The sequence below is a fragment of the Arvicanthis niloticus genome, chromosome Y, assembly GCF_011762505.2.
Source record: "Arvicanthis niloticus isolate mArvNil1 chromosome Y, mArvNil1.pat.X, whole genome shotgun sequence".
Lineage (NCBI taxonomy): Eukaryota > Metazoa > Chordata > Mammalia > Rodentia > Muridae > Arvicanthis > Arvicanthis niloticus.
The window spans coordinates 3,953,250-4,025,338 of NC_133431.1; the positions used below are offsets into that span (position 1 = coordinate 3,953,250).

Sequence of the window (72,089 nt, forward strand, 5' to 3'; positions counted from 1 at the left end):
GTAATATATATGTAATATATGTATGTAATATATAATATATGTATGTAATATGTGTAATATATGTGTGTAATATATGTAATATATGTATGTAATATATGTAATATATATGGTATATATAATATATACATGTATATAGCCAGAGTATCTAGAGTTGTTTTCAAGTAGGGAACATGAGCCACACTAAGTCACAACATGGGGAGTCACCTCACTTGTTCCAAGAAAAGGTACAGTATTTTTAAATCTCTCAGTTTCATTCTCCCCTCTCTTTACTCTCATATAGGTGTGTATACAAATATTAGTCTGTTTTTTTTGCTGAAGCATTGTCACCGTTAGAATTTACCTAGGTGAGATCTGAAAAGCAATACTTAAAATATAATTTCATCTTTTGTAGTTGTTTCTTTATAGTGAATTGAAGATATTGGGAAGGAAGTTGCGTTGTTTTGAGTTGTTTTGAGTATTTACTTGAACTGATTTCATAGATTAAGTAATTGCATGTATTTTTATTCCATGAGATGTATATGTTGCATCTATATATACAGTCTTAGAAGGATAGAAGAAAAGATGCCTGAGGCTATTTATAAACACACTTATTAATCTTAGATATATTCAATTATGTTCATGGAGAGGGACAATCAGTTCAGTTTAAGTCCTGTGTATAATCATAAACATTATCAACTGGTTTTGTTCTTAAGTTTACAACATACTGAAAAGTATTAAGCTTGACTTTTTTCAACTTGTTTAAGAGCCTTAAATCAGAGGCAGTATTTTTATTTAAAGCATGTACATGATATGCTTTCAAAACCTGATTAGATTAACCATAATAAACTTAACTTGTACTCTTATTGAACATTTAAAATAATAAATGATAGAAAATAATATTACAAAAAGCAAGTATTTTGATTTCTCCTGGTGTTTATGTCTAAAGAAAGAAAACAGAGTTCCATCTGCTTTCTTCTACCTCAGCTTCTCCAGGTTATTCTGAAGTCAATCTTACATCTATATTTTTTCATTTATATCATTTGTCTCTAAGTGGAAATGTCTAATGTCTATACACCTAGTGTTATTTACTATATTATCAGTGTTTACATTTCCCTGTCACAGAAGTGACTTGTTTCTGACACAGAAGAGGTACAAAGTCAAAAATTGAGGTAGAAAGTCAGGCAAATGCTTTATTTCATCACTGATTAATCAGCCTCTTGTAACTCTTTTTGTCCCAGGGTCTTATTATGTAACCCCAGCTAACCTAGAACTGGCTATGTAGACCAAGCTGACTGAACTCACAGATATGGACTCCAGATCCCCCTTCCAAGGGCTGAGATTAGATGTATACAGCACCAATCCCAGCCGTACTACCCTTTAAGTCTCAGGTTCTGTTGCATTTTTGTATTTGGTAATTGTGTGTTGCTCATTGTCTACTTAATGGGCATTAATATAATTTACATTTTTAATTTTTAATTTAATTTTTAATTTTAATTTTACATATGCTTCTTATATAATTTACATTTTTTGCTTCTTAGCATATGTGATTTCTTTTTCCATTTCTTTAAGAGTCTCTTTTCTGTGAATTGCCCACTAATTATTTCTGCACTTTTCTTGTACAATTGCCCTTTGCAAAATATTGTTTACAGACACCTAGCTGTGAAGACATTTATCTGTTCATTTTGTAATACTGAATTACTAAATGTAAGGTATTTGGGAAATATTTATGTGCTTAGCAATATGCACACAGGTACACACATAGGCACACACACAGGCACACACACAGGCACACACAGGCACACAGCAACGACTAGATTCATTGAGGAAATGAATAAAAAGAAAAGAAGGGCAGTATATAGGAGGAAAGGAAAGGGGAAAATGTAATTGTCTGAAAAAATTTTAAAAGGACAAAAAGAAAGTGCAGCACTGTGCAGTACAAGCCCCTGCAGTACTGCACTGATCCTCTAATAAGGAGCATAGGTCACTTCAACAGAGATTAGGAGCAGGTTGCAGATAATATGCTGGTTTTAAAAACATAGTCTGTTAGTTTTCACTAATAAATTTGAAGCATCTTACATATATATATATGTGATATATAATATATATGTATGTAATACACACACACACACACACACACACACACACATATATATATATATATATATATATATATATATAGAGAGAGAGAGAGAGAGAGAGAGAGAGAGAGAGAGAATCTAGACTTGTTTTCACCATAACTGCTGCTCTTTCTATATCACCCCTTTGGTGAGTTTAACAATCTAGAAGGGTCCATTGCATAAACACAAAAAGGAAAGATATCCTCTCAAAGGTGACTGCAGTGCCAGTCCACTCATACTCATCTTCACAGTATCACTAGTGGTGGATTCATGGAAAGACAGGAGAATTTTTGAGAAACCTGAAGAATGGGAAAGGCTAAACACAGGAATGTAAGACACATTAACATTTTTCCTACTGGGCCACTAAGGGTGGTAGCTTTAGTGTGGGTCTTCTTTATTCTTGGGTGGTTGTTAGCCACCAACCAGTGAGGACAAAGGGAGCAGCCATGGCAATCTGGCTTGAGATGGCTGTGAGTATTATAAAATTAACTCCGGAGACCAGCACAGTGAGTCAAATCTACTTTATTCTTCCATAAATAAGGTATATGAGGGCCTTTATGGGTACAGGTGGAAAGGATTAATTGGTCATAATAGTATATCTATGTATCATGTGGGCAGGGAAGCCAGAATGGAACTTGTGTGCTGAGTTTAAGTAGCTCACACAGGGACATTCTTTTGATAAGGACAGCCACCTGTGTTCAGGGACATTGTCTAGAAAAATTGAGACAGAGAAATGGAAGCCCTGCTAATAAAGAAAGTCCTCCATTTTGAGCTGAGTACCACTCACATTTGGGGGACTGCGGCCTTCACACAGGTTTCCAAAAACCTTGATTCCTGAAACCATGAATCTTGGCTGTGAGAGAAACTGTACCAAATACTGGAAGCTGATTCAAAATACATACAGCCTAGGACCCTGCCCACCTCTCTAAGTGGCTGTCTCATAATTGGCTTGTAAAAGTGTCTTCTAAAGGTCATTCTATTTTACTATCAGTTCAGCACCTTTATGGTTACAAGGAATATGGTATTAATAGTAATTAATACCATTAGAATCCATGATCATTGTCCCACTGTCTCACTTCTCTGCTGTGAAATGAGTTCCTTGGTCAGAAGCAATACTGTGTGGAATGCCATTGTGGTGAACGAGGCACTCAGTGTGTCCATGGATCGTGGATTTGGCAGAAGCAATATGTGCATGAAAGTCAAAATCATAAGCAGAATACCTGTCTATTCCAGGAAGTAGAAAGCTTTGTCCTTTGCCCAAGAGGAATGGTCCAATGTGAGAGGACGACTCTACTGTTGTAGTGGTCCTATATTGCAAATTACATTTGAATGTTAACTAGTCCTATATTGAAATTTACCACTTGATGTTAACTAATCCTAGATCGCAATTTCCCATTCTAAGTTAAATACTCCTAGTTTGTAATTTCCAATTTCATGTTAATTAGTCCTATATTGAAATTTACAATTCCATGTTAACTAGTCCTAGATTGCAATTTTCAATTTTATGTGAACTAGTCCTATATTGAAAATTTCATTTATTATTAAGCAGTCCTATATTGAAATCTACATTTTAATATTAATTAGTCCTATCTTGAAATTTTCAATTTAATGTTAACTAGTCTTATATTGAAATTTTCAAGTTAACATTAAGTAGTCCTATATCCTAATTTCCAATTATTTTTAACTAGCCCTATATTGAAATTTCCAATTTTGGTGACAGCCACTAGACAAGAATTGCCTCTTTCCATCTACAGACAAATTACTGTCCAGAAAAGGACACACTTGCAGAATAGTTGACTGATTATATCTGCCTAGACAGAGTAATCAGCCCTTAATAATTCTGCAGCACTAAGGTCTGTCAGAGGATCCTGGGCCAGAAGGCTGAAGATTTGATGCTCCAACGTTCTGTAGTACAGGAACTGTCTAGGTGTTCAGTGGTCTCTATAAATTGGCTAAGTTTTAGAAGCTATGCTTAGTGCTTCCCATAATTTCAATTAACTCAGTCATTCTGGATTTCTGATGGGGTTAAAGACCTATAGTCTCATAGCCAATCCTGGATATTTACCTTGAGAGAAAAGATTTGAGTGGATGGTTTTCAGCTGACATTCATTTTAAAGCCAAGAAAAAAAGCCAGGTTCAAAACTAGGTGTTTAGTTAGGAGAGATGACAGAGGTTCTGGTTAGTCAACAAAATGATGGACTGGGTATTAGGACTATCTTGTACCTCACTGGTACAATTAGGAATTGCTGGGAGCCAAGACCCCCTTCTGCCTGAGAACAAATATCAGTTAAGTAAACAGCCTGAGTTAAGGAATACTTTATTTATTGCCCTTCTGCCAGAGAGAAAATATTAATCAGATAAGCAACTTGAGCTGAGAAAGTTTTAATTGCCTTCTTGTTTGTGAGAAAATATTTGGATAAGTAATTTGGGCTAGGAATTCTTGTGGGCTTAGAGAACTCTGCAATTATGGGATGACCCTGGTCCCTGACTGTCAGATGACCCTCCTGCCTGCTTGCCTTTCTAACAGCAGCCTGAACAATAAAATTTAAGCACTTGATCAGACATTCAGACAGGTGCTTCTTCCTTGTGTCTCTTGTCTCTTCATTCTTTTGCTCCCTTCCCTAGGGTCTCGTCGAATCCCTGCAGGCAGGGGCAAGGAATAATTATGCTCTAATTTTATTTTGAGAGAGAAGTTTTATTTTAACAGGAAGGGTGATATGTAGGAGGAACTACGGGGGAAGGAGTATAGAGAGGAAGAGATGGAGTAAAGAAAGGAGAAGATGAAGGAGAGGAGAAGCTAGGTGATGAGAGAGAGAAGGGGGGGACATGCAGGCAGATGTTCACATGTCTCCACCAGTCAAAGATAGGTTACATATATAGGTTTGGTATTGGGTTACACTTCTGATTGTTCATTACCAAGCTTATAAAGCCTTTCATTAACATTTAATAAAAAAAGAAATTTCCAATTTTATGTTGACTTATCCAGTATTAAAATTTCTAATTGAATATTAACTAGTCCAATACTGAAGATTCCAATTTAATATAAACTAGTCCTATAATAAAATTTACAATGTGATTTTTTTTTTTATTTGATTTTTCGAGACAGGGTTTCTCTGTGTAGTCCTGGCTGTCCTGGAACTCACTTTGTAGACCAGGCTGGCCTCGAACTCAGAAATCTGCCTGCCTCGGCCTCCTAAGTGCTGGGATTAAAGGCATACGCCACCACCGCCCAGCAACAATTTAATTTTAAATAGTCCTATATTGAAATATCCAATTTAATCTTTTCTAGTCCTATATTGAAATATCCAAATTAGTGTTAACTAGTACTATATTGAAATATAATATTCTTTGATATTTCCAATTTAATATTAACTAATCCTATATGGAAATTTACAAGTTAATAATAGGTAAGACTGTATTTAAATTTATAATTTATGTTAACTAGTCCTACACTAAAATTTTCAATTGTTTTTTTTAACTCTTTTTATGTTTAAATTTCCAATTATTTTTAACTAGTCCTATATTGAAATTTACAATTTAATATTAACTAGTCCTATACTGAAACTTCCAAGTATTTTTAACTAGCTATATATGGAAATTTCTAATTGACATTAACTAGTTCTATATTGAAATTTCCAATTTAATATGAACTGGTCCTATATTTAAATTTCCAATTTTTTTAACTAGTCATATATTGAAATTTCCAATTTAATATGAACTAGTCCTATATTGAAATTTCCTATTCAATATTAACTAGTCCTTTATTGAAATTTACATTTTAGGGAGCTGGAGAGGTGTCTCAGTGGTTAAGAGCACTGACTGCTCTTTCAAAGGTCCTGAGTTTAGTATTAGCCCAAAAGCTCAGAATAGGTGATACAGTTCACAGACAACATGAAACTCAAGAATAAAGACAAGGCGAGCACTGGTGGTGCACACCTTTAATTTCAGCACTTGGGAGGCAGAGGCAGGCAGATTTCTGAGTTCAAGGCTAGCCTGGCCTACAGAGTGAGTTCCAGGACAGTCAGGGCTACACAGAGAAAGCCAGTCTCGAAAACCAAAGAGAGAGACAGACACAGAGAGACACAGAGAGAGAATAAGGAAGAACAAAGTGTGGGTTCATTGGTCCTTCTTAGAAGGGGGGAACAAAATACTCATGGGAGCAAATACAGAGACAAAGTGTGGAACAGAGACTGAAGAAAAGGCCACCCAGAGACTGCCACACCTGGGGATCCATCCTATATGCAGTCAACAAACGCATAAATATTATGGATACCAAGAAGTGCATGCTGACAGGAGCATGATACAGCTGTCTCCTAAGAGGCTCTGCCAGAGCCTGACAAATACAGAGGCAGATACCTGCAGCCAACCATTGAATTGAGCATGGGGTCCCCAATGGAGGAGTTAGAGAAAGGACTGAAGGAGCTGAAGGGGTTTGCAACCCCATAGGAAGAGCAACAATACCAACCAACCAGACCCCCCAGAGCTCCCAGGAACTAAATCACCAACTGAAGAGTACACATGGAGAGAACCATGGCTCCATCTGCATATGTAGCAGAAGATAGCCCTGTTGGGCATCAATGGGAGGAGAGGCCCTTGGTCTTGTGAAGGCTCAGTGTCTTGCTTAGAAGCAGGCTTTTGTGCTGCTTAATGAGAAAACAAAATCTCATCCTGGGAATTATGTAATGTTTCTTTAGCACTGGAGATTTTCTTGGCCTTCTTCTACCAGAGACTTTCCAGATCCATGTGTGACCTCTGGATCTGGTCTACAAATGTGTATTTAATTTTTTTTAAATCTCTTGGAATTAGAATGAAATAACACATTACAGACCATAGCTATTGTGTAGACTGTTTGTCATAGCTTGTGCTTTTGATTAAACTGCACAAGCAATCCATGTTTGATACAGAAAATAATGAAATATAGATGCAAAAGAGAAAACCCAAAAGCTAAAGTAAACTTACATTCCTCCACAGAAATTCATTTTAATATTTTATTATTAATTTTTCTTGTTTTTCAATGCATTTATTCACATCTAAAAACATTAAGTAGAAAGGGATATGTACGGATATGTGTACTCACATGACACCTTTTCTAACCAGTTTCAATGAAAATATTTGAAGTGAAAGTAAGACGATTTAATTTAGCTTAGGCTAGCCTCAAATTCATTATATAGCTGAGCTGGGTCTTGGCCTTATGATCTTCCTGACTTGTCTGTTGGGTTCTGAGATTAAAGGCATGCACCACCACAGGGAGCAGCATGTTTCCTTTCAACTTCCATGTCTAATAATTGGTTACTGGAACAATCTTTCCCTTTCATCTTCCTTAAAGGAAAGGCGTCTGAAAGCACAGTATGACCTTTTCTAGAAAGAACCTGAGCCAGGACTACTGAATATCCTCTATCATCTTACTTTCCATTCCATTTCAGTCATTGGACACAAATCATAATTACAGCCATCTTGTTGTGGTAAATATTATTTGGAGATTTCTAATCCTAACCTTAATCCTATCCCCTATCCTGATCTATCTATACAAACAACACTACACAAAGTGTAGAAGGAAGAATCCAATCCAAAGAGATTAATGATAGACATGAAAACACAGGTAGTAAATAATCTTGTTATCTGCAAAAGAAGGAAAGCACACACACACACACACACACACACACACACACACACCAACACCACGACCAGCAACAGCAGTAACAATAACAACAACAAGAACAACAAAATATCAGAAGATAACAATCACCTTTCATTGACTCTCTCAATATCAATGACCTCAGATGACTATAAAAAGATACAGGCTAACAGAATGGATGCTAACACAAACTTATCCTTCTATTGTGTATAAGAAATATATCTTGGGCTGGAGAGGATGGCTCAGTGGTTAAGAGCACTGACTGGTCTTCCATAGGTCTTGAATTCTATTCCCAGCAACCACATGGTGGTTCACAACCATCTGTAATGGGGTCTGATGCCCTCTTCTTGTGTGTCTGAAGAGAGCAATGGTGTACTCATATGCATAAAATAAATAAATAAATAATTAAAAAACAATAAAAACTGTAAAAAGAAAGAAAGAAAAAAGAAAGATAGCTCAACATCAAGGATAAGCATTACTTAAAGGGTTGTAAAAAGTTATTGTAAGAAAATAGACCAAAGAAGCAAGCTGGGGTAGCCATTCTAAAATAGTTTTAAAAAATTAAAAAAAAATTGGAGAAAGATATGACATATTCATCAAAGGGAAAAAAATTACCATTAGATGCCATTTCAATTTTTAACATCTCTGCCTTAAACACATGGTCACATACCATTGTAAAATAAAGAGTTTTAAAGTAAAAAATCACATGATAACCTTCAGACCTTATACTTGCAAATTTCAATACTCCATTCTCACTAATGGAAAAATTCTCCAGACCAAAATTAAACAGAGAAATACTCCAGCTAACTGATAGCATGAACATGAATCCAGCTGAAATTTGGAGAACATTCTACCGAAATATAAGAGAATATACCTTCTGCTTAGCACCTCATGAAACTCACTTGTGAACTGCAAACATATTCAGACACATTGCAGGTCTCAATACATACAAGAAAGACAATCTATCCACCATGAATCTTATCAGACCACCATGGATTACAGCTGGGTATCAACAAAACCAGAAAGAACACAAAGCTTACATACTCATGGAAACTGCACACCTCACTACTGAGTGAAAACTAGGTTAAGTCAGAAATAAAGGAAGAAATTAGAGACCTTATAGAAGTCAATGCAAATGAATATGCAACATGCAGAATCTTATGGAACACAAACAAAAATGAAACTCTCTCTAAGATGAAATTTCATAGCACAAAATCTTTACAAGAAAAAATTGGAGAGCTCTCACACTGGCAATTTAAGAGCATCCTTTAAAGTCTAGAACAGAAAGATGTGAGTGAGCAATGAAGGAAAGAAGTAGACATCAAGATATTGTCAAATTGGGATCAAAATCCATAAAATAGAAAGAGAAGAATACAAAGAATTAATGAAATATGGAGTCGGTCCTTTGAACCTTTTATTAGACAAAATAGAAACACTTATTGAAAGATAGAGAATATCCAAATTAATGAAATCTGAAGTCAAAATAGTGACAAAATAACAGACAATAAAGAAAGCCAGAGAATAGAAAAGACATAGTTTTAAAATGACTGTACACCACCAAATTAGAAATTCTAAAAGAAAAGGCTAATCTCCTCAATTTGTCCCACTTACCAAAGTTAAATCAAACTAAGGTAAATACTTAAACAGACCTAAACACCTAGAAAAAGAGAAGTCATTACAAGTCTGCCAACAAATAGAGGCCAGGGCCATTTAGGGTAGAATCCTACCAGACTTCCAAAGAGGAGTTCACGAAAATACTCCTCAATGTGTTCAACAATATAGAAAAGGAAGAAACCTTAGCTGACTTTATTTTGTGAGCCCATGGTTATGCAAACATCCAAATCAATATAAAGACTCAGCTACAAAAAAAAAATTACAAACCATTTTCCCTTAAAACCACAGATGCAAAAATATTTAATAAAATAAAATAAATTAAATAGAATAGAAAACACTTCAAAAGATCATCCTCCATGATCAATGAGGCAGGCTCCATTAAAGCGATCCAGGAATGGTTTAATATAATGTGCTTAATGTGTAAGAAAATAAAACAAGTGGTCATCACATTAGATGATGAATAATTCTGTGACAATATTTAATCCCACTTTATGATAAAGTTCCTGGAGTGATTAAGGATACAAGGGACACACCTAAACATAATAATGTCACTTTACTGCAAACCTATAGCCAACATTAAATTAAATGGAGAGACACTCATATTAATTCCACTAATTCACAAACAAGATCAGGTGATCCATTCTCTCCATATCTATTCAAAATACTATCTAAAAGTTTAGCAAGAACAATAAAACTGAAGAAGATAAAGGTAATATAGATTAAAAAGGAGGAAGTAAAATTATCTTTTTTGTTTGTTTGTTTGTTTGTTTTTGTTTTGTTTTTTTGAGACAGGGTTTCTTTGTATATCCCTGGTTGTCCTGGAACTCACTCTGTAGACCAGGCTGGCCTTGAACTCAGAAATCCACCTGCCTCTGCCTCCCAAGTGCTGGGATTAAAGGCATGCGGCACCACTGCCTGACCAAAATTGTCTTTATTTGCAGATGATACAAGTGGACCAAAACTTCCCAAATGTAATTCCTAGAGCTGATAAGCCCTTTCAGCAACGTTGTTGGATACATGATTAACTAAGAAATACAAAGAAAATGCAGTGGCATTACAAGTGAGTGTGTAAGTGCAAACAAAATAGACATTATAAAGTGTGAATTGATTGTTGACACTTGTCACATTTTTTCTTCATAATAAACAAACTTGTGTAACTCAATGTAAGTGTGTTACAAATGAGTTTGCAAGTGCAAACAAAATACAGACATCATAAAGTTTGAATTGATTGTTGACGCTTGTCACATTTTTTTCCTCATAATAAATAACCTTGAGAAAATCAGTGTATGTGTGTTGGGTAAGATCTTACCAAATTATTTGTAGTCACAGATGACTTTGGTATTCTTGAGGATCCTCAAAGACTACTGTGATACACAAAGGCTTTAATTGATTGATTTCATGCTGAAGAGTTTACTCTTATATAAAGATACCAGAAAGTACACAACTTTAATGCATTGACCATGTTTATGGGGATTCTCGCATTATGACTTATTCTCATGGTTTCTAGGACAACTGCCACATGCATAGACTTTACCATGTTGCTTATTCATAGCATTTCTCCAGGATGATTCTTCTATGTTCATAGATGACTGTGTTGTGAAATGGTTTTATCTCATTGATTACATTGTAAGATATGTCTTCAATATGTGTTCTTCTATGTATTCAAATATGTCTATAATATTCAAATGTTGGGAAGAAGCAAAAGAAACTTGCCCTAAGGACTGCTTTTTTGTTACCAACCTGGACTTAATCATCAACTGAAACTAAGTTCAAGTCCCAGGTCATAAGGGACCTGTGTACTTAACAATATCTGACCAGCTTTCATCACTCATGTTTTCTTACCTAAAACATAGCAACTGTTCCTAACCATAATTTCTGTTATTCATGTTTTGTTCCTTAAAATATAATGCATGTTTCTAACCACAAAAGAACAAATGGCTGTGATAATGTTGACCATACAAACTACATTCTGTATCATTTGACATAGAGTAAAACAGAAAAAAAAAAAAAAAAAAAAAAACATGATTGGGAGAAAAATGTAGCTGTATCTTGGCACAGGACTTTGTGGTTTTGACTTTTGGAAGCTATATAACTTTCTGGTTCAGGGTGGGGGTGAGGCTGGGGGTGTTGAAGCTAAGCTCCTGAGTGTAATTTTGTGGCCCTGAATTATCAGCAGTGACTTGATTACAATAAATTCTTATCATTTGCCTTGTCCTGTGTTTTGAGTTGTATTGAATCTCAGTGGACCCCACAACATAAAGGTTTAAGCACAGTATGTAACCACTATCCAGTATGAATAGGCTCATAATAATGAAGACTTTAGAGTTGCAAATATAATATAATATGCAAATATTATATTAATTTGCATATTAATATAATATGCAAATGATTCATTATATTAAACATATTAATAAAGTTTTTCTCTAGCACACATTCTTTCATGATAATGAAAATTAGAGAATTTTGCAAAGGCTTGACCGTATTAAATACACTCACAGGGTGTCTGTCTTAGCGTTGCCATTGCTATGACGAGAAATCATGAACAAGGCAACTCTTATAAAAGCAACAGTTTTTTTGTTTTTGGGTTTTTTTTTGTTTTGGTTTTTTTTGGGGTTTTTTTTTTTTTTTTTTTTTATTTTTGAGACAGGGTTTCTCTGTGTAGCCCTGGCTGTCCTGGAACTCACTCTGTAGACCAGGCTGGCCTTGAACTCAGAAATCCGCCTTCCTCTGCCTCCCAAGTGCTGGGATTAAAGGCGTGCGCCACCACCGCCTGGCTAAAAGCAACAGTTTAATTGGGACTGGCTTACAGTTTCAGAGATTTAGTCCTTTTTCATCATAGCAGGAAGCAAGACAGGCATGCAAGAAAACATGATGCTGGTGAAGAAGCTGAGAGTTCTGCATCTTGATCCAAAGGCAGCCAGAAAGAGACTGTCTGCCAGGGAGCAAGTAGGAGGGCCCATTCAGCACTGGGTGGAACTTCAAAGCCCACCCCCACAGTGGTGCACTTCCTCCAAGGCCACATCTCATAATAACTTCCTCCCACTCCCTGAGCCAAGCATATTTATACTACCACATTCCACTGCCTGGCCTCCATATGATTGTGCAAACACATGATTGTATGGGGATGATATTTAAAAATAGCATAATACAAAATATGTGAGGTTCAAATTAAAAAGTCCCATCATCTACAGAAGTCTCATAAATGTTAAAAGTCCAAAGTTCAAAGTATCTTCTGAGATCATTACAATCATGTAACTATGATCCCCTATACTTTAAAAAAATAGCAGATCCATCCAAATTCACAGAATAAACTTCACCATTCCTAATCACCATTGTGAGGAAATACTGGGCCAAAAGAAGACCAAAAGCCAGCAAGGAAATCTCCAAACTCTGTATCTCTATGTCTGATGTCAAAGCGTTCTTCAGATCTCCAACTCCTTCCTGCTCTGCTCACTGCAGCACAATTCTTTCTCTTTGGCTGATTTTATTTCCTGAAAGTAGTTTTCCTGAGAAGGTATCCCACAACTCTGGATCCTAAAACTCTTGGGGTCTCCAAAGTAACTTCAAAATTGCAGCTTCTTGTTCCAGTATCGAGGATCCACAGATGATCTTCTGTGCCCCTCAAAAGAAGCTGGATCTCTCTCCAGCTCTTCCCTCTGTAGTACACTAGGTTCTGCTTGACTCCACTCAACTGCTGCTGCTGTTCTTTCTGCTGTTAGTTAAGTCCAATTGGTTCATAACTTCTGTTAGTTTCATTGCATCTCTGTTTAGTTTTTGTTTCCATGATCTGTCCATTGCTGAGAGTGGGGTGTTGAAATCTCCCACTATTATTGTGTGAGGTGCAATGTATGCTTTAAGCTTTAGTAGAGTTTATTTTATGTATGTGGGTGCCCTTGCATTTGGGGCATAGATGTTCAGAATTGCGAGTTCCTCTTGGTACATTTTTCCTTTGATGAATATGAAATGTCCTTCTTTATCTATTTTGATTACTTTTGGTTAAAAAATGATTTTATTTGATATTAGAATCGTTACTCCAGCTTGTTTCTTGGGGCCATTTGCTTGGAAGATTGTTTTCCATCCTTTTACTCTGAGGTAGTGTTTGTCTTTTTCACAGAGGTGAATTTCCTGTATGCAGCAAAATTCTGGGTCGTGTTTATGAATCCCATGTCTTTTTATTGGAGAATTGAGTCCATTGATGTTAAGAGATATTAAGGAAAAATAAATGCTGTTTCCTGTTATTTTGTTATTGGTGGTGGAGTTATGTTTGTATAGCTATCTTCTTTTAGGGTTGTTGGAAGATTACTTTCTTGCTTTTTGTAGGTTGTAGTTTTTCTCCTTGTGTTGGAATTTACCATCCATTATCCTTTCAAGGGCTGGATTTGTGGGAAGATATTGTGTAAATTTGATTTTGTCATGGAATATTTTGCTTTCTCCATCAATATTGATTGAGAGTTTTGCTGGGTATAGTAGTCTGGGCTGGCATTTGTGTTCTCTTAGGGTCTGTATAATATTAGTCCAGGATCTTCTGGCTTTTATAGTCTCTGGTGAGAAGTCTTGTGTAATTCTGCTAAGTCTGCCTTTATATGTTACTTTACTTTTTTCCCTTACTGCTTTTAGTGTTTTTTCTTTCTTTTGTACATTTGATGTTTTGATTATTATGTGGGGGGTGGTATTTCCTTTCTGATCTAAACTATTTGGACTTCTGTAGGCTTCTTGTATATTTATAGACATCTCTGTCTGTAGGTTAGGAAAGTTTTCCTTTATAATTTTGTTGAAGACATTTACTGGTCCTTTAAGTTGGGAGTCTTCCTCCTCATCTATACCTATTATCTTTAGGTTCTGTCTCCTCATTGTGTCTTGGATTTCCTGCATGTTTTGGGTTAGTAGCATTTTGCATTTTGCATTTTCTTTGACAGTTGTGTCAATGTTTTCCATGCTATCTTCTGCACATGAGATTTTCTCTTCTATTCCTTGTATTCTATTGGTGATACTTGTGTCTATGACACCTGATCTTTTTCCTAGGTTTTCTATCTCCTGGGTAGTCTCCCTTTGTGATTTCTTTATTGTTTCTACTTCCATTTTTAGATCTTGGATGGTTTTGTTTAATTCCTTCACCTGTTTGGTTGTGTTGTCTTGGAATTCATTAAAGGATTTTTGTGTTTCCTCTTTAAGGGTTTCTATCTGTCTACCTGTGTTCTCCTTATATCCTTTGAGAGTGTTATTTACGTCCTTCTTAAAGTCCTCTATCATCATCATGAGAAGTAATTTTAATTCTGAATCCTGCTTTTCTAGTGTGATGGGGTGTTCAGATCTTGCTATGATGGGGTAACTGGCTTCTGATGATGCCATGTAACTTTGGATTCTGTTGCTTATGTTCTTGTGCTTCCCTTTCACCATCTGGTTAACTCTAGTGCTACCTGTACTCGCTGTCTCTGACTGAAGCCTCCTTTTCCAGTTATCTTGCTTCTGTCTGATCTCCTCAGAGTCCAGAAGTCTCTGTGATCTTCTCTAACTGCTCTGAGTACAGTGTTACCTCTAGGATGACTCAGGATATGGTGTCTCCTAGGTAGCAGACCAGCTAGGTGTCCACTGTTCTGGGTGTAGGGTCTCCTCTAGGAAGTCTTGGGCTAATGTGTCCACTTCTCTGAGTGTAGTGGCTCCTCTAGGATGTCTCGGGATATGTTGTCTGTCTCTCTGAGTTCAGTTGTTCCTCTGTCGCTCTGTGTTCAGTGAACCTTCTAGGATGTCTCGAGAGGAATCTGGTGTCCACAGGAGCAGACCAGGCAGGGGTCTGTGACAGGCCTCAGATCTTGGAGAGGGGCAGAAGGGGAGTGCTACTGCTCTGGGTTCAGTGGACCCTCTAGGATGATTCTGGAGGAATCCAGTGTCCATAGAAGCAGACTGGGCAGGGGTCTGCACCAGGCCTCGGATCTGGGAGAGGGGTTGAAGGGGAGTGCTATTCTGCAGGGGCGGGGTTGGTGGTCTGCTGGAATCTGAGCCCTACCCGCACCCAGCTATGGGCATAGGGAAGTGCGTGGGTCTTCTTACTGCTCTGGGTTCAGTGGACCCTCTAGGATGTCTTGGGAGGAATCCGGTGTCCACAGGAGCAGACCCGGCAGGGGTCTGTGCCAGGCCTCCTTAACAATTTCAAGCACATTTTTATTATGTATTGTCCTGCAATTCACAGAATGTCATACAATATTTACTACATCCTGTAATGTTATATATTTGTAACATATAGGTTGGAACAATTTAATTTTTTTCCCTAAACTTATTATGCCAAAAGCGATATTTATATGGCATCAGTTTCTCTCTCAAGATTTATAAATAAAAAAAAAAGAACCCTGACATTTCTGGAGAGAGAAGGTAGGGTAAATCAAGAAAGCATTGTTTGATGAATATGAACAAAGTTAAATAAGACTCTCATAAAATTAATGAAGTTTTTCTATGTTTCAAAGAAAACCTTGAAACCCCTATTAAATCCCCTGTCCAACCTGCTTCTATGAGGGACCTCCCTCAACAATGTGCCCACTCCAGCCTCACCACCCTAGCATTTCACTATGCTAGAGCATCCATCCTCCACGAGACCAAAGGCGTCTCCAACCATTGATGTCAGATAAGGCAATCTTCTGAAGAGTAGGGGAAACTTGACAACATTTAAAATGTAAATAAATAAAAAAAAACTAATAAAAATATATAAATTAAAAATAAGAAAACCTTAAATCTGGAGAAAATTTTCTATTAATAAATACACGCTATACTAATTAGGTTATAAATATGTTAACACAGAATCAAAAAATTTCATGGTTTATATGGAGTTACAAAATTTTAATTATATATAAAAAATCACTTAAAAGAGATCCATCATTAGATGCTTACATATGCATATCAAAATAAAAAAAATATATATATATAACTATAAATTTAATAAATATATTCATATAGTATGACATGAATAGGTAGGTGGATGCAATTAAACATAGAATCCAGAGGCCTTTGATTTCTATGACCGAATTTACATGAAGTTGAATGTTATCAATATTGGTGCTTGTAATGGAGGATGGTCATTTGCAAGAGTAGCAATTGGCCTTAACCACAGAGCTCTTACTTCAATGCCTCATATTTTAAAATTTAGATATTTTGAAGAAAGTAAAAATTGTGATGAACCCACCGAAACTCTTCTTGTGGCCCACTCCAAGTCTTCCAAGTTATATATGAATTTCTTGACTCTGTGGAAAACAAGGAAACTAGCTTCCTATTTTTACTTTCAATCCAAGGCCTTGTGGTAAATTACAAATGATAAAAATGTCATACTCTGCACACTGATTTTCTCTATGATTCATGATCTCCAGTTCTCCAACAGGGTTAGTAAATACCGTGGTTTTTAGCATGGAAGTCACTTAAAAGAGATCCATCATTAGATGCTTATATATGCATATCAATAAAGGGAATGCCAAATCGAGAATGTCATCCAATTTATTAATGACTTTCAGAAAAGACAGCTGTATTAAAGTAATCCTGTGTAGTAAAATAAAATATACCTCATGGACAATTGAATGTTAATATACTTCATATTAATTTTTGATGGTAAAATATGTTAGAAAAAATGATTGCCAGATAACAAGTAACATTGTGTGTTGTGTGAGTATGTATGTTTATGTTTATACACATTTGTCAAAAATACTTTTTAAAGAATGAAGCCATGTATATGAGAATGAAGAGGAAGTCTGAATATCTGAAATTGTGAAAATAAAGAATGGTTGTAGGCCTTTCATTTACCTACAGTATACAAATACTTAATAAAATGTGCAGTCTTAATTAATCATTTATAGTTTTTAAATTGTCAGTTTAAATGATTAACTATTAATCACAGCACATGTACTTATTATTCAGAATTATTTCTTAAGAAAAATATTCTAATCTAATCATCACTTAATGCTTTTATAATAGAACTCTTGGCTTCTATTTTAAATTTTGAAGTCATTTGGTGAAATGTTGAGACACATTTTCATAAAACTCACTGATATTCATAAGATATGTATTGCTTGCTATTAAATGTTACCCTTGTGCATAATATTTATTTATATAAAAGATTCATTAGGGAGTTCTGTAGTGTAGAAATGTTTCCACTGAGTGAATAATCTCTAACAAATGTACAGTTGTTTCTCTGCATTTATTTAAAAGATGACATTGATATATCTAAGCATAATGAAATGTAAGAAACTTTACCCACTCACAGTCAGTGAGTTTTGCCATTTGCTGAGAATTTACTTGTTGAAAGATGAGTTTGTGGTAGGTGTGGGCCACAGCATACACATCATACACAACATTATACAAATTGTAACTTTCATCACTCAGAAACATGTCATATTTGTGCAGTGCTGACCATTCCAATGTGGTTTTGAATGTAAAATGATCCATTTTGTTATTGTTCTTAGTGATTGAACAACTAAAATAATTCTACCCTAGTATAGACTCAGAAATGTTTACTGGGTGCTTATCAGTGTTCATCGTTTGCATAAAATTTCTAAATTTAGCAATCTCTCCTTTGTGGTATGCAAAATTAACAGTTCCATGGAAGAAATCTAGGCTGAATTTTTTTTTATTTGTGATGACATCCCATTGTGAGGTCATGATCCAGATATTCTGAGCACCTAAATATCCCCATCTTCTAAAGCTGACTCCTAGAATAGAGTTCATTTCACCATAAATAATAACAATCTTGGCTGAAGATGTCATAATGTATTTATCTTAGCCCATGTCATGTATATCTACATGATTTCTGGGATCATATTCACAAAAGCTAAACAGATTCCATGCCTTTGCATTTCTTCTCTCAAAAGTGAGAGAAACTGAATATTCTGGTCATCATCTGAGATAAACAGTGCTATCCAAGTCCATCTTAAATGAAACATCAAGGAGACCATACCATGGGGAAAATGTGTGTCCTTGTTGGCTACCTGATGGACATAAGGCAATTGGTCATGGTCACTTAAGTGAGGATTAAATGGTCCAAAGAAAACCTAAAGGATGTAGAAAAGATAATGAAACAACCACATGAGGAATATGATTGTTAGGATACTTGGACCTTTATACAAGTAGTATTACTCACCTTTGATAACTCCTATTAAGGATAGTAAGATTATATTACAAATATTGTGTATTATTCCTACTAGATTCTAGACTATTCCTAACAAGTTTGAATGTTCTAGAAAACAGTTTTGTTCATTTGTGCAATACAACTTTAATCTGTTTTTTAATTCTTAATTATATATATGTTATATATAATATATGAAATATACATACACATATATATTGTATATATATGTATGTAATATATATACACAATGTGTGTGTGTTTGTGTAGCAGTGCACTCATAAATGCATGCTGTTCACATTTACTTGTAGGCACCTATCAATGGATCTGGGGAGCCACCAGAAGGCAGCTATCATCCTTGCAGCCATCTTGAGCCATATACCCTGACAAGAGGCTTGATTACATCACCCTACAACAGCTGAGCACACTCTGATAACACCTTGTTTTAGATACTCAGGATTTTCCTTTGGGTGTGTGAGACTTAAAGGTGCGAGACTTAAAGGCGTGACTTAAAAGTGTGATTTAGAGACAAGACTTAAAGATGTGACTTAAAGGTGTGACTTAGAAATGAGACATATAAAAAGCAGAGGCAGACAGAAGAAGGTAACTTGGAGATTTTATCCGTTTACCTCATTCTCACCACCACCCAGGAACTTTCCATCCCATCGCCCCTCCTCCATACATGTTCTATGAGCATGTACCCCCATCTACCACCCCCCACTCCCACCTCCCCATCCTCAGATTACCTCTGCTTGGTGTTCAGCCTTCATGGGACCAAGGATCTCCTCTCCTACCTATGTCTGACAAGGCCATCCTCTCCTACATAATCAGATGGAGTCATGGGTCCCTCCCTATGTGCTCAAGGCTGGTGGTTTAGACCCTGGGGGGGCTCTGGATGGTTTGTATTGTTGCTCTCCTCATGGGGCCACAAACTCTTTCAGCTCCTTCAGTCTTCTCTCTAACTTCTCCATTGGGAACCCCTTGATCAGATCAGTGGTTATCTGTGAGCATCTGCCTCTGAATATGTCAGACTCTGGCAGACCTCTAAGGAGACAGCTATATCAGGCTCCTGTCAGCATGAACTTCCTGACATCCACATCAGCCTCTACCTTTGGTGACTTCACATGGGATAGATACCCAGGTGGAATGGTCTCGAGACAGCCCCTCCTTCAGTTTCTGTCCCACACATATGCTCCATATTTGCTCCCTTGAGTATTTTGTTACTCTTTCTAAGTAGGACGGAGGCATCCACACTTGGTCTTCCTTATTCATGAGCCTCGGCAATGGACAGATCATGGAAACAGAAACTAAACAAAGACAAAATAAAACTAACAGAAATTATGAACCAAATGGGTTTAACTGATATCTATAGAACATTTCATCCTAAAACAAAAGAATATAACTTTTTCTCAGCACCTCATTGTACCTTCTCCAAAATAGACCATATATTTGGTCACAAAACAGGCCTCAACAGATGCAAAAAGATTGAAATAATTTCTTGCACCTGTCAGACCACCATGGACTAAGGCTGGTCCTTAATAATGACATGGATTGGGGGAGAGACTGATGGGTAGGTAGGTAGATAGTTATGTAGATAAATTCAGACATTCCTTCTTCTAATAGCTTATAGGAAAAACCATTGTATTATCAGCTTTCTCTACAGTGATCTGTCCATCCTAATGTCAGAACCAATGGCTATAGTCAGGCAGCCCAATGTCAGTTCTGACAGAAGCTCCAGTCTTTGCCCCTCCCTGAGATGCACACCCTCAAATGGTTTGCCTGGCTTCTGTCAGGTACCTCAACTCACTTCTAGAGAACATTTGGAAATGCAAGACAAATTGCCTGGGCTCTGCAATCATTCATGCTGATCTGTTTTCTGAAAGTTTGACTATTCTGAGAAACGTGTGTTTCTGTCTCTCTTCATCATTTCTGCAGTGGGAATACTAGAATACTGAAGAATATAGAAGACATTCTCTTGCTGAAGAATAAACAATGGAAACCCCACATACAAGTGGAAACTGAACAATGCTCTACTCAATGATGACTTGGTCAAGAAAGAAAATAAATGAAAAAAATAAAGTAAATCCATTTCTTATGCAAACAAACATCACACACATTTACATTATGTGTCTTTTTTAAGGCTACTGCTATCTGGAGATCCACTTAATTATATCCAACAGTTCCTTTCCATTCATTCTATGCCATGCTCCCTGGATACACTGGGAAAATTCTGGCCTCAAGCTCTACATTTGAGTTCTGAAACCTTTTGATCAAAACATTTCTGAAAACATGTTGTGAAGATTATGTTCTTTATCTTCAGATGCCATGATTTCATTCTCATCAATGGCATACACTCCAGGGGAAATCTCCTGAATACCTTGAGCCAGACCATGTGTCAACAGCTACATGTATGAACACAATTGGCAATCATGATAATGAATTTTATCAGAACCTCAATAATAAGACAAGAGCCAAGAAGATCATAATTGTCCTATGTTATTCAGACTTTGAGTTGAATCAAAGGATATTATCTCTTCCATTGACTAAGCTAGGGAAGGAAAGACTCACATGCACAAGTAAGCCAGTAGTTGAGCATGCTCTTTGTTGTTCATATACTCTTCTGTGTTTCTCATGTTTGCAAAATCTCTTCAAAATGAATCCTGTCCATTACCAGTACCTGTGCAGATATTTACAGACTTACAATGCTGATATCTTGCCTGATCTTCAGTCCCTGGAGGTCAGTGACTTTTGGTGAATCATTTCATCAGTTTATTTTGTTTTCACCTCATTAAGACTAATCATTATAATGATTAATACATATATTTTCTTCAGATGAAATGAGAGAATTGAATTTCATTGTCATTTATGGAGAATTTTATTCCTAATTTTAGTATATTCCTTATGTCTTTCATACACGTTTAGTAGGTATCTTTGATACAGAAATGTCTTGAATTACACTGCAACAACACAGATGTATGTCTGATATGTGAATTTATGTAAATTGGTCAGATTACAATGAGTGACATAGATGGAGCATAGAATTTGATTTGTAATTTCTGATCTCTCTTATACTTATGCCCATATTAGATACACTGAATTCCATTTCCACTAGAAATGACATGGGATCTTTGAATCCATCTAGTCATCATCACTGGATACATTTTCTGGATTGTTGGTACTTCACTGGGTATAACATCATCTTGCTATGGAGTTTATTGCACTTTCTTAGTTACTATGAATTAGAATGTTTCATACTTTGGCTGGCCTATATCTTGTCAGGTTAAATATTTTTATTACTTTTGCATATTTACTGATTGGTTGAATTTCATGTTTTGATGTTTGTGATTTCCTATCCATTTTGTATTCTACATAATAATGCTATGTCAGATGAATTGGGAATATGCCTTCTACTGTGGAAGCTGGCTCTTCAAGTAATTTTGACAGCTAATCAAATGCCATCCTGAGCAGTGAATGTTTTTTGGGAAATCATTTCTTGTTCAAGAGCACTGAACTAAGATCCATAAAGTACTCAATACATCAAGCCTACAAGCTAAAAATTCAAGCCTTTCAATAATGTTGTATTTGCTTTTGTCAAGATTGAGAGATGAGCCCTCCGTGTCATTTTCTATAGAGACATCCTCCATTTTGTTTGGGACACAAATAGTGTTTCTTGAACTTCCTCTTTTTGCCTAAAGCTCATGTTGTTGATTAGCATGTTGAAAAGAATACAACCCACACACCACAGGATCCTTTATGGTAACGAAGGAAAAGCTTAGGTTTCTTTTTCTCATGTTCTTTATTATATTGGCAGGCAATCTTCAGATATTCACTACAATATTTGATGAGTATTTAAAATAAAATTTTGCTTTAGTGTTTAAGAGATTTTATTCCATAGTTTTCTTCTGGTTTGTTGTGTCTTTATTTCTTGTCTATATCAGATATCTGATACTATATTGGGGTATATGCTACATGTGATAGTTTCAATACACTTTTTATTTTATAGAATAATATTTGAAGTTTTGGTGTTGTATTTTAATTAAATGTTTGGCACCATTTGTTAGTGAAATCTTCTTGTCCTGTTTCTTTCCCATTAGTTGGATGCTGTTCATGGTTTCTCCAATCAGTTGAAACATTTTAAGTGCAGCACAGAGATAAGATTTATTCAAAGCACTGAAGTAGTTATGATATATGCCATCATCACTCTACATCGATGAAAAACTTCCTCTTTTATGACTGATATATTTGGAAGGCAATGTGATAGTCATTGTACATCCAGATATTCAAACCATAAATTCAGTTTCTTCACTAAAATTAATGAGCAACTCTGTTCATTATAACTATGGAGGTGGACTATTCACTCGATTGTGACAGTAGGAGATAAAAATTCCACTTAATTTATTTAAACAAAATCTGACCAGTTATTACTTGATTACACACAAGATTTTTCACACAATGAGTCACAGTTAGCATGGTATGATACTTCAGTAACGTTCAAAGTATAGAGATAAGCAGTTTTACTGGGAAAAATTCTTCCAGGTTGTCCCCATAGAACCTTCAAACCATTAAACTCAGCTTTCTTCGATGAGTCCTATATTCCCTTCAAGCTTGATTGGTCTATGTTTTGACCAATACTAATATGGAACACATCAAAATAGAAATCTAAATACTCCATATGAATTTTATATATTAAGGACCAGAGTGTCTGTAACTCCAAGCAACAAAATTTATATCAGCTACTGTGAGTTTTGTTTCATAAAATTGTGTCTTCTTGGAATTTTTTTTACCAAATGTATAAATGGCTTCTTTTTAAGATCTTTGGTGGTCCAGCATTCCTTTTTCCTGGTGCATCAAGTCTCTACAGAATTTGTCACATCTTCTCTCACTGAGGCCAGACAAGGTAGTCCTCTGCTGCATATGTGCTAGGGGACACAGACCAGCCCATGTATGCTCTTTGGTTGGCGGATAAGTCTTTGGGAGCTCTGAAGGGTCTGGGTTAGTTGATACTGTAGTTCTTCCTACGGGGTTTTCATCCCATTCATCTCCTTAAATCCTTCCTCTAACACTTTCATAGTTGTCCGTGTCCTGAGTCAAATGGTTGGCTATAAATGTCTTCATCTGTTTTAGACAGCTTCTGGTAGAGCCTCTCAGAAGACAGCTATCATAGCCCTTGTCTATAAGCCCAACATAGGATCAGTCATAGTGTCAGGGTTTGGTGGCTGTGCATGGGATGGATTCAAGATGGGCAGGTCCTTCAGCAGCAAAAAGACAGTTCTAAAGTAGGAAAAGAAAATTTATGGATGGAATGATTCCCATCGATAGGAATTGTACTAAATATTCACAACATTAAGAAGACAGAGAACCTCTATTCTAAAATGAGAAGAACTGTTTTGTGTGTATTGAACAGGCTGCATTCTACAACCAATTAATGACACTCTGCATCTGTAGAAAGGTTAATTTTCCTCTCTCAGCTGTCCTTAGTTTTCTGGAGTCCTTTGTTTTTTGTGTGGGGTAAACATGGAGCCCTATAAAATTTGATCTCTTTCAAGTTCATAAGTACATTGATATTACTGTTTTGTGATTCGTTTATGCTATTATATTCTAGTGGAAAATATTTTACAGTAGATGACCTGGTATTCTGTTCACTGCATCCTCAATGATGTTCCATGGGCCAAAGGTGCAGTAGATGTGATGCAGCTATATTTCGGTGTTGGTAGCTTATCCTGTCTGTGTGAAATAACTTAAAGCAGTGATTCTCAACCTTCCTAATGCTGCTATGTTTGTACCAACTCCTGACTGCATTGCCTTGTTTGTTTCTACTCCCATTTTTAGGTCTTGGACTATTCCTTTACCTGTTTAATTGTGGTTTTCTGCATTTATTTAAGGGATTCATTTGTCTCCTCTTTAAGGGCTTCTACCTTTTTACTGTGTTTTCCTATATTTCTTTAAGTGAGTTATTCATATCATAATTAAAGGTCTCTATTACCTGCATAAGATGGGATTTTAGGTCAGCATAATGCTTTTCAGATGTGTTGGGTTATCCAGGGCTTGATGTGTTGGGAGAACTGGGTTGAATGGTACCAAAGAATATTGGTTTTTTTGCTTTGATCTTCTGCTTGCATCTCACCATCTGGTTATCTCTGGTTTTGTTTGTTTGTTTGTTTTTTGTTTTTGTTTGTTTGTTTTTTTGTTTTGTTTTGTTTTTTGTTTGTTTGTTTGTTTGTTTGTTTGTTTGGAAAAGCTCTGCAGTTGGGTCCTTTATTTCTCTTTTGCACACTAGGCCATGAACTCGTATGGAATGGGCTCCAGCAGCTCGGGCTCTTTCCCGTTTGTCCTCACAAAGTGTGCTTCTCTGGGTGGTGCAGGCTGGCGCTTCAGCTGAACCCAGGTGCCCTTCTCCTTGGCCTCCTTCTTCTTCTGGTCATTCTCCTTCACCCGCTTCAGGAAGCTGTCTCTACTCTTCGAGTGCTTGATGTGCTCAATCCGCACGTTGATCCTCTTGGCCAGAATCTTGCCCTTAACCTGCTTGTTTACAATGATGCCCACGGCATACTGGGTGACATTGTAGATTCTTCCGGTTTTGCCGTGGTAACACTTGTGGGGCATTCCTTTTTGAACAGTACCCATTCCCTTGATGTCTACAATGTCACCCTTCTTGTAGATTCGCATGTATGTGGCCAAAGGAACAACTCCATGTTTCCTAAAAGGCCTAGAGAACATATACCGGGTGCCTCTCCTCTTTCCCTTTGTGTTCGTCATTTTGGCGAGTTAACTGGAAGATGGCTGCCGCCGTTATCTCTGTTGTTAACTGGCCTTGTTTTCTCTGTCTGAAGCCTACCTTCTTTGTCCCTGGGTTAGAGCAGGTATCCTGGGATGCCTTCAGACTGTATGATGTTGAGAGGGCAGACATGCTATCTGTCTTTGTAGAGATGCAAAATGGAAGGGCATGTATCAATATTTTACCAAATAAGTTGAATATTCAAAATAGGAGTGAAGAGTTTTATCATAAAAGCCTCAAGTGATGACTGTACTAGAATAATTTCCTAAAGAGTAATTTTCTCAGGCTTTTTTTGCATAGTATTAAGGTTTTCTAATACTCAGGTCAGTAAGACAAAAGCTGGTTGATAGACCCCCGTAAAAGTTATGTCAGTTTTCAACACACTAACACAATTAGAAAGCATATAGTCAATGCAACTTATAATAAATACTGTAGAAAAGACTAAACAAATTTTAGCTTCACAATTATAAAAGCCTTAACACATGCAATAACCCTTGTTTGAAATCCAGATTCTCTTCCAACTTTATCTCTTCCTATCATAACATCATAGAGATCTGCTGCTAACTTCCATATCTGTCTAGGAAAATGTCCAGATCCCTCCTTCCAAAGGAAGACTATTATTTCCAATATTGGATTGATTTATAGACCAGTACATGATTGAGACCGAATAATTTGTCATCTTTAAGAAAAATACAAGAGACATTATAATTCCTCATTTTGGTTCTCTGTCCCACAAGTTCTAAAAACTTGAGGCAAGGCAGCTTGTTCCATCTGGGATATAGGCAAGCAAAGGTGGGTCAGGATCATATCCCCAATACAGCCAGAGAATCCCTCCTACAGTCGCTGCTCCACATTTTTTCACCTTACTTGCCCCCATGAGTATTTTGTTACTTATTTTTTGAAGGGGTGATATATATGTTTGTTTGTTTTTAATTGGATATTATATTTACATTTCAGATTTTATCCCCTTAACCCATTCCCCCACCACCTAGAAACCTCCTATCCAATCCCTCCTCCTCCTGTTTCTTTGAGGATGTGCCCCTACCTACCTCCGCACTCCCACCTCCCCACCCCCAATTCATGTTCAGCCATCATAGGACCAAGGATCTCCTCTCACACTTATGTCTGACAAGGCCATCCTCCCCTACATATACAGATGGAGTGATGGGTTCCTCCCTATGTGCTCAAGGCTTGTGGTTTAGAACCTGGGGAGCTCTGGTTGGTTGGTATTGTTGCTCTACTCGTGAGGCCACAAACCCTATCAGCTTCTTCAGTCTTCTCTCTAACTTCTCCATTGGGAACCCCTTGATCAGATCAGTGGTTAGCTGTGAGCATCTGCCTCTGAATATGTCAGACTCTGGCAGACCTCTGGCAGGGAAAAATTTACTAAACAGAATACCAATGGGCCAGGCTTTAAGATCAACAATTCACAAATGGTATCTCAAAACATTGAAAAGCTTCTGTAAGGGAAAGGACACTATCATCAGGGCAAAATGACAACCCACAGATTTGAAAAAGATCTTTACCAATCCTGCATCCAATAGAAGGGGAATAACAAATATATACAACAAGTCAAGAAGTTAGTCTTCAGAGAACCAAATCATCCTATTAAACAAATCATCCTATTAAAAATGGGGTAGAGAGCTAAACAAAAAATTCTCAACTGAGGAATCTTGAATGGCTGAGAAGCACCTAAAGAAATGTTCATCACCCTTAGTCATCAGGAAAATGAAAATCAAAAAGATCCTGAGATTTCTTCTCACCATAGATGGCTAAGATCAAAAACTCAAGTGCGAGTAGATACTGATGAAGATGTGGAGAAAGAGGAACATTCTTCCATTGCTGGTGAAATTGTAAGCTGGTAAAGCACTCTGGAAATAAGTCTGGTGGTTCCTCAGAAAATTGGGCATAGTACTACCTGAGGACCCAGCTATACCACTCCTGGGCATACCCTCAAAAGATTTTTCCAACATACATCAAGGGCACATGCTCCACTGTGTTCATAGTAGCCATATTTATAATAACCAGAAGCTGGAAAGAACAGACTCCGTTCAATAGAGAAATGGATACAGAAAATGTGGTACATTTACACAATGGAGTACTACTCAGCTATTAAAAACAATGGATTCATGAAATTCTTTTTTTTTTTTTTAAAGAATGGTTTATTTATTTATTATGTATACAGCATTCTGCCTGCATGTATGTCTGCAGGCCAGAAGAGGGCACCAGATCTCATTATAGCTGGTTATGAACCACCATCTGGTTGCTGGGAATTGAACTCAGGACCCCTGGAAGACCAGCCAGTGCTCTTAACCTCTGAGCCATCTCTCCAGCCCTCATGAGATTCTTAAGCAAATGGATGGAACTATAAAATATCATGCTGAGTGAAGTAACCTAGTCACAAAACAGCACACACAGTATGTACTCACTGATAAGTAGATATTAGAGAAAAAGCTCAGAATACCCATGAAACAACTCAGAGAATAGATGAAGCTCAAGAAGAAGAAAGGCCAAAGTGTAGGTTCTTTAGTACTACTTAGAAGGAGAAACAAAATACTCACTGGAGTTAGGGGGTAGGAGGGAATTTGGAGGAAGAGAGGGAGGGGAGGGGAAAAGAGGGCACAATCAGGTATGGGAGGAGACAAGGGAGATGAACAGAGGGTCAGGAAATTGAAGAGAGGTGTGTAGCAATGGATGATGGAAAACTGGGGGTAGCTACCAGAAAGTCCTAGATGCCAGGAAAGAAAGAGGATTCCAGGACCCAATGGGGATGACATTAGCTGAAATAACCATAAAAAGGGGAGAAAAAACCTATAGAGACCGAGGATAGGCTCTGCACCTGGTTAAGGCATGGGGTCCCACACTCATCTCAATAATATTAACTCATAAATGCTCCTGTCTAAGGTAAATCCAGAGACTTCCCCACCTGGGGGATCCATTCCATATGCAGCCAGCAAACCCAGACACTATAGCTGATGACAAGAAGTGCTTGCTGACAGGGGCCTTATCTATCTGTCTCTTGAGAGGCTCTACCAGACCCTTCCCAATACATATGCAAATACTTGCAGCCAAGTATTGAACTGAGCACAATGGTGTGTAGAGTCAGCCTCCATCCACATTTCCAGTTCTTTTGACACAGCATTACCACTCAGTATACAAAAAGTATAGAATATCACAACAAGACACTCAATTTATACAATCTATAGGTCTGTCTACAAATGTACTAAAATATTTAAACTGACAAATTCATAATTCAACCACAGTATGAAACAAATTCTCATGCATAGTAACTAAGATAGCACAATAAACTCCATAGCAAGATTTTACTATAAGCCAGTGACACACTAACCATTACAAAAATGGAGTTAAAGACTCCACTTAATTCAATGTGGATATTATGGGCAAAAATATAAGGAAGTTCAAAAAAACACATCAATTCAATATTCCATCTGTGTCACTAATTGTAATCTAACCAAGTCACATACATGAGCATGAGAGACGTACATCTGTGTTGTTGCAATGTAATCCAAGACAGGACTGTAGCAAAACAAATACCAACTAGATAAGAATGAAAAAGGTATATACTAACATTAGCAATAAAATTCTCTCTCATAAATGACATCTAATTTCTTTCATTCCTGTAAGTAAAATGTATGAAATTGTTCTCAATTTTTTTTAATGAAGTATGAACAAACATCAACCAAAGAAATGTTTCATCAAATGACACTGACTGTCAGAAACTGATTACCAAGCAAGATATCAGCATTATAACTCAGCGAATGTCTTTGCAGGTACTGATATTGGATAAGATGGGTGATGAATCTCTATAACTCAAGTCATCATTGGTTTCCGCATGATGACATATTCTAGAGATGACAGGAATTACATGATTTTAAGGAGATTTTGTGAACATGACTAGCATAGAATAGTATATGAACAACAGAGAGAATGGTCAACTCCTGCCTCAATGTTGCATGTGAGAGTGCCCTTGCCTACACTAGACAATGGAAGATATAATGTCCCATGATTAATCTCGATGTCTAAATGTTAAGGAACGCTTATGACCTTCTCAACTTTTTTCTTACTATGGAAGTTCTGATGAGATCCATTGTGTTCATACATATGGCTGTTGACACATGGTCTGGTCCCAGCTGTCCAGGAGAAGATACTTTCTGAAAATATTTATGCCATGGATATGAATGAAATCATGGCACCTGAGGATGGAGAACATGATCTTCACAACATGTTTTCAACAATGTTTTGATCAAAAGTTTTCAGACCTCAGATGTAGAGCTTGAGGCAAGAATTTTCCCACTGAATCCAGGGAGCATTACATAAGATGAGTGGAAAATTATTGTTGAATATAATTAAGTAGATATCCAAACAGCAGTAGCCTTAAAAACAGACACATAGCTGTAAGTGTGTGTGTGTGTGTGTGTGTGTGTGTGTGTGTGTGTGTGTGTGTGTGTAATGTTTGACTGCATAAGAAACAGATTAAGCAAATGCTCTGGCTTAGATCCTAGCAAACATGAAGAAGCTGCATGGTTTTACTATTTCCTTTTTGCTCCTGAAGTTTTCTCTCATTTTGTGCTGTTGGACTGAACTCAGTTGCTTTTGGAGGATAAAGAATATTGAAGATAATGATGGACATTTGAGAAGTGACTGTGGTTTTTCGCTTATGTTACAGGAGGAAGCTATTGAAGACAATTTGTATAATCAACTTATTCCTTTTAGGTAAGTCATTAACTATGTTTCCATCTTCAATGTCATGAATTAGAATTATTTAACAGTATAAACAAACTATAGGGTTCTGTCCTGTTCTCCCCCCTGTTACTTTAGGAACTACTGAAAATTATTACATCATTGACTATTTTAATACTTTGAAATGTGTCACAGTTTAGTTTATCTTTACTAAGCTGGGCTCCAGTTCACAATGCTGGACAATGAGAGAGACTGGATTCTGTTGTGTGTTTGTGGATATCTTGTCTTGAAAGATGTCTCTTCATCTACCTTGAATTCACAGTTCTCACCTTTGGGAAGAGCTCAATATGAGGAGACTCCAACACTGCCTATATTCTATTGTCTGCCATTGATTCTTGTATTGAGCATGCATCTAAATGCCTTCATAAAAAGGTTATCAAATTTTGGTCCCCAAAAGTTAGGTATACATTCAGACATTGAAATATTTGTGTATGTGCTGGTCTACTATACCTGATTACATGAATATATATATAATATACATATATATATGATATATGTCATATAACTTGTGATATAATGTAATATAACATTACATATATACCTACCTTGCTTTTTAAAATAGTCTTTAAATGCATCCCTCCTGCCAGTCTGGAGTTGACACTTAATGTGGATAAAGACTGCCAAGCTTCATATTCTGTTACCAGAATAATCTTTTGGTCCAATTATGCAAATACTCAGTCACATATTAGGCTTATTATCACTATCAGGTAGATGGTCAATATATCTATTAATTATCAAATAAATATAACATTAGAGAAGATCTAGGAGAATAAATGCATTTCTTGTAGATAAGAACCTGTTCTTAATGTGGCTACATAGTTCTGAGATCCCAAGTGTGAGATGTTATCATTTGTGCCTGCCGATCATGTAGGAAGGAGTGTTGAAATCACTCACATTTTACGTAATCTGTATGACTGGGACTACTATTTTTGTGACTGAGTTTTCCTGTAGTTTTCTGTCTTTGACTCTTCAACCAATCTCTTATTCTATTTTCATGTCTTTGGGATTTAAAGAATATGTTTCTCAATTGTTATCCACAGTACACTGTGTGCACTTTGACAGTGATGGTGGCTTCACATTATTATACTTCTCTGTTATGTCAGTAGGAATTTCATTTCTGATGTATTCTGTTTTAACCTACACCTCAGTAGAAAAATAGTGAAAATTCTCATTGGTGACATTTTTATAAGCCATAATTAGGTTTAAATTTATAAGTATATGAACTGGGCCAATGCACTTTTCAGGTTTCAAAAGAAAAACTTAGCTTCAAACACTCCAATTGAAATTGCAAATTTCATCAAAAGAGGATGTTTTTCATTTTTACTTCTGTCGAGAGGTAATTTCTAATAGTAGTAGGTAATCTGCCAACTGTCCTGTGCCAGGTGACCACATTTCATAGGGAGAGAAGATTTCTGTGTTCAGATATCACTTAAAGGTTCTCAAAGAATTAAGAAGACTGAGGTGTTAAGAGAAATCTGATACCTTTTTAATGAAATTTGACTAGTAACAACACACTGAAAGGTAACATTAAATTAATGTGTAAAAGAGCATAAAGCTCAATATTCTAGTTATGTGGATAATTGTATCATATTGTATATTTTGAAATAGATAAATTGATTTATATAAAATATATCTTAAAATAATTATTGTTTGTTGAATATTAACAGTTGAAAATATTAACATCATGTTCTACAAAAATCATGAAAATATTATTGATAATTTTCACTGTGCATAAAACTAGCATTTTTAATGTTTACTACAAAGAGAGTTTGCTATTTTAAAATCTGTAAAATATTCTTACTGATGAAATAATTTCTTTCCTACAAACACTGATAATCATTTTAAGTAAACTGATTGTTAGACAATGTACACAGATGTATAATGTGCTTTGACTACTCTCACACTATATCATATAAGGGCTTTTGAATATAATTTTCAATGATTCCTTTTTAATATTTTATTCTCCTTTACTAAACTCCCCAAAAATATTGTGTATGTCTTGAAACAACTTAGTACTCAATGTTAGATATAGGATTCTCAGTTATGGATATTATTAAATATTCATTAATAATATTTTTAGGTTATGAAAAAATAAATATAAAAGTTGAACAAATTTTTGATATATTACCTGATTCTCAAAATACTCAATAAAAATATGATGTATAAATTGCATTTAAATAATAAAAATTTTAAGGAGAATGTGTTATAGCTTTTATGTGTGGTTTAAGCCATGCTTATTTATTTATTTATCTGTGGAATTACAACTCCAAATATACTTTAAAGTAGTCTTGCTCAAGAGGACAAGAATCTAATTCAAAGATGACAGAGATATAAATAATCCTTATCAGTTTTCACGAATACAAAATTTATCATATTATAGTACCATACATCTATGAATTCTTAAATTGTATGGAGTTCTAAAGACTTCCAATTTGTGAAACTTATTCAAGAAATTTAGACAGAAATATAGCATGTCTCATATTACAAACTTTTGCAATTTATATTTCATGTTTCATACATCTCCCTTAATCATTTTTATGCCTTGTTCTAGACTACAAAAAAGAAAATCTGAGTTTCTTCTGGTAATGATTTTTGCTGCTGAAGAGATCAACAAGAATCCTTATCTTTTACCCAACAGGTCTTTGTATTTCGACATCATTGTTGGCCAATGTGGAGATACATTGGGAATTCTGGATTTAGTATATTCAGAACAAAACCATAGTTTGGAGTTTATTAATTATATCTGTGGATTAGATCCAACGTGTGGTGCAGACATTATAGGACCATCATGGAAATCATCCTTAAGACTAGCACTTTATTCTAGGACACCAATGGTAAGAAGGCATAACACTGGAATAGTTAACAACTTTTAAATTTCATTTGCATGTGCCTACAAGAAAGCTTGAAGAGCATGCATTTATGTGTGTGCTGCTACACACATACACACACATATTGTGTGTGTATATATATGTGTATATACATAGTATATATATTATATATTGTATATATACATATATGTGATAAAGAGTTAAAAATCATATCCAAGCAAACAGAGAAAACTGTTTTACAGGACATTCAGACTTGTCAGAAATAGTTTAGAATCTAATAGAAATATATATATATATATATATATATATATATATATATATATATTATAATCTTATTATCCTTAACAGGAGTTCTGAAGGTGAGTAACATTACCTGTATGTAAGTCCAAGTGTCCTAATAATTATATTCCTCATGTGGATGTTTCATCTTCTCTTCTGCATCCTTTAGGTTTTCTTTGGACCATTTAATCCTAACCTAAGTGACCATGACCAGTTGCCCTTTGTCTATCAGGTAGCCACGAAGGACACCCATTTGTGTTATGGCATGGTTTCCTTGATGGTTCATTTTAGATGGACTTGGATTGGACTGGTCATCTCAGACAATGACCAAGGTATTCAGTTTCTCTCAGACATGAGAGAAGAAATGCAAAGGCATGGGATCTGTTTCGCTTTTGTGAATGTGATCCCAGAAAACACGCACTTATACATGACAAGGGCTAAGGTATATGATGAACAAATTACAACATCAACAGCAAGGGTTGTTATCATTTATGGTGATATGAACTCTACTTTAGAAATTAGCTTTAGAAGATGGGGATATTTAGGTGCTCAGAGAATCTGGATCACAACCTCACAATGGGATGTTATCACAAATAAAAAAGATTTCACCCTTGATTTCTTCCATGGGACTGTCACTTTTGCACACCACAAAGGTGAGACTGCTAAACTTAGGAATTTTATGCAAACAATAAACACTTACAAATACACAGTAAGCATTTCTGACTCTGTCCTGGGGTGGAATTATTTTAATTGTTCAATCTCTAAGAACAGCAATAAAATGGTTCCTTTTACATTCATCAACACATTGGAATGGACAACACTGCACAAATATGACATGGTCCTGAGTAATGAAGGTTATAATTTGTATAACATGATTTATGCTGTGGCCTACACCTACCATGAACTAATTCTTCAACAAGTAGAGTCTCAGAAAATGGCAGAACCTAAGGGATTATTCATGGACTGTCTGCAGGTAAAGTTTCTTACTTTTCATTATGTTTAGATAAATCCATGTGATCTTTTAAATGGACTCTGAGAAACAACTGTACATTTGTTAAGAGTTTATTCTTTCTGTGGAAAGATTTCTACACTGCAAAATTCCCAAAGGATTCATTAAATGGAGAAATATCATACACAAGGATAAGATTTAAATGGAAACAATACATTTTTATAAATATCAGGGAGTTTTGTGAAAACATATCTCAACATTTCACCAAATGAATTCAAAATGTAAAATAGGAAATAAAAGTTTTATCATAAAAGCCTTAGGTAATGACTTAGACTTATTATAACTTAGGCTATAATATTTTTCTAAAGAAAAATTTCTCAAGTATAGGTACATGAGCTGGGCAGTGGTGGTGCACGCTTTTAATCCCAGAACTCGGAAGGCAGAGGCAGGTGAATTTCTGAGTTTAAAGTGCCAGCCTGGTCTACAGAGTGAGTTCTAGGACAACCATGGCCACACAGAGAAACTGTGTCAGGAAAAAAAAAACAAACAAAACAAAACAAAAAAACACAAAAAACAAAATAAAAAATAACCCAAAATCAACAACAACCACAACAAAAATAACAAAAAATAAAAAATAAAAAAATAAAAAAAAAGAATAGGTATTTGAGCTGTGAACAGTGCCACCTCCAGGCATGTTGTCCTGGGAATTATAAGAAAGAGGATTTGAGACAACATAGACATGACAGCAGTAATGAGCACAGTTGCATGGACTCTAATTGGGCTCCTGCATTCATGTTCTCATCTTGGTGTCATTCAATTAACTGTGACAAAGGTACAGAGGGAAATCAATACTTTTTTTCATATGTTCCTTTTGACTATGGTGTTTTATTACAGCAACAGAAACTAAGACATTACCAAAATGGTAAATTGTCTCATTAATGATTTGGAATATAATAGATTATAGATTACTGATGCAATAAAAAAGAACCATTTTGAAAAGAGAAACAATAGTGAGTGTTAGTAGTGTGTGGAGCATAATGGCAGCATTGCATATTATTGATTACCATCACAGAGGACCAGGCTTTAGGAGTAACTTTACAATGTATCATGACTATGTTAAAAATATCAGGTAACATATTAAGAAGAGTACAGTACATGAAAAGGAAGATGGGGTTCAGATTGTGTCTGCAGTATAAGGCTCTTTTAGCTTTATGAAAACATACCATTTAAACATGAAATGAATGTGTTTTATTCAGTAAGAAATATCAGTAGTGAAAATAATATCATACACAATACCTTTATCACAATAAGATCAGTGAGTTCTGTGAACATATAATTCACACTAGATGAAGGGTCTCATTATAAATTTTTCAGAATAAGAGTTATTAAATCTTTATTTCCATGTTTTATTGGATATTATATTTATTTACATTTCAAATTTTACCACATTTTTCGGTTTCCCCTCCGGAAATTTCCTATCTAATCCTTTCTTCTTCTGCTTCTATGAGAGTGCTTCCTCACCTACCCACCCACTCCCTCTGCCTCCCTGCCCTCAAATTCCCCTACACTGAAGCATCAAGCCTTCAGAGGATCAAGGGCCTCTCTTCCCATTGATGTCTAACAAGGCCATCCTCTGCTACATATACAGCTGGAGTCATGAGATACTACATATGTACTCTTTTGGTTGCTGGTTTAATTCCTGGGAGCTCTGGGTGGTCTGGTTGATTAATATTGTTGTTCTTCCTATGGGATGCAAACCCCTTCAACTCCTTCAGTCTTTTCTCTAACTCTTCCATTGGAGACCCCATGCCCAGTCCAATGGTTGGCTGTGAGCATCTGCCTCTGTATTTGCCAGGCTTTGAAAGAGCCTCTCAAGAGAGAGCCATATTAGGCTCCTGTCACAAGCACCTTTTGGCATCCCAATAGTGTCTGGGGTTTGTGTCTCTATATGGGATTGAGCCCTAGGCGAGGCAGCCTCTGAAAGCGTTTCCATCAGTCTCTGATCCATACTTTGGCTCTATATTTCCTCCCATGTATATTTTTTCCACCTTCTAAGAAGGGCTGAAGCTTCCTCACTTTGGTCTTCCTGCTTCTTGAGCTTCATGTGGACTGTGAATTGTATCTTGAGTATTCCATACTTTTAGGCTAATAACCACTTATAAGTGAGAGTATCCCACTATTAAGAAGGAGACATGGACAACTGAAAATACATTATTTATTAAGAATAGTTGGACTGTTGTCTGTTAACTACACTTACGAACATTTCTGTATTAATGTTCATTTTGATTAGAGACCTGTCTGGTCCTGACAGCTTCCTGTCTTGGATCCTAAGAAAAATTGAGCATTTTTGGAGTTACTCCAGTTGTGTTGAGACAGCAACCAGGCAAGAATTGCCTCTTTCCATCTTCAGACAAATTACTGTCCAAAAAAGGACACATTTGCAGAATAGTCGACTGATTATATCTGCCTAAACAGAATAATCAGCCCTTAATAATTCTGCATCACTAAGGTCTGTCAGATGATCCTGACTCAGATGGTTGTAGTATTCGGACTGTCCTGGTGTTCAGAGGTCTCTATAAGTTGGCTAAGTTTTAGAAGCTATGCTTTGTGTTTCCCATAATTTTAGTTAACTCAGTCATTCTAGATTTCTGACAGGGTTTAAAATTTATAGTCTCATAGCCAATCCTGGCTATTTACCTTGAGAGAAAAGATTTGAATTGATGGTTCTCAGCTGACGTTCATTCTAAAGCCAAGGAAAATGCCAGGTCCAGAACTAAGAGTTTTAGTTAGGAGAGATGATAGAGGTTCTGGTTAGTCAACAAAATAATGGACTGGGTATTAGGACTATCTTGTACCTCACTGATACAAATTGGCATAATTATGCCCTAATTGCATTTTGAAAGAAAAATTTTATTTTAACAGGAAGGGTGACATGTAGGAGGAGCTAAAGTGGGGAGGAGTACTGAGAGGAAGAGAAGGAGTAAGGGGAGGAGGAGAAGCAGGAGAGAAGAAGCTAGGAGTTGAGAGAGAGAAAGAGAGAGAAAGAGGGGGGGGGGATATGGAGGCAGATGTTCACGTGTCTCCACCAGTCAAAGATAGTTGATATATCTAGGCTGGGTATTGGGTTATACTTCTGATTGAGCATTATGAATCTTATAAAGTCTTTGATTAACATTTTAAAAAGTGTAAAAAAGAAAAAAAGGGGGGACATGTGATAAGGGTTTTCTGGGGGTGAGGGGTAAATGGGGAAAAGAAATGGCATCTGAAATATAAATAAAATATTCAAAAAATAATTTTCTTTAATAGAATATTATAAAATATAAATAATATAAGATGATGTCAAATATTACAAATTAAATCTACAAAGTTTTTTTTTAAAAGAAAACTTTTCCAATTGGAGACCCACCATATGGGCAAGCTCCAATCCATGACATTATTAAGGATACTCTGTGATGCTCCCACACAGGAGCCTTGCATAATTGTTCATTGTGAGGCTCCACCCAGCAGCTAACTGAACAGATGCAGAGAACCACAATGAAACATTGAAGGGACCTTGAGGATTCTTTTGGAAGAGTTAGAGGAAGGATTGTAGGCCCTAAAGAGGATAGGAACTCCACGGGAAGACCAACAGACTCAACCAACCTGGATCCTTGGGGAGACTCAGAGACTAAGCCACCAACCAAATAGCATACACAGGCTGGACTAAGTCTCCTGGCACATATATAGCAGATGTGCAGCTCAGTCTTCATGAGGGTCCTCCAACTGTAGCAGGGGCTGTTGCATACCATTGGAATTTGTCCCCTTAACTGAGCTTACATTTCTGGCCTCATTGTGAGAGGATGCACTTAACCCAGCAGAGTTGATGTACCATGGTGTGGGGATACGCATGGGGCCCACACCATCTCAAAGGAGAAACAAAGAGTTTCGGGGAGGGACTCTGTGAGGGCAGGGGACTTCCCATGAGGACAGTGATCAGGGTAATAATGAATATAGAAATTATTCTAGAAACAAATAAAAGAAAGAAAGAAAGATAGAAGAAAAATGTTGAGTCTGTATACACTATCCTCTCCCCCTAAAGGAACCTGAAAAGGTCCCTCCTACAAGAGCTTCCACAAAGAAAGCCAAACAGGACAGAAAAGTGTTTTAAAAAAACCATCATCCTACCTAGAAGCGTTTTGTATCACTCAACTGCATTCTGACCCTGGACACTATCGGCTCATGTTCATCCTGTGATGAAAATGCACTCAGTCTTCAGTGATCCTAAGAGTCTGTAGGAGCTCAGATACTGTATAATGTGTAAAGTCTCTTCTGATGTCATCCACTGACATCATCCAGAGCGACATCATTGGGGCAATGTCATCCTGAGTGATGTCATCCACAGTGACATCATACAAAGTGACATCACCAGGTGATGTCACACACGCTGACATAATTGAGAATGGTATCATGCAAAGCAACGTCATCCATTGAGGTCAACCTGAGTGACATCGCCAAGCATGACGTCATCCAGAGTGATGTCACACGGGGATGTGTGGGATTGATTGGGAGTGAGATGTCATCCAGTGAGGTCACACACAGCAACGTCATCTGAACAACATCATCCAATGACATCACTCAGAATGACATGCAGGGTCCATCGACTTAGAAGTAAAACTTGAGAGGATCATCTAAATTGTGCTGCTTCTCGAAACTGAGTAATCAGAAGGCAAGTTATATCTTTCCAACATACAATGGTCCAGAATTCCCCTTCGCATTCCAATTGATAGGAATGTGAACACAGGGAAAGAAGATTGCACCAAGGCAAGAAACACAAGAGGGTGAACCCCAAATCCTATAGCTTTGTCTCAGACACACTCGACTTCACTTTCTGAAGGCTTAGATGGCTCCATTCCTATAACTTCTCCTACATCTCTCAGTTTGGGTTCATCTTCTCCCTGTGTGCATCTCTTCATAGAATATGTATCAATGCCTTAGACATCTCAACAACTTGTGGTTGCAAAATGCAACTCAAGCACTATCCTTACAACTTCAGTGCAATGAACTGTCACAGATTCCTCACTGAGGTACTGAATCCACCAAAAGATGGCTTAATAGTGCTAAACTGAAACCGCAGAGGAAGGCTCCATGACCTTGAATTTTTCATTTGTTTTTTGAAGCAGCACAATTTAGATGATTCCCTCAAATTTTGCTTCTAAGTTGATGGACCCTGCATCTCTTTGGACAACAGTTGCAGCAGGTTTTATTTAGTTATTTCTGAGAAAAAGAATCACTTTGCCTACTCCTTCCATTAATTTAAGTCTTAGCAGGAGGAAGTGTCACAATTATGGTAACTTCTTAGCCATATACCCACAGGGGCACATGTTTTACTAAGTTCATAGCCATTTTATTTATAACAGCTAGAGACTGGAAAGAATACAAATGTTTCTAAACCAAAATACAGATACAGAAAATGTGATTTATTTACAAAATGGAAGACTATTCACTTATTAAAAAAACAAGGACATCATGGATTTTGCAGGAAAATGGAAAGAACTAGAAACTATCATCCTGAGTGAGGTAACCCAGACCCCAAAAAACATGCAGGAATGTACTCACTTAAAGTGAATATTAACCATAAAGTTCAGGATATACATGCTACACTCCATAGGCCCAAAGAAGATAAACTAGAAGGAAGGCCCAAATGAGCACAGTTGAATCTCACAAAGAAGGGGGAGTATAACAGTCATAGGAAGCAGATGGAAGAAAGAGAACTGAATGGAAGAGCAGATAAGAAAGGGAAAGGAGGGTCAGGAACAGGTGTGGTGAGAGACAAGAGAGGGCCAGAGGGTAAGGAATATGAATCAAAATCTGTAGTTGGTGAGAGGGGAAAGGTGGGAGCATCTTTAGGATGTGCCAGAGACCTTGAATGGGAGAGCACCAAGGAGTCTATGGGGGTGATCTTACCTGAAATGCATAGCAGTGAGATATGGATCCTGCACCCAGTGGAGAGTTAAGGATACCAACCAAGCCAAAAACCTCTCCACCCAAAATTTGTCCCGTTTACAAGAAATGCAGGCACAAAGATGGAGCAGAGACTGAGGGATTGGCCAAATGATACCCTGCCCATATTGAGACCCATCCCATGGGCAAGCACCAACCCCTGACATTAGTGAAGATGCTCTGTTATACTTGCAGACAGTATCTTAGCATAATTGTCCTCTGAGAGTCTCGACCAGCACCTGACTGAAACAGATGCAGACACACAGCCTAACATTAGAAATGGCTCAGGGGGTCTTTTTGAAGACTTGGGGAAATAATTTAGGGCCTCTGAAGAAACAGAAAATTCAAAAGAAGACCATCAGAGTCAACTAACCTGGGCCCTGGGAGACTCTCAGAGACTGAGTCACCAACAAAGAGCATGCACAGGATGGATGGAGGACCCCACCACATATGTAGTACATGTGCTACTCAGTGTTCATGTGGGTCCCCAACAACTGGAGCAGGGGATGTTCCTTAAGGTGTTGTCTGTCTGTCCACACTGTTCCCTATAATTGGCTACTTTGTCTGATGTCAGTAGGAGAGAGTGTGCTTAACCATGCAGAGACTTGACATGCCATGGCTGGGGGATATTTAAGTGGTTTCATTGCTCCCTGGGGAGATAGAAAGGAGTCAGGGATGGGGGACTGTATAAGGTGAATGGGAAGGGGGTAGTGATTGAGATGTAAATTGAATAAGTGTGAAAAATGAACAAACACAAATAAATAAAATATAGAACTCATTGTATTATTTCTAGATTTCTACCTACTCAGTACTTCAGGGCATAAGCATACTACTAAAGATCTCTGGCTAAAATATCACACAAATGACATCCAGATGAATTTTTCACAGAGTAAATTTTCCATGAAATACTATGACCTCTGTGCCGCGCAGACCACCCTGACCAGCAGGGAAGAAAGACTAGCACACCAGTTCCTTCCAGAGACAGTTTTACTCAGGAATTGCCTTTCAGTTACAAGATCAAGGGGTGTGCCCCCGTGCCTCCCGTGAGTGCAGCTTAAGTAGCCTCCAGTGGACTGCCCATCAGCCCATACTACGTTTTGCTCCACCATAGGTTCACACTCATGACGAGAGATCAGGCTACCGGCAAAGTGCAACCTCCTCACCAAATAAGGACTTCTTCCCCCAAGAGGGCTAAGGCAGTAGGCACCATCTTTAGGGCGCAGCAGAAGCTTTCCACATCTCCCCCTTTTTTTATTTACTGCAAAAGCAAGCATTGCTTGATCAAGCAGGCTCCATTCTGTAGGAGCTCACGATCGAAAGCAAGCAGCTAAGACTAGAACACTCACTCTACTGGGTGCAATGGGTCAAACCCACCAGGTGCAAGAGCTGAGGTAAGGGGTTATAGAGAGTTACTGCTTCAAAGCCGTCAGCCAAGCTTGAGGTGAGACACCCGCCTCAATGGCTTGAAAGGCATGCTCCACCAAAGCTCTCCCTCGTCTTTGAGATCTAGCCATATGACAGAGACAAAACAAGCAGAGCAGACAGACACCCACTAGGGCAACTGCTAACACTCCTGTCCCCGCATACTCTTTCAGATGTTGAACTGCTTGCAGGATCAAGCCATCTGCCAATGATAGATCCATTCTGGTCGAATTCACCATGGTGATGGACACACGAAACTCTTGCATGAGGGAATCAAACCTCCTTGACCAATTTCCTAGCAATCACTGAGATAATTGTATAGATAAATTGGCATCTCTGGACATATTATTATAATGCAAAGGTCTGTCATTTTCCATTCACATAAATACTTGAGCATCATGCCTTATGGGCATCGGCATCAGGAATGTTGATAGGATCCCCCATCGCAATTCCGTCATCACAGGATTCACCAGAGGCAGCAGAAACAGGAGAATCAGCAACATTGCACCGGCGGACCAAACGTTCTGGTACCCACACCGGATCTTCACGGTCCTGCGGAAAAACGCAAACAGAGCCTCGGGACCAGGCCAACACTGGATCCGGGCCACACCATAGGCCTGTAAGCACATCCTTCCATTTAACAAGGCCTTGAGCTACACGCTTCCAGGTGGCATGACGCTCCGCTGCCGAGCGGCCGTCCACATCTAGTTGCAAAAAATTTAAAGTAAATAAGGCAAGGGATAATCTTTCTTTTGGGGTGCGGCCATAGCCAATTCCCCCTTTCTGTTTTTGCAGACTTTCTTTAAGGGTGCGATGTGCACGTTCTACAATGCCTTGCCCTTGGGGATTATAGGGCAATCCATGTTTAAGATATACATCCATCTGTTTACAGAAGCTCATAAATTGCTGAGCTGTATATGCTGGGCCATTATCAGTTTTAAGCTGCTGTGGCTTCCCCCACGCAGCCCAGGCCTCTAAGCAATGATTTATGACATGGCGTGCCTTTTCTCCACTCAAAGGAGTTGCATGAATAATGCCAGAGCAAGTGTCCACCGAAACATGAACATATCTCAATGTTCCAAACTCAGCAAGATGAGTCACATCCATTTGCCAGATTTTCAAAGGTAAAAGTCCTCTGGGATTGACTCCCACACCTGGGGGGTGGTGAAAAATAACACATTGAGGACAATTAAGAACTACTTGTCTGGCATCAGCTCGAGTCAAGTGAAATTTTTGCTGTAATGTCTTAGCATTAACATGGAAATCTTTATGAAATTGAACAGCTTGATCAACGGCAGAATTTAAAAATATACATTCCATTCTGGTCCAAGCATCTGCTACGGCATTCCCAGCACTCAACGGACCAGGTAAATTTGTATGAGCCCTAATATGGCAGACATAAAAATGATGTTGTCTCTGCCAAATCAACATTTGTAGTTGTTTCAATAAATTACACACTGTACTGGTATTTTTAATGGGACCAGCCAATTCCAAAACTTTAACTGCATTAACCACATAATGCGAATCTGAAAGCAAATTAAAGGGGAAATTACATTGTTTAAAGACCTCTATAACTATTTTCAATTCAACGATTTGAGGAGAAGTGATTTGAAACTGACATAAAACTGGTTTCTGACCCTCTACCATATAGGCTCCACAGCCAGTTTTTGATCCATCTGTAAATATGTTAGATGCCCCCTTAAGGGGAGCACTAGCTGTAATCTTTGGAAAAACAACAGGATGTTCCTTTAAAAAGGACAAAAGGGGATGTTTGGGATAATGATTATCAATATCACCATCATAACTACATTTTAATATTGCTCAATCATCTATTGTGGCACATAATACTTTAACTTGTTGAATGGAATAGGGAATAATTAAGCTTCCTGGTACAACTCCAAAAAATTGCACACATTGTTGAATACCATGCATGGCCAAAGTGGCAACAGCTGTTGGATAATGCTCAATGGCTTTGCTTGGAGAAACATGTGAATAAATCCATAATAATGGACCTTCCTGCCATAACACCCGAGAGGGTTGCTGATATGTGGCCAAAATACACAACATAATTAATTGCCCTTCTTTGTATCTCTGTAAAAAGGCACCCTGCAACTTTTCCTCAACTTTAATAAGGGCCAATCTAGCTTCTGGAGTTAATTGGCGGGGGGAGTCCAAAGCAGAATCACCAATTAAAATATTATATAGGGGCTTTAATTCATAATTTGGCAAATTTACATAACCTCGTATCCAATTAATATCTCCCAATAATTTTTGAAAGTCATTTAAAGTTGTTAAATGATCTTTCCTAATTTCAACCTTTTGTGGTACAACTTTCATATTATGTATCCTGGCTCCAAGATAATTCACTACCTGATCTCTCTGTACTTTCTCTGGGGCAATATACAATCTTTTACTCTCTAATAATAAAATTAATTTTCCAAAAGCCAATTCTAGTACCTTTTCATTCGCAGCAGCCAACAAAAGTGTCATCCATATAATGAATGCACCTCATTTTTGGAAACTCTCTTCTCAGTGGTTCAATGGCTTTTCCTACAAATAACTGACACATAGTTGGACTATTTGCCATCCCTTGGGGCAGAACCACCCATTCATACCGCTGATCTGGTTCTTCATGATTACAGGATGGAACAGTAAAGGCAAAACGTTCACTATCTTGGGCACATAATGGAATAGAAAAAAAGCAATCCTTTATATCAATAACTATTAAAGGCCAAGAAGCAGGCAATGCCGATAACAATGGCAATCCCCTTTGCACGGGGCCCATGATCTGCATTTGTTGATTAATAGCACGCAGATCATGTAATAATCTCCACTTTCCAGACCTCTTTTTAATTACAAAAATAGGCGTATTCCAAGGTGATACTGATGGTTATGGTCTCCCAAAGAGAGTTGCTCTTGAACTAATTGTGTGGCAGCTTGTAACTTTTCAGAGGATAATGGCCACTGAGGAACCCACACTGGATCCTCTGTCTTCCAGATTATGGGAATGCCTTCCTCAGTGGCCCCTAGGAAAAACCCAGGCCCTTTCTATCATTCCTTGGGACATTTTCTATTGGCTGTGTTCTCCCTTGCAGATGTTTTCCTAAGCCCTTAGAGGGATACCACCCCATGTCCTGCATCATCCTTTGAGAAGGCAAGGAATACCCTTCATTAGTAAGGCGATAATTCATGTCTTTCAAAAGATCTCTTCCCCAAAGGCTGACAGGCAGTTCCAACACATAAGGCTGAAAACGGCCTCCATGTCCTTCATGATCTTTCCAAGGGAGCTCTCTTGCACTCATGTCCGGGGTCTTGGCATAACCTAACCCTTGCAATGTTTGTGAGGATGATTGAACAGGCCAGCCTTTAGGCCAATCCTTTAAGGCCACAATGCTGCGGTCCGCTCCAGTATCCAGCAATCCTAAGATTGCCTTGCCATTTACCTGAAGCTCCACTAAAGGGCGTTGATCCATATCGAGGCTAAGGAACACAGAATCTACTCCTGTGGATCCAAATCCTCGATTTCCTCTTTTTTGGTCTCTAGAAGGAAACATATCATGCAGGCTGGGCAAAATGAGAAGTTGTGCAATTCGGTCTCCTGGAGATATTGCCGAAACTCCCCTAGGGGAGGAGACTAAAATTTTTACCTCTCCTTCATAGTCAGGATCGATAACTCCTGGATGAATGACTAATCTTTTCAGGGCTGATGATGATCTACCAATTAATAATCCTACTGATCCCGAAGGAAGAGGCCCCTTAAAATCTGTAGGGATAAGCTGCACTCCCATTTGTGGTGTTAATACGACTCTGGTGGTGCAGTGGAGGTCCAACCCTGCAGAGCCCGCTGTGGCCCTCCTCGGGGTTTCATATTGGGCAAGTTGCTCTCTGGACTGCTCTGATCTTCCATGGCCCCATATATTCGAGGGCCCTGAGGCCTGGGGCCCTGCATCCCGTTTTTTGAAACAGGATAAGTATTTATCTGTCCAAGAGGTTGTCCATTGATATCTTTCACTGACCTGCATTCATTTGCCCAATGATTACCTTTCCTGCATCTAGGACATAGCCCAGGAGGACGTGTCGTGGCCCCTTTTCCTTTATCAGGACACTGACGTTTCAAATGTCCTTGCCTACCACAGGAAAAGCAAGCTCCAGGAGCTTTGGTTTTGCTTTTAGAATGCTGCACTATCCCCTGTACCACTGCAGCTGCTAAGCCAGTATTAGAGAGAGGACCGCCCAATTCCCTGCATGCCTTCATCCAGGCTGTCAAACCTTTAGACTTCCATGGAGTTATTGCTTGTCGGCACTCTCTAGTACACTGCTCAAATATGAGCTGTTGTATCAGGGGCATAGCGGTATCAGGATCCCCAAATATTCTGCCTGCAGCCTCTGTCATTCTGGCTACAAAATCTGAGAAGATTACCTGATACTTCCCCTTTATTTGGTAAGGCCTTCCATGCTTTCACTGCCATAGCATTTATCTGTGCATATACTTGTGGTGGATATGCTGTCTGATTGTTCAGCCATTGGCCCTGCCCCATTAACATATCAAGGCTCCATGCAGCCTGACCTTGAGCTGCATTTTCTCGAGCCTGCTGTTGAGCAAATTCTGTATATAAGGACTTCCAATCAAGGTATTGTCCCATGGACAGGCAGGCCTTCACAAGAGACATCCAGTCTGTCGGTGTCATGGCTGAGTTAGTAAGCCTTTCTATCTGCGCCTGAGTAAAAGAGGCATTGACACCATATGTCTGCACAGATTCAGATAAATTTTTGAGAATCTTAAATTCTAGGGGCTCATAAGACCTCACATGATTAGCATCCTCAAAGACAGGGAAGGCGGCTGCCGCCTCCCGCCAGGTCTTGGGACAAAACGTACAGGATGACTTTGGAGCTGTCCAGCCTTGTGCACCTTCTTGTTCCGCATAAGGCGGCGGCGCACTCGGTTCTATTCTGTCTGCCCTGTCCCACCCTGCTTCCACTTTTTTCTTGCTAGGTGGCTTCTTCTTCCTTTTGGCTATAATATCCTCCATCTTAGCTAGCAGCCCTTGTACTGCCTCTTCTAATTTTTCTATTTCATCCTCTGAGCTATCCTCTGACCCTGACTTCAGGCTTGGGTATAGCCCTGGTAACTCTCCCTTTTCTCTCTCTTTTGACTGTCTTGAGTTGGTAGATCGAGTCTCTGACCGCATCTCTTTCACTTGCTCTAACGCCTCCGTTGTTGCTTGAATGGCAGGAACACACTCCTCACTAGTCAAGCAGGTTCGAATAACCCTCCAGATCCCTCGCACCCCCGTCTTTCCCTTTTTGTCCTGTAGAGTACCCTCCTCCCATGCTCGGTCCAGATCCCTTCCTAACTTATCCCAGCAGGCTAATGACAGGTTTCCTGACACTGCAAACCACGGAGCCACCGCTTCCACCTCGCTAAGAAATTGAGCCAAAGCTCGATCTTTAAATTTCAAGCCCTTACTATCAAGAAGCTCATGAAGAGCTACCTTCACTGGGCAAGACGGCGAGGTCCCCATTTTAGTGGCTATGCTCGCGGCGCACCAAAACCACAGCTAAGAAAAGGATCCCTCTTGGACTTTCACTTTTATTCGCCTCCTTCCGAGGACCTTAACAAATGCCGCCTCCTTCCGAGGACCTTGTCTGTTGATGGGCCCCACTTACCGGCCACTTACCGATTGATCGCCCTGTCTGTCCCTGGTTCTGGAACTCCGGGAACTCACGCAGAGAAGTTCCCCGTACGGGCCACCAATTGTGCCGCCGACCACCCTGACCAGCAGGGAAGAAAGAATAGCACACCAGTTCCTTCCAGAGACAGTTTTACTCAGGAATTGCCTTTCAGTTACAAGATCAAGGGGTGTGCCCCCGTGCCTCCCGTGAGTGCAGCTTAAGTAGCCTCCAGTGGACTGCCCATCAGCCCATACTACGTTTTGCTCCACCATAGGTTCACACTCATGACGAGAGATCAGGCTACCGGCAAAGTGCAACCTCCTCACCAAATAAGGACTTCTTCCCCCAAGAGGGCTAAGGCAGTAGGCACCAACTTTAGGGCGCAGCAGAAGCTTTCCACAGACCTCAACTTACTAACTCTATCTGAGGTAATAAATGGTTGTTGTGTATGGTTCTGTCAGATCACAGTTCATGGTACTGAGAGCTGAGAATAGAAATTGAAGCTAAAAATGAAGGCAAAAAGTATGGACAAACCCTGTTTCCTGGCTGGCTTTTTTGCTTGGTCACTGCCCAGTGCTCACCCAGCTCTCTCATCCAGCCCAGGTCCATTTGCTTAGAAATATTGCCATCCTCAGTGGAAGAGCCTTCCCAATCAATCATCAACATAATGTCTCAGAGACACAGCAACCAGCCATTCTGATGAGGGCACGCCCTCAGTTGAGGTTCCTTCAGATGACTGTAGCTCTGAAATGTTGAAAACTTCAGACATTAATGACACAGAGACAATAAAAGAGGAAACTGTAAAAACGCAAAAGCAATTATCTAACCATATCAATTACAGGAGTCTCTGCCACCACATAAGGGAGGTGGAGTTGTGGCTGAGCCAGGACAAAATGGGAAGTTCACCTGGCTCAGAGCAGGGAAGGATACACTGGAATGGGGAGCTCAGAGGCTGTGTTGCCCAGGAGTGAGGTGTCTTTAACCCTGGGTTCCCAGGCCAATGCAGCCAAAGAGGAGGCCAAAGCAGCTGGAAGGTTAACAGAGAAGCAGATTGCCCCACAGACCTGGAAATAGGACTGTGGGGAAAAAACTCGCGGGGGAGTCCAGCGGCAGGGTCTCACAGCGGTCTGGCAGTCGGTTCCCAGGTGGGCTTCCCACACCACCAGTGGAGGGTCCCACATTCACGAAGCTGTTGCAGGTGAGCCAGCAGCTGCATCAACAAGGTTCAGGGTTCCAAAGGCTGGGAATCTGGCGCAGGAAGGCCCAGGTGACAAGTGGAGTTTGGTTTTCCAAAGCTTTTATTGTTCATGGTTTGGTGAGTGGGTGTGGATGGTGTGCGCTCCCAGCCAAAAGCCAGCCTCCCCTGAATTTTTAGGGAGGGGGAAAAAGGGAAGGAATAACTTAATTAGCTACACCCCTCCTCCGCCTTTAGATAACTCATTAATATTTTAATCTCTGGAGGTGGAGACCTGCTAATCATGCCCTCTACCTGTGTGTTATGTGACTGATGGTGCAGGTTAAATGGAGTTGCCTCGTCCAAGGCCCGATATAGGACTGCAGAAACAAGGAAGTTACACTAACTTTGTTGCAACAGATGAAGAACAACCTGCCACCTACTGACAGTTCCAAATTCAAAACTACAGATTCACATATGGACTGGAAACAGCGATTAGGAGGGGGAAAATGAGGTGTCTGTCCTTCCCACCCTGTAAAACAGGGTAGGGAGAGCCTGATTTTGCCTTGGACGCTGTCTTAAAGAGCTTTCTGTCATGGGCCTCGTGGTAAGAATTTGAGCCAAGGTTAGTAACTAAATTGATCAGAATGAAAACAGTCTCATTTCCTCTCTAAGTCACAAAATAAAGTGCCACACACATAATAGACAGACACAAGGGGGCACTAAAGGACACCCAGCAGATTCCTACACTTGGACAGAGGAGAAAATGAAGGATGGCAACTGTGAGTCATGTATCAGGGTTCCAAATCTGCTCCAACCTTCTCAGCAATTAAGACCATGGGCACTACGCCAGGCTCTGGAACATCTTTCAACCCCTCTGTGGACTTTCCTTTGCATCCACTGTATTGTGGTTCCATGTTCCTTTAGTCATCTCCCTCCACAAATACTCAAGAAAAATTCTTAAACCAAGGCACACAGACACAAATCTGACACACAAGGCACCAACACAAAGAACAACGACACGTCTTTACCACCGGCCTTTCAACCCTTCATTTGGGAGTCCTGAAGGTCTTGAGGTTGCAGTCTATGCAACAAGATTTTATGCCCAGGTCACAAAGACCCCGAAGTCCACCAAGAAGCCTATTACAATGCAAACACACAAATGTATTTATTATGAGCTCAGCAACAAGACTCTCACCAGTCAGCCTCATATCAAGTCCAAAGTGAGAGACCCAGTATAGGGATGCTGGGTATTTATTGTGGAGGTATCAATCTGACCCACAAGAGAAGGAAGGATACCCTGCCTAGTTCTTAGCATTCTGTCTAAACTCCACCATAGTTACCTGGAAACAGCTAGGTAAGCTCCCCCTCCATGGTTACCTGGCAACAGCCAGGTAGGCCTGACCCACTGGAATGGTAGCTACTTGCCCCTTCCTCTCTTTTGGTCTCTTGCCCTTTTGTTCTCTCTTTCTCTGGCCCTCTTGGGCTCTTCCCTTCCCTGTTCTCTCTCCACATGCTCATGCCCGGACTCTACTTCTCTACTCTGCCACTCTCTGCTTTTCTCTGCCTCTACTACCTCTTAACTCTCCTCTCCATGTCCTGAATAAACTATATTCTATTCTATACTGTCTTGTGGTGGGTTCCTCATGGGTAAGAGCTGTCTCAGCATGAGGCATGGTCCCTCCAGGGGAAGAAATATCTCAGCAGGAGGCATGAGCCTACTGAGACATCCCCTTCCTCCACACCTCCCCAAACACCCATAGAACACATTCCATCTGTCTTTAATGAGAGGTAACTATGGGGAGGAGCATACCTGGCTGTCACCAGATAACTGTGAGGTAGAGTTTTAGACAGAATGCTAACACCATTAAAACTAAAGAGGGGTTTTAAAAAACAAGCTTCATGCTGGGCTCAGGGAAACTGCAGCTTCCTTCCACCAGATGACAGGTATCAATCAACCCTGAAGAAAAGCCAGAATCATAAAGGAAACACAGCTCAGCACTATTGGTAGCCAGAACATCTTCATTAGTGGCAAAGTGGAGAAAAACAACAGTTCTATTAGTACACATTCAATAGATAAACATAGCTCAAATCATAGAGAGAATGAATGTTTGTATATAGAAAGATTATTTAATAGAATGTCCCAGTAAAGGCTGTTGGACAAGGTAAATTAGAAAAATCTAGGGCTGGTTGATTTTATGCTGCAGGATATTACACCTGATCTTCAGTGAATACCAGAATTCTGAAGAAATAAGTACTGACTAATACCAGTTTTAAAACACAAATAAACAAACAAATCACCGTTGCTTTGTAAAAAAGTAGGGCCAATACAAAAAACAAAACACCACCCTTTTCAATGTCCTTTATATATGTAGGTTGTCAAAAGAATCTATAACCCAGATTAAAGGTGGATCTGAACATCTCAAAAGATCAAGATTAATAAATGGTTTCACACTTCAAACATTGTAATTAAGAAATATGCCGCACAGCAAGCAGGATTTCAGTTAGGGTTAGGGGATTAGACAGTCATGGTTAGGATTAGGATAAGGGTTTTTAGAATTAGGTTTAGGAGGTTAGGAAATTCAGAGGTGAGGGTTAGGATAGGGTTGGGTTCAGGGTTAAGGTTAAGGTGGCCACCATTATTCTTGATGGTCCCAGTGTGTCAATATTATCCCTATTACACAAAGACAAAATATCATGTCTACAAGGTATTCATTTCATATCTTAATGGTTTGTTTTATTCTTATTCTCATAGCTTCTCTCTTACTTATAGAAAGGCTTCTCAAAAGAACCTAAAAGTTTTCCCAGCCATTTGCCTCCAAAACTAGCATACTAACAAAGGAAGCAAAGATTTGATTTCACAGAACCCCACAGATAATCAAAGGATAAGTTGCCAAGAGCCAGACAGGCTGCTGCCAGTGAAGAACATTTATGCTGCCTTATGCTGGGTCTCACTGTCAGCTGTTACTGCAGTTAATTTTCCTCTGAGATAAAATGCCCTCAGTACTCTTCTGCTCTAGATATGTCTGGTTTACTTTCTTCCCAACAAGAAAATATTCTTACTAAAGATTTCAATGTGAAGTTTTCACTTAACAATGAAAATTCTGAAACAAGAATCCCAGACAAGCAATAGACACAAATTCATGCCTTGTTAAAAATTGACTTTTCATTAATTACATGTAGAATATACACCTGAGATATGGTTTGTTATTCACATCATGTACTTCATAGCAAATGAATTACAAGTAAATTAAACTTGTTAACTTGACACTAGTTCATGTTATTCTAATGAAAATAAACTTAAATATTGATATGAAAAGACAAAAATATATTTAATCAATATATCCACACAGGTACAATAAATATAAAATGATAATATGGGTCTGAATCTTTCCTTGGAATAGGTAACATGTTTTAAAGAGTTTACTACTCCTAGACCAGAAAATGTTATTAATACTGGACATTATCCTCATTCATACTAGAATAACATATCTATGTTTTTAATTATGATATATACATATTTTAAATTTTATGCAGGCATAAACATGTTAATAATTTAAAAGATATTTATATCTAGTAAAACCTCTTCAAAATCAGGTAAATATACAAAGATAGGCAGATCCAGCACAGGGCTTATATTATCTTCTAAATTAAACCACAACCATCTTCATACCTTCAGTTTTGTTGAATTAAAATAATCACAGCAGGGCTTTTTAAATATTACTAAACCTCTATCAAAACAAAAAAAAATGACATGGCTGGCCAGTGTTTGTACAACTTGGAAGGGGAATAACTGTTTAGGTAATGTAAATTTGTCTCCAGATATACTGAATAAAGTATTTTTAATGCAACTGATTGTAGGATGTCTACAGTCTCAGAAGAAACACTTTGTCAATTTTCTGTATGTAAAACCAATTATTTCACTGTTATCTTATGGTGAATATGATAATTTTGAAATGCATTGCCACTGAGAACTTAGAAAGAGGGGCTATAAATTGCTTATTTCCCACCCCTGAATAAATATTCTCACAATAGATTGTGAATTTTTTTGTAAAGCCTATTGTATGCTATGGTATTAACATTTATAAAATGTTAGAATGATCTAAAGATGTAAATGGTTTCAATAAAGGAGTTATATATAGATTATGATGGACATTTCCCAAATAAGAAGAAAAGAAAGCATACAAAGCTGTTAGAAATTCTGAAGGAATAAATGAGGTATTTAAGGCACTTAGATTATAAAAGTTCTGGGAAATACCTGTGGGATTAAAGTATCTGTCTTCAGATCAACATTTATGACAAACTGGCTGTAATCTAAGTTTTATCCTATCCTGTGTCCGGTCTACATTGAGGAGAGTCAAAATACAGGGATGATTCCCTCAGAGCTTCCAAGGGAAGTCACACTCAGTCCAAGAAATGATATCGAGTAACGTTCATTAAGAGGGAAAATAGTACAAAGAAAAGCTTGAAGATATAGAGATTCTTCAGATCAAGTGATGATCTAGACGTGAAATTTCAACAGACCTTAACAGAAGGTCAACAGAAGTTGATTTTGCTAAACGTGTAATCTTAAGCCTAAGAAGGCATATGTAAAGTATGATAACTTTCAAAATGCAGTCTGTCTCTTTAGTAATTCAAGGGAAAAAAGTCCTCAAAAATTATGTTTGATCTTAGGAAACGTTATTTAGAAAAGAAATTCTTACTCTTCATTTTCTTAGTCATATATAGATGTATCTCAATATCCCAGCTGGAAGAAAAGATCATGGAATACTTCAGCATGCCAGGGTCTACATACAGCTGAGGAAAATTGAACAACCTTATTAAATACTGAGGCCAAATCTAAAAGCTACATTTACCAAGTATAAAACACCATCTAATTATCAAAGAGTGCTTCTCACTAATAGATTGTGTCCTTCGTTACATTAACCATGCATGCTCCCCGATTTAAATGATGGTAAGAGTTTCTACCATCAAATGCCCAGATTTATAGAGTTATTCAAATATCCTATCACACACCCTTGAACTTCAACTCTCTTTTCTTATAATGCAGCAGATACATGTGATTCATGTGCACAGGAAATCCAGCATGCGACTTGTGTTCTGAGTTTAAGCAGCTCTGCAAAAAGATATTCATTAGATAAGGACAGCCACCTATGTTCAGGGACATTATTCAGATAAAGTCAGACAGAAAAATGGAAGCCCTGCTGATAAAGGGAGCCCTGCATTTTGAGCTGAGTTCCACTGAGACTTGTGGCCTGCAACCTTAACACAGGTTTTCCAAAACCTTGATTCCTGAAATCATGGATTTGGGCTGTGAGAGAAACTATCAAATACTGAAATCTGATTCAAAATGCATACAGCCTAGGACCCTGTCCAGCTCTCCAGGTGGCTGTCCCATAACCAGCTGTGTAAAAGTGTCTTCTAAATGTCATTCTATTTTACTATCAGTTCAGCACCTTCAGGGTAACAAGGACTATGGTATTAATAGTAATTAATACCATTAGAATCCATGACAATTGGCCCACTGTCTCACTTCTCTGCTGTGAAATGAGTTCCTTGGTCAGAAGCAATACTGTGTGGAATGTGATTGTGGTGAATGAGGCACTCAGAATGTCCTTGGATCATGGATTTGGCAGAAGCAATGTGTGCATGAAAGTCAAAATCAAAAGCAGAATATGTATCTATTCCAGGAAGTAGAAAGCTTTGTTCTTTGCCCAAGAGAAAAGATCTGATGTAGTCAACCTGCCACCAAGTCACTGGCTGGTCAACCCGGGATATAGTTCCATATCTAGGGCTCAGTGTTGGTCTCTACTGCTGGTAGATCTGGAACTTACCAGCAGATGTGGCCATGTCAGGCTTGGTGAGAGGATTACACTACTGTTGTATCCATGAATAAACCCCACTGTTTCCACCATGGCCACTATGTTCATGGTCCCATTGGAAAATGACAGATATAGCTGAGGACACAGCTGACTTTCCACAGAATGGATAACCCTAACTACTTGGTTACTGAGTGTATACTCAGCTGAACTTACCTTTTGATCAGCATTTACCTGGGACACTATCGATTACTGATTATCATGACTACTGATCACTTTTGGCTATCGACTACTATTGATTATTGGCCATTGATTAATATTGATTATTGATTAACATGATGATTAATCATTATTTCATCACTGTCATCCACCTGCCTCTGCCTCCCTAATGCTGGGATTAAAAGTATGCACTATCAGTTATCGATAGTTATTGGTTATCAATTATTATTAATATTTATGGATTACCATTTATTGATTATTGATCAACATTGATTATTGATTGTTATTTCATCACCAACCTCCCCCTGCCTCTGCCTCCGTATTGATAATTATTGAATACCATTTATTGATTATTGATTATAAACCACCATTGATTATTGATCGTTATTCTAGCACCGTCATCCCCCTGCCTCTGCCTCCCAAGTACTGGGATTAAAGGCGTGTGCCACCACTGCCCGGCTTCTTTGACCATTGTGAGAGATCTATCCACATACTTCTTCCTTTTATGTCTCTCTCAACAATATTCTTTTGTTTGTTTGTTTGTTTGTTTGTTTGTTTGTTGAGACAGGGTTTCTCTGTTTAGCCCTGGCTGTCCTGGAACTCACTCTGTAGACCAGGCAGGCCTCGAACTCAGAAATTAAAGTTGTGCACCATCACTGCCCGGCTCTCAACAATATTCTAATTGTTCTGTTTCCAAGTCTCTGACAGTTAAGCCATCTCACTGTTTATAGCTGATGATTCAGTGAATAATCACACAATTCCAAACAAATGCATGAGCATGACTACTGCATGAAGCTCTGAACTGTGGTGATTTCCCTTTACTGGTGTCTTTCAGGATTGTCCCAGAAATACGTTTTCATGTTTCAGATGTTCACTTCTTGATGGGGTCTGCATAACATGCAGAACCCTTAGTAAAGCAGGGCCTAGTTATTTCTTCCTTAGTCACTTGATGATAGGGCCTGTACCAGGAAGTTCTAGGTGCATGTATAATACCAGGGGCATTGTACAGGAATAGAAACTACAGGCTTCTGGGCAAGTCAGGCACCTAGTGTTAGTTTCCAAGTTGCCCCTCCCCAGCAAATCCCAAGCCTATCTCCACTCTCTAGGCTAATCTCAAACAAGACTAGAGTTTTTAAGTTACACCCTCAACAATACCAGGGTCTCCAGGTTATTCCCCCAACAATCATGCACCTCAGGTTACAAGACCATGCCTAACAACCACTAATGCAGAGGGGAGGTGAAGGTAAGTTTATGATGTGACTCCCAGCACCAGCCAATTATGTTAAAGGCCACAGCAGCTTTCCAATTAGATGCTTGCACACATACTTTCTACTTGCTGCTTACAATAAAGCCTTTCCCCACAGACATTTTGGGCTCCACCACCACCAAAACATTCTTGGCTGATGTGGGTGCATTGGGGATGGGGGCAAGCTAGCTCAAATAGAATAAAGACCCTGCTGTGAGTTGTATCATATCAGCTCCTGTTGTGTCTTTTTGGGGATCACTAATATTTTCCTGTTACTACATGTTCAATTTCTACTAAAATGGAATAGCAGGGCAAGATATTGCTTTCAAAAGAAGATAGATGGATAGAGTTGATGGTAGAGCCTTGCTCCAATATTCAAAATCTATGATTCACAATAAACACCTGCCAAAGGCTCCAAACAACATTCTTTGCAGCACTGAGCAGCAGAGAAAGGATTGGGTGCTCAAAGCGATTTTCAATCACATACAGAGGCAAGCCTCAGCTACAGGCAACATTCCTATGAACAGAAATAAATAATAAGCAGTAGTTTTAAAAAATGGAAAATTCTTTAAAAAAAAAAAAGATTTATTTAGTTTATGTATAAGTACACTGTTGCTGTCTTCTGACACACCAGAAGAGGGCATTGGATCCCATTACAGATGGTTGTGAGCCACCATGTGGTTGCTGGGAATTGAACTCAGGACCTCTGGAAGAGCAGTCAATGCTCTTAACCACTCAGCCATCTCTCCAGCCTGGAAAGAAATTTTTAATGGCTTGGGATTGAAGGGGAATGAGAACTGACAAGAGAGTATAGCAGTGTTGCATTTGAAATCAATAATTGAATTTTAAAACAAATATATGTAGAATGAATTTGGTAGTATTCCTTCTGTATCTATTTTGTGGAATAGTCCAAGGTGTGTTGGTCTTAGCTCTTCTTTGAAGGTCTGGTAGAATTCTGCACTAACACTACCTAGTCCTTGTCTTCTCTTGGACAGGAGGTTTATAATGCCTGCTTTGATTTCTTTAGGGGTTATACTACAGTTTAGATAATCTACCTGATATTGATTTAATTTGAGTTTACGGTATCTGTCTAAATCATTATCCTTTTCTCTGGCTACACATTTCATCTAGATTTTCCATTTTATAGAAAGAACTGATGAGTTTTTTAAAAATTTCCTCAGTTTCTCTTGTTATGTCTCCCTTTTCACTTCTGATTTTGTTAATTTGGATACTGTCTCTGTGTCCTCTGGTTATTCTGGCTAAGGGCTATTCTATGTTGTTGATTTTTATCAAATAACCAACTCTTGATTTTGTTGAGTCTGTGCACTGTCCTCTTTGTTTCTAATTGGTTCATTTTTGCCCCGAGTTTGATTATTTCCTGCTGTTTATGTCTCTTAGGTGTGTTTGCTTCTTTTTGTTCTAAAGCTTTCTGGTGTGCTGTTAAGTTGCTTGTGTAGGATCTCTCTGGTATGTTTATGAGGGCACTTAGTGCTATGAATTTTTGTCTTACCACTGCTTTTACTGTGTCCCATAAGTTTGGGTATGCTATGTCTTCATTCTCATTGAATTCTAGAGTATAGTTTTTTGTTTCTTTATTTCTGCCCTGAGCAAGTTATCATTGTGTAGAAAGTTGTTTAGTATGTGGCTTTCTGATGTTTATGTTATTACTGAAGTCTAGATTAGTCTGTAGTGATTTAATAGGGTGCATGAGAAAAATTTTGGTCTTCTTGTATCTGTTAAGACTTGATTTGTGACAGATTATATAGTCAATTTTGGACAAGATACCATGAGGTGGTGAGGAAAATATGTATATACATACACATATATGTATAATTGTATGTCTCCCTTTTCATTTCTGACTTTGGTAATTAGGATATTGTCTCTGTTCTTTCATTAGTTTGGCTAAAAGTTTATGTATCTTGTAGATTTTCTCTCTCCCTCTCTTCCTCTCTATCTATCCATCTATCAATTTATCTATCTATATCTATATCATATATATATATGTATGAATTATTGTAGGGTAAAAAGTTCATATATATATATATATATATATATATATGAACTTTTTTATATATATATATTGTAGGGTAAAGAGTTTCATTTTGAAGAATCAGAATATGGACTCAAGGACGTGAAGAGGATGGCAACCCCATAGGAAGAACAACAGTGTCAACTAACCTGGACACTTCAGGGCTTCCAGAGTTTAAGCCAAAAACCAAAGAGCAGACAGGGGATGATTCATGGCCCTGGGCATGTGTGCAGCAGAGAATTGCCTTGTCTGGCCACAATGGGAAAGGATGCACTTAACCCTATAGAAACTTGATGGCACAGGTAAAAGGGAAGCTGGTGGAGGTGAGGTCCCAGTGGGTGGGAAGGTTGAAGAGAAACCTCTCATAGGCTGCAGGGAGGAAGATGGGGAGAAGACCTCAGGGAAGAGAGACCAGGAAAGGAGGGCAACTTTGGAATGTAAATAATTTTTTTTAATTTCATTAAAAAATGAAAAAAGAAATATAATTGAAAAGAAATATACCTACATTGACTTTGACTAAGTATAGGCAGTTTCCTGGCAGAGAAAATGGCATTAATACAGTACTCTTTGACCTGGCTGCTATGTGCAATGTTAGCTTCTGTGATCTGTAACATGACACACACAGTTACAGCCAATGGCCTGTGTCTCAATCATCTGACCTGAGTTAACACAGAAAGAGCATTGGCCGTATCTCCACAGTTGGAAATTCAATACTTCTTGGATTATGTTAAAGTTACTAAACTATATACCTATCAATCTAGTTTGTCTTCATTCACCTGACATGAATAAATACATGATAGCAAATTAGAAAATTATTACCTTGTCACCATCTGGCCTTTTTGTTTGTTTGTTTGTTTGTTTGTTTGTTTTTATTGTTTTTTTTCCCAAGACAGGGTTTCTCTGTGTAGCCCCAGCTGTCCTGGAACTCACTCTGTAGACCAGGCTGGCCTCGAATTCAGAAATCCACCTGCCTCTGTCTCCCAAGTGCTGGGTTTAAAGGCGTGCGACACCACCGCCCGGACCGGCCTTTTTTTTTTTTTTAATGGAGACTCCAGGGTTAGTGATTGGAAGCAATGTTATTAAAACCATCATCTCAACAAAGTAACTTATTTAAAAAGTGCTTGATTTCCCTCCCTGTCCAATTTAAGGTGAAAAAAACAATCATGATGTTAATAAAACATTGGGTTAAATGTAAGCTGAATACTTCATGGAATCTGTCATGGAACCTATGGAGGGTCCCACCATAAATTTCATTGTGTGGACACAAACTATTGTATATCAAGTACATTGGCCTAAAATAGACCTTTTCACTTCCAGAAGTGATAGCCACATTCCATTCCATGATGTTGGTACTTGATTATGTAATAAGGAGTAACATTTATCACCCTCTGGTGAATGAGTGTGAGCCCATTTATATTGCCAAAGAAGGTCTTATATATTCCAACATAGCTGAAGTACTAGAAAAAGGCTTTGAAACCAACTGTGTGAAGATAATACAGGTCCTTGAAGTGGAAATGATGAAATCACTTAAAGAAATTGAGGAAAGCACAAACAATTGGAGGAAATCAATAAATACCTCAAAGACAGCCAGGAAAACACAAACAAAAAAGTGGAGGAAACCAACAAATCTTATAAATAAAGCCAAGAAAAACAAACCAAGAGTAAAAGGAAACAAAACTGTTGAATACCTAAAAGTGGAAATAGAAACAGTAACAAAAGTACAAACTGAGGGAATGATGGAAACAAAACTTTAGTACTGCAAAAAGAAACTATGGAGGCAAAATTCACAAACAGAATACAGAGATGGAAGACAAATCTCTAGCATTGAAGATACAATAGAAGGGATGGAAATATCACACAAAGAAAATATTAAATCTAAACCTTCCTGACATAAAATATCTAGAAAATCATGGACATAATGAAAGGATAAAACATAAGGATACTAAAACTAGAGGAAGAATATTAGATGAAATTCTCAGAAAATATTGATGACAAAATCTTAGAAGAAAAATTTCCTAACATAAGGAGGGAGGTATCTATCAAAGTAAAAGAATCATCAAAACACCAAACAGAATGGACCCTAAAATGAAGTCTCCTGTATAATAATCAGAACATCCAGTACAAAGAAAGAATACTAAAAGCTGCAAAGATCAAAAGCCAAGAAACATATCAATGAGGATCTATTAAAACTGCAGATGACCTCTCACTGGATTCTGTAAACATAAGAAGGGCTTGGACATATATGCTACAGAAACTACAGATGCCCAGATTATTATATGTAGAAAAAAGCTGGCCAGGAAGTGGTGGTGCACACCTTTTATCCCAGCACTTGGCAGGCAGAGGCAGGTGGATTTCTGAGTTTGAGGCCAGCCTGGTCTACAGAGTGAGTTACAGGACAGCCAGGGCTACACAGAGAAACACTGTCTTGAAAAACTGAAAACAAAACAAAACAAAACAAAACAAACAAACAAAAAAAAAAAAAAAAAACAAGGGAGCCTGTTTAGAACTCTGTCCAGAGTCACAGGGGGTGTTTTTAAGACTCAGGACGTGTGTCCTGTGTCACAGGGGGGCATGCTTAGACTCTAGCATATATTCTTTCATGATAATAAAGACTACAGAATTGTGCAAAGGCTTGACCTTATTAAATACATTCACAGGGTTTAGGTCTTAGTGTTTCCATTGCTATGAAGAGAAATCATGAATGAGGCAACTCCTATAAAAGCAACAGTTTAATTGGGACTGGCTTACAGTTTCAGAGATTTAGTCCTTTTTCATCATAGCAAGAAGCATGGCAGGCATGCAAGAAAACATGATGCTGGTGGAGAAGCTGAGAGTTCTGCCTCTTGATCCAAAGGCAGCCAGGAAGAGACTGTCTGCCAGGGAGGTAGTAGGAGGGTCCATTCAGCACTGGGTGGAACTTCAAAACCCACCCCCACATTGATGCACTTCCTCCAACAAGGCCACATCTCATAATAACTTCCTCCCACTCCCTGAGCCAAGCATATTTATACTACCACATTCCACTGCCTGGCCCCCATATGATTGTGCAAACACATGATTGTATGGGGACCATATTTAAAAATAACATAATATAAAATATGGGAGGTTCAAATTAAAAGGTTCCATCATCTATAGAAGTCTCATAAATGTTAAAAGTCCAAAGTTCAAAGTCTTTTCTAAGGCCATTCCAATCATGTAACTATAATCCCCTATACTTTCAAAAATATAGCAAATAATATCCATCCAAATTTAACAGGATATATTTCACCATTCCTCATCACCATTGTGAGGAAATACTGGGCCAAAAAAAGACCAAAAGCCAGCAAGGCAATCTCCAAATTCTGCATCTCCATGTCTGATGTCAAAGTGTTCTTCAGATCTCCAAATCCTTCCTGCCCTGCACACTGCAACACAATTCTTCCTCTTTGGCTGATTATATTTCCTGAAAGTAGTTTTCCTGAGAAGGTATCCCACAGCTCTGGAATGTAAAACTCTTGGGGTCTGCAAAAGAACTTCAAAATTACAGCTTCTTGTTGCAGTATCTGGGATCCACAGATGATCTTCTGTGCTCCTCAAAAGAAGCTGGGTCACTTTTCCAGCTCTTCCCTCTGTAGTACACTAGGTTCTGCTTGTCTCCACTCAACTGCAGCTGTTGTTCTTTCTACTCATCCCACGAGACTGACATCTTCAATATGCTGGGTTCCTCTGTGACAAACAGTCTTGACTGCATTTCTCTCATGCTCCCTTCATGGTGCCAAGCCTTAGCTGCACTGCATGAAACATTCATGCCTTAAAACCAGTGCCACCTGGGTGAGTCTTACACAGGACCGAGTCAAGCTGCACTACAAGGGACAATGTTGGCTACCTCTGGAAGACAACTTCTTTCTCCTCTCAGAAAACACTTAGAAGAAGATGTCACCTCAGTGATGCTGATTTCTTCTTCATCACCACTAATTTTCTAACTACAGCCAACCAGCATCAATTGTCTCAGTCGTCCCTTCTATTCTTTCTTCTAAAAGCAGAGCCACATGGACAAAGTTCCTGAATTCCTCCGCCTCCTGGGGCCCAAACATGGCCCCTTCTATTACATCATCACCAGCTTTCTATTTTTCAACAACTTCACTGCCTAAGCTTGGCTGTCCTTGAACTTGCTCTGTAGATGAACCTTGAACTCAGATCTGCATGGGTCTGTCTTCTGAATGTTGAATAATACATGTGTAACACTTTGCCTGTACCTAAGCTTTTCATTACCTAAAACTTGTTCTGTACCAGGAAGACTTGAATCAGAAATCTGCTTGATGTTCATCTCCTGGTATTTAAGGTGTGTACCACCATACCTGGACCTAAGTATATCCTATATCCTTTCAGATTTTAAATTGAAAACCCAGTATAGTAATCACAATCCTTCAATTGTCAATTTGACACATACTTGTATCTTCTTATGTCCACATGAATACAATAATGAGTTAATAATAATGCCTAACATTATACAGTTCTCATCCATACAACTTCACATCCATATATTTAGGTGGATAGAATCTTGCCATAATACCACCATTTCTTTAATACCATTGTGTGTCTTTGATCATAGGATTTAGCTTCATTCAACTTCCTGGTGAGATTTTCTCTTTGAAGCTAACATTTCATATTTTTCCTTTCTAAGATTACTAAGCATGATCAAAACAATCACCATGAGAGTCAACACAGGCCAAAGGCTATGCTTGGCTTTCCTGAGACTTCCTTTGTCAATGCAATTAACAAAATTAACCTCTTTACCTTCAGATGAGAGCAAAAGGCAGCAACATTCTTCATGAAAACATTATAAAAACTATATACAAAGTTCAAACCACTCTTAGTACATATGTGTTCTACTAGCATGAGCCATGAAGTTCCACTTAATGCATGTACAAATCCAAAGTCTAAAAACCCACATTGCTTCCAACAAAAGCATGGTCAGGTCTACCAATAAGAATACTTAAGTCTGGGGTACCAACTTCAGTATCAGATAGAATTTCCATTGCTAAGAAGAGACACTGTGACCAAGGCAACTGTTTTAAAGGCAAATAGTTAATTGGGTCTGTCTTACACTTTCTTTCTTTCTTTCTTTTTTTTTTTTTTTTTTTTTTTTTTTTTGTCTTACACTTTCAAGTGTTTAGTTCATGACCAACATAGCAGGAAGAATGTCAGCATGCAGGCAGCCATGATGCTGGAGAAGGAGCTGAGGGTTCTGCATTTTCATGAGAGGGCAGTCAGGAAGAGACTGTCTTCCAGCCAGGTGGTAGGAGAGTCTGTTTTTTACTGGCCAGAGCTCCAAAAACCAACACCCTAGGAGTTCCCTTCCTTCAAAACAGTAATATCTACTCCCACAAGGCCAAATATACTAACATTGTCACTTCTTAGGGACAAGCATATTCAAATCACCAAAGTTTATTCCTACTACCAATTCTTTCATGCATTTAAATACCATTAGGACATGAAAATGCTTTACCACATTGATTACTCTCAGAAGGTTTCTCTCTAGTATGTGTTGATTGTTGTATTCAGAGAATACTGTGGCATGTAAAGGACTTTCCAACTTGAGTACATTCACAAGATTTCTGTCCAATTTGTGGTCTTTTATGTTTTTGGAGACTACAGTGATAGGCACAGGCTTTTCCATGTCTGTTATATTCGTAAGGTTTCTCTAAAAAGTGTGTCACTTGAAGTATTTGGAGAGTACATTGTCATGCAAAGACTTTACCTCATTCATGGTATTCATGCAGTTTCTCTACAATATGTATCCAGCGATGCCTGTGACATGCAAGGGCTTAGTACCTTGATGAAACTGAGTCACTCTCTTGAATGTGTTCTATTATGTAGTCACAGATAAAAGTGAATTCTCAGTTTTTCCACAGTGATTACATTAATGAGGCTTCTCTCCAGTGTGATTTCTTTGTGTATGTGTAAAGAACTATAACATGCATAACATGCAAAGGCTTTACCACATTGTGAATATTCAAGCAGGTTTCTCTCTGGTATGTGATCTCTCCTGTCACTGCAGATGACAGTGACTTGCAAATGTTTTACAACACTGATTACATTCATGAGGTTTCACTCCTGTGCCTGTTCTTTTATAATAATGGAGATGCTAAAGTTGTGAAAAGTCTTTACCACGTTGATCACATTCATGAGGTTTCTTCCAATATGGTATCTTTTATGTTTTCGAGATTAGTGGGACATGCAAAGGCTTTAGCACAATGATTACTTTCATAGTTCTATCCAATATGGATTCTTTTATGTTTTTGGGAAAAATCCTTATGGAATGACATTTACCAAAATGATCACATTCATTGGTTTCTTTAAAATATGGGTTCTTATATGGTTTTGGAAACAAAAACTTTGTGAAAAGGCTTTTACTATATTAATTACATTCACACAGTTTCTATCCAGTATGTGATCATTTATGTCTTTGGAGACTTTTCACTTATAAGTGGGTTTTTTCACATTGATTACATAACTAAGGTTTCTCTCTGGTATGTAATCTTTTATGATATTGGAGATGACCTCGTTGTGTAAAGCCTTTACCACATTGATTACATTCATAAGGTTTCTCTCCAGTATGTATTCTTATATGACAATTGAGACTACTGTGACATGAAAAGGCTTTACCACATTGATTACATTCATAAGGTTTCTCTCCAGTATGTGTCCTTCTATGATATCGGAGACCACTGTGACATGAAAAGGCTTTATCACATTGATTACATTCATAAGGTTTCTCTCCAGTATGTGTTATTTTATGATATTGGAGATGGCTGGATATTGCAAAGGCTTTACCACATTGATTACATTCATAAGGTTTCTCTCCGGTATGTGTTCTTTTATGTCTTTGGAGATTACTGTAACATGAAAAGGCTTTACCACATTGAGTACATCCATAAGGTTTCTCTCCAGTATGTGTTCTTTTATGAGATTGGAGATGACTGTGACGTGAAAAGGCTTTACCACACTGGTAACATTCATAACGTTTCTCTCGAGTATAACTTTTTTCATGCCTGCAACAGTAACGGGTACATGTGAAAGCTTTACCACATTCATTAGCCTGATCAATCATTTTACCAATATGAATAAATTTTACAGTTGGTCTAATAATAAAGAACACTCAGATTTTATCACTTTGATGTTCATGGTTTTACTTGCTCACTGTGGGTTGCTTTACCTCTCTGAAAATACCTGTGACGTAAGATCATTTATTACATGCCTCACATTTACAGAATCCTTTATCTATATGAGATTTCTATATGATGTTTTTAACATGTCATAAGAAATATTGGATAACTCAGAGCATTAAAACACTGATTGCATTCTTAGTTTTTCCTGTAGTGTGCATCATACAATAGCAGCACTGTGAACCAGGATGAACAAAAGAATTTACAAACTTCCAGTACCCATAGAAATTTTCTGCAGTGTGACTTTGGGAATGTTCCCAGTAAAGTCAGAAAACCAATTAATTGCAAACATCTATCACATTCAGAAAGTCTACCAAAGGCAGAATACTACATATCTTCTCACTGTTCTGAAGTAGATAGAGGTATGTTGTTCCTTTTAGTATCTCTATGCTCACATGGTTTCATCCATTCTGACAATTGATACACCCATTTAAAAAGAAGAACAAATGAAAGGTTTCCACATTGAATGCACACACATTGACTTTTGTTCATTGTAGACATGATTAGTGTTTCTCCACGACATCATTCTTGACTCTCATAAACTGGCCTTGCTATAAACTTAAAAGTTTCACTAAGAGCATATGAGTATCACCAACTTTATCATATAATATTTGCTTATTAGAAGCTTATGGATACATGTTTATCACTATTCAATGTGCAACATCTAAATGTTATGAGACTATACAAATTGGTAGTTCCACAACATAGCTCTAATGGAGATACAAATCAAATAAAGGCATTGCTTAAAGCATTGTTTCCTTCTCTTCTTTCTTACAGAAATGCCTTGCAAATACAAATCAGATAACTGACATTGAGGTACATAGTTTTGGGAGAATATTATAATCGTAGCTATAATAAAAGGACTGATATTTTACACACTTGCTTTCCTTTAGAGCTTCCAGATCATATTAAACTTTCCTCATAGGCATATTTGTATCAGCTTAAACATTAAAATTACCTTTCATGACTTCTAGAAGTTTGACATTGTTCTTCAATATGATGGTTTTCCAAATTATAGCCTAAAACATGGTACCAGAAAATAAATGATATGGTATTGGAATTAGGCAAAATTCAAGTTACTCTGAATTTTCCCAACAATGAACCTGATTTATTCAACTCAATATTACTTGTTCTCTATTGAAATAAGAGATGATCATCAGTAACCAATAAACATTTTTCCCTTATTTCAAAAAGCAATGTGCCGGGCGGTGGTGGCGCACGCCTTTAATCCCAGCACTTGGGAGGCAGAGGCAGGCGGATTTCTGAGTTCGAGGCCAGCCTGGTCTACAGAGTGAGTTCCAGGACAGCCAGGGCTACACAGAAAAACCCTGTCTCGAAAAACCAAAAAAAAAAAAAAAAAGCAAAGCAAAATTCACAGTCTTACCTATAGCAGTGAGGTTCCAGTAGGTCTCAAGCATCACATCTTTGTAGAGATTCTTCTGAGAAGGATCCAGCAAATTCCACTCTTCCACAGTGAAGTTCACATGCACATCATCGAAACTCACTGCTTCCTAAAATATCGCATATATGTGTACCACACAAAGCCTGATACTGAAATCACTACAAATTAAATGTATGCTTCCCACATACATTACCTGTATAATTCAGGTGATTCCTCCACTTATTTGCTGACACACGAATTATAATATAATCACCATATCAGTTTAGAAGAAACTTGAAATACTGACACTTGGACCCTTGACACAGGGTTCACCTGTGTCACTCCTAAACCCTTAGAATAGGATATAGCCTTGCAATACAAATGGCAATTGAGATAGATATGCAGGGGGAAACTGTACTGAGCACACATCTGAAAAGCTGTATGAACAATTACTAACTACAAAAGTGATGGGCAAGCTGCCTGTATTTGCTCATGTCTCTAATCACAGCGGTACAGGCAGGTGTATGTCATTGAGCTGGATGCCAGCTTGGTCTATCCAATGAGTTTCAGGACAGCAAAAGTTACATATTAAGAACCTCACTCTGCCACAAAAATAAACCAGGAAACAAAAATGATAGAATGAATTCACAGTTCTTTACTGAAGTTACTGCAAAGAATTACACATTCACTGCAGTTCTGTATTCATCTTGCATAAACATAAAGTGAACCAGTTTAAACAGCAATATTAATTAAATTTTACTAAAAGGGAATGCATGGTTAAACAGTTAACAATTGACAGACGAAAATATTAGTAATGTATATGTTTTGGGTTTTCTTTTTTTGTTTTTTGGAGACAGTGTTTCTGTGTAGAGCCCTGGCTGTCTTGGAACTCACTCTGTAGACCAGGCTGGCCTGGAACTTAGAAATCCTGTCTCTGCCTCCCAAGTGCTGGGATTAAAGGCATGTGGTACCACCACCCAGCAGTAATGTATACGTTGATCAGAAGTAAAGAATTCAGTTCAGGAGTTATAGCTCAGGAGATGGAAGTTCTTCCTGGTCTTCCACATAATGGTGATCAATTTCTAGCATACACATGTGGACCAACTCCTGTCCATTTCTTCAAGATCAGGAGTTCTGAGGCCATCTTCTGACAAGAGTAAAGATGAGGCACACATTCATATTCATGCACACAGTCATAATGCACTTATTTATTCAAAAATTTCACAACAAACATAAGAGGCAGAACATCATATACCTGCAATTCAATGAATCTGAAGCATCAGATAATATTGATGACATGAGCATAAGCAATCCAGAGAAATAGAATATAATTTATGCATATGGCTAAATTTCAAAATTAAAGATGTGGATGAAGAGCAGCACAAAAGCATGTGCTATTGAACAAAAACATGTCAGGGGGCTTATGTGGTTTCTATATCTACAATCAGAACAGGAAGTCCTTCACAGGGAAATTTGGTCTAGGAAAACAAAAACAGAATGAATAAAGATAAAAATATAAAACCACCAGGTTTGCAAAATAGCATAGCATTGAACAGCAACTGTGTGCACAGTATCTTATGTGATTTAGGGACAGAGTCCAAATGGGGAGTGTATGGGAGCATAAGAAGAAAGCTGAAAGATCAGATTCAACCACAACACTGGAGACACCCAGAACAAAATTTATCCTGTCTAAAAAAAAATGCAGAAGTAAAGCTGGAGCAGAGACTGAAGGATGGACAATGAAAACTCATTCAATTGGAGACACACATGGACAAGCTGGAATCCATGACATTATTAAGGATACTCTGTGATGCTCCCACACAGAAGCCTTGCATAATTATCCATTGAGAGGCTCCACCCAGCAGCTGACTGAAACAGAAGCAATGATCCACAGTTAAACATTGCATGCACCTTGGTAACTCTGATGGAAAAGTTGGGGAAAGGATTGAAGGCCTTGAACAGGATAGGAACGCCACAGGAAGACCAGCAGACTCAATTAACCTTGATCCTTGGGGACATACAGAGACTGAGCCACAAACAATAACACACACAGGCTGGACAAAGGACCCTGGCCCATAAGTAGCAGATGTGCAGCTCAGTCTTCATGAAGGTCCTACAACTACTGTAGCAGGAGCTGTCCCTAAAGCTGCTGTCTAGCATTGGAATCTGTTCCTTTAACTGGGCTGACATGTCTGGCCTCAGTGGAGAGGATGCACCTAACCCGATAGAGACTTGATGCACCATCATGGATACCCAGGGGCCCAAACCCTCTCAAAGGACAAACAGAAGATATAGGAGGGACTCTGTGAAGGCAGATGACCTAGAGTTGGGACTCTACTAAGTTCACAGCCATTTTATTTATAACAACTTGAAACTGGAAATAATACAGTTGCCACTCAACCAAAATATGGATATAGAAAATGTGGTTCATTTACAAAAGGAAAAACTATTTAGCTGTTAAATACAAGGACATCATGAATTCTGCAGGTAAATGCATACAGCTAGAAACTATCATCCCAAGTGAGGTAACCCAGACCTAAAAGCACATACATGAATGTACTCACATACAAATATATAATAACCACAAAGCACAGGAAACCCACACTACACTCCATAGACCCAAAGAAGCTATACAAGCAAAAAGACCCAAATGAACATGGTTGAATCTCACTCAGAAGGGGGAATAGAGCAATCATAGGAGGCAGGTGGAAGAGAGAGAACTGGATGGAAGAGCAGATAAGAAAGGGGAATTGAGGAGAACCAGGAAAGGTGTGGCGAGAGACAAGAGAGGGCCATAGGGGGAAAATGAATCAAAATCTGCAGCTGGCTGGAGGTAGGGGTTACATTTAGTGTGTGCCAGAGACCATAAATTGGTACCAAGGAGTCTAAGGTTGATCATAGCTGAGATGCATAGCTGTTAAATATGGATCCTGCAGTCAGGCAGGAACCTCAGTGGAGAGTTAAAGACATCAACCAATCCAAAAGTCTTTCTACCCAAAATTTGTCCTGTCCAAAAGAATACAATCTACAACATAGATTCCGTAAAGCACCAAAATAACCCTTTGATACCATGTTTTTGTTCTAACTTGCTACTCTGCTGCTGTGATTGAATCCTCTAAGCAAAAGCATCTCAGGTAATAAATGGTTGTTGTACATGGTTCTGTCAGATCACAGTCCATCATTTTGGGAGCTTAGATTAGAAACTGAAGGCAAAAACCATGGACAAACACTGTCTCCTGGCTTGCTCTCTTGCTTGGTCACTGTCTCATGCTCAGCCTGCTCTCTCATCCAGCCCAGGACCACTTGCTTAGGGATATTGTCACCCTCAGTGGAAGAGGCTTCCTAATCAGTCATCAACACTATCTCTCACAGACATAGCAACCAGCCATTCTGATGAGGGCACGTCCTTGATTGAGGTTCCTTCAGATGAGTGTAGCTCTGAACTGCTGAGAACTGAAAACAACTATAACACAGACACAATAATAAGTGAGGAAGTTATTACAATACAAAACCAATGATTTAACCATATCAATTACAGGAGGCCCTGCCACCACAAGAGGGAGTTGGACTTGTGGCTGAGCAAGGACAAGATAGGGAGGGCACCTGACTCAGAGCAGGGAAGGATACACTGGAATGGGAAGCTCAGAGGCTGTGCTGACCTGGGTGAGCATCTTTAACCCTGGGTTCCCAGGCCAGTGCTACCAAAGAGGAGGCTAAAACAGCTGGAAGGTGGACAGAAAAGCAGATTGTCCCACACAACTGGAAATGGCCACCGACAAAAGACAAGACCTCTGGTCCAAGGAAGATATGCTAAATTTGTGGGAATCGATGAAAAACGACCTTCCATCTCATGATAGCTACAATTTCAAAACTACAGAGTCACATATGAACTGGGCAGAGGGTAGTTCAGGAGGTGAGAAATGAGGTCTTTCTCTTTCTACTCTTTAAAATAAGGTAGGCAGAGCCTGATTTTGCCCTGGATGCTGTCTCAAAGAGCTCTCTGTCATGGAATAGTCAATGGGTCTAGGTCCTGTTGTTAAGAAAGATTTAACCCAAGGTGTCTCATTTCCTCAGTGAGAGAATAACAAAGTGCCACGCACAAAATAGACAGCCACAAGGGGGCAGCAAAGGCTACCCAGCAGATTCTTCTACTTGTACAGTGGAGAAAATGAAGATGAGAAGGTAGCTGTCAGCCATGTAGCAGGATTCTGAGTAGGTTTTAACTTTCCCAATTTTTTTTTCTTTTGGATATTTTATTTACATTTCAGATGCCATCCCCTTTCCCCATTTCCAATTCCTAGAAATCCCATATTCCATGCTCCCTTTCCCTTTTTTTTTTTTATACAATTTTTAAAAATGTTAATCAGGAGCTGGTGAGATGGCTCAGTGGTTAAGAGCACTGACTGCTCTTCCAGAGGTCCTGAGTTCAATTCCCAGCAACCACATGGTGGCTCACAACCATCTGTAATGGGATCTGATGCCCTCTTCTGGTGTGTCTGAAGACAGCTACAGTGTACTCACATACATGAAATGAATAAATAAATTTTTAAAAAAATGTTAATCAAAGGCTTTATAAGTTTGGTAATGCTCAATCAGAAGTGTAACCCAGCTGGGCAGTAGTGGTGCACGCCTTTAATATCAGCACTTGGGAGGCAGAGGCAGGCGGATTTCTGAGTACGAGGCCAGCCTGGTCTACTGAGTGAGTTCCAGGACAGCCAAGGCTATACAAAGAAACCTGTCTCAAAAAAAAAAAAAAAAAAAAAAAAAAAAAAAAAAAAAAAAAAAAAAGCAAACAAACAAACAAAAAAAGAAGTGTAACTCAATACCCAACCTAGATATATCAACTATTTTTGACTGGTGGAGACACGTGAACATCTGCCTCCATATCTCCCCTCTCTCTTTCTTTCTCTCATCACCTAACTTTTCCTCTCCTTCTCCTCTCCTTACTCCTTCTCTTCCTCTCAGTACTCCTCCCACCTTAGCTCCTCCTACATATCACCCTTCCTGTTAAAATAAAACTTTTCTCTCAAAGTACAATTAGAACATAATTATTTCTAATTGTACCAGTGAGATGCAAGATAGTCCTAATAGCCAGTCATTCATTTTGTTGATTAACCAGAACCTTTGTCATCTCTCCTAACTAAAACACTTAGTTCTGAACCTGGCTTTTTTCTTCGCTTTAGAATGAATGTCAGCTGAAAACCATCCCCAAAATTAAGACCATGGGCACACCATCACCTACACCAGGCTCTGAAACATCTTCCGAGCCCTTTGTGGCTTCAACACTCCACTGCATCCACTATACTGTGCTTCCACAGTCACTTTAGTCATCTCCCTTTGCAAATACTCAAGAAAAATCTAAAACCCAAGGTACACAGACACAAATCTGACAGATAAGCCACTCTGACACAAAGAACAACAATGACACATCAGCATTCAGTTGGGATTCCTGAGGGTTTCAGGGTTCCAGTCCATGCACCAAGATGTTGTGCCCAACTCACTGGTACCCCAAAGACCACCAACAACCTATTGCAATGCAAATACACAAAGGTCTGTACTATGAGCTCAGTAACAATAATTCACACCAGTCAATCTCACATCAGGTCCAAACTGAGAGACCAAGTCTAGGGGTGCTGAGTATTTATTGCAGTTATAGCAAGCTTGGGGCATTAACATACAGGTCAGCAACTTAATTGTTTAGAAACAACATGTCTTGCATGATTTGCAGGAATCAAACAAAGGGGCAAAACCGTCTGACAACTATGATGGGTAGAATAACTTTTTTTCTCTTTAAGGTTTATTAGTTATCTATATGTAGCTAAACCCTGATGTTGTACCTTGACTGGCTGTTGATTAAGTGGGGTTTGTCATAGGATGTCTGCTCAAGTGGACTTTGTGAAATCTC

General features: G+C 38.4%; 1 protein-coding gene and 1 pseudogene across 1 annotated transcript; one reads left to right on the plus strand and one right to left on the minus strand.

Annotated features, from left to right (window-relative positions):
* Nucleotides 1-24,709: 24,709 nt before the first annotated feature.
* LOC143437366 (large ribosomal subunit protein eL21 pseudogene) lies at nucleotides 24,710-25,233 on the minus strand (annotated as a pseudogene).
* A 4,512-nt stretch (nucleotides 25,234-29,745) lies between these two features.
* LOC143437267 (vomeronasal type-2 receptor 116-like) lies at nucleotides 29,746-41,647 on the plus strand. The gene is made up of 4 exons (XM_076922092.1): nucleotides 29,746-29,951; nucleotides 32,530-32,812; nucleotides 33,255-34,058; nucleotides 41,609-41,647. Exons 1-4 carry the CDS (start codon nucleotides 29,746-29,748, stop codon nucleotides 41,645-41,647), a joined length of 1,332 nt encoding a protein of 443 aa, XP_076778207.1.
* Nucleotides 41,648-72,089: the final 30,442 nt, after the last annotated feature.

What these genes read in the sequence shown, in the direction of transcription:
- LOC143437267 (XM_076922092.1), top strand. Translation starts at nt 29,746, where the DNA reads ATGAAGAAGCTGCATGGTTTTACTATTTCCTTTTTGCTCCTGAAGTTT. An exon ending in TTTATTCTAGGACACCAATG is followed by an intron (nt 32,813 to 33,254) that starts GTAAGAAGGCAT and finishes TGCATCCTTTAG; the next exon opens with GTTTTCTTTGGACCATTTAA. An exon ending in TATTCATGGACTGTCTGCAG is followed by an intron (nt 34,059 to 41,608) that starts GTAAAGTTTCTT and finishes ATACTCTTTCAG; the next exon opens with ATGTTGAACTGCTTGCAGGA.